The following is a 51,040-nucleotide window of genomic DNA, read 5'->3' as shown; positions in this document are numbered from 1 at the left end:
ACTAGTTAGATTCCCTGTTCAAAAACGCGGCCGCCTAGCCGCCTAGCCGGCCGCCTGGGCGCTATTCGGTGGGTGACCGCGGCGAGTTAGGCCAAATCGGTTAATCCAGGCGTTGACCCGCGTTTTACCGCCTAATTCCCTCGTTGACCGCCTAATTCCCGTCTAATCCCGCGTTGACCGCCTAAGTTTTTTTTTTTTTCTTTTTAAGCTGAAATACGATTGATTATTTTTCGATAAATTTAAAGGAGATTGTTTCAATTAGTTATCTAACCCAAAACAAACACATATATACTACATAGTTACAATTAGTTATCTAACCCAAAACAAACACATATATACTACATTAGGGATTTTCTCGTATCAAACACGCTCAAATCTAAATATTCGATAAATTTAAAGGAGATTGTTTCAAAAAATTATCTAAAAAAGTTATAATTATGTATAAGAACTTGTATCATCATATTTAAAATTAACTAAACATATTATAAATATATTAAATTGTATTTAAAACTAGGTTCCGCGTAATCTCCAAATACTCCCCAATTTTTCGGTAACTCGCTAGGCTCGGACTCACCGCCCGACTAGCGCCTAGCGTAGTTTTGAACAGGGGTTAGACTACTACGTAACCTTTCCATAATTAAAGCCAAATTTGACAGTGGGTTATACATACGTGTTTTTCTATAAAGTATTAAAGAAAGTTACACAAGATGTTGTTACATAGCATCGCTCCATGTCATGGATATCTAAACTTAAGAATAAATTAATCGTTAATTAAATCGTTCAAATAGTTGAGAAATCCACACAAAAATCTTTCAAAGTTTCATGAGACCATTCATTGATTATTGAATATACAAACATACGTTGTATATTTGTATATTAAATTTACATATGTGTGTGTTGTGATTACTGAATATACAAGCATATGTTGCATATTAAATGTACATAGGTGTGGTTGATAGAAAAAAAAAGAGTACATAGGTGTGTGTTGTGCATACTTTACTACCTGCTCCCAACTAACAAGTTAAGTGGGAGTGATAATTAGTGAAGGGTTGGGATTAGGCAAAGAAGATTGTCTCAAAAGTTAATTAACTATTTGGAGGAATATAGAATCTCCTCTGCTCACCTGTCTGGCTGTCTCCCTGCCACCTTCTTCCTCGCTTCTCTTTACACTTCTCTTTATCTAAATTATATCTACAGTATCCAATCAAATATAGATTCCACTCAGTACCGATTATATGATGACAAAACTAGATATAAAGACTATATGAGCAAATCAAGAATTTACACATACACCGCTCTATGAGCAAATCAAGAATTTTAAAATAACTGTGACTTTTTAAATACATATAAAAACTGTTCTCACATTACTTATTACATTTTCTTGTAAGTTATTGTAGTTTTATTGGCATATTGTTCTTAGTTTTCTAGTTAAAAAGTTGTTAGTTATATAATACTCCCTCCGTTTCAAAATAATATATGTATAAATTTTCACACTTTTTAATAAAACATATTAAAACTTATTTATAAATACATAGTTTTCTATAATTTTATATTTCTTATATTTTAAACCAATAAAATTTCACAAAATAAAATTAATATTTTTGAAATTTACAATTTTTCATTATTAGTTGACAAAAATTACATTGAAAATATAAAAATGTATGTTTTTGAAACAAAAATTTTCTCTAGAATATGCATCTTTTTTGAAACGAAGGGAGTAGATACTATTATTTGTAAGTGATTTATCAAATTCGAACTCAAACGTTAAAAGTTAGACCGGTTAATTTTGTTGTTGCCCTTAATGAATTAATACTAATTAAACAAAAATATTTGTATAAAAATATTTTTAGTATATTTCTAATATGTGAATTTTTTAAAATTCTGACACAATAATAACCATATATATTTTGATTAAAAATGTTTATATATAAACAATTTATGTTTGATTTTTTTTTTTTTAAAAACAAAAATAATAATTTATTATGTTGATTTTTGAATTAATAAGTCATAACTAATAAATATTTGTAAAAAACTATGTATGTATGGTATATGATTGGCGGAAAAATGGCCGAGTGCGCTCCCAACAAGCTATTTTCTAACGAGGCAGTTGGGAATCCACATGTCACATATACATACATATAGCAATACTATTAAAATTTGATCATGACCAATAGATAGAAGATTATGTCCAACTTATTTTATAAATTTATCTAAATAATTATTCAAATATATCATATAACCACTTTTAACTATATACAAATATGACTACAAAGAAAAACATAAATATAATTACAAAAATATAAATATAAAAAATAAATTTCTAAACACAAAACTAAAACAATATATATATCCGTCCTTTCAAGGATTGATCAAAAAATCTAGTTTTTATATAAATTAGAAGTCAATTCCAGAAAACACAGGGGTTTCTCATTATCATTACCAATTCTGTTCGAATATAATCAGCCATAAACATCTGACTGAGGTAACCCGCTATTTTCGACCCCACGAATTCACAAGTGACAAGGATAGTGCAAAGAAAACTCTCTATTGTTTCAAAGGAAAAAGAAAAGATAGAAAACCCTACTAAACCGGTTTGGTTTAAAGATCATTCCAGCCATATAATCAAATCTGTACGTATCAATTTAAGAATACTCTGTCACGGTCTGTGTATTCTTTTTCTTCTTCAAGTATAGATGTCAGTGTCTGGTTACTTTTACATAAAGGGGGAGGACAATAATATTAATTAACACGTGGTGGACCTGGGGATCGGGGACACCATCGACGGTAATATCAGAGATTTCGTACGTTTTCATTGCTCACGTGAGTAATACATTGTTACGTTTTTTTTGAAAAAAAATAATATATACGTTTTTTTTGAAAAATAAAATAATATATACGTTACGTTGAAAGAAGTACTGTAAAACACCACATTTTTTAGAAACTAACACCATATAAATCGAAATAAATATGTTTACACAAAGTTATTGTTTCAAGTATGTGAAAAAAAATATGTAAATATACATATCGTAAAAATGCCTAATCTAGCGCCATTGGTACGTTGGATTTAGAAAGTTTGTAAGAATCCTTTTTTTTTATCAACAAGTTTGTAAGAACTACTTCAAAAAAAGGTTGTAAGAATCCTGAATTCGAAACCTATTAAATTTATATTTATTCGTTTGTATGGTCAAACCACATAGGTGTTTAATTTTATATGTAAGCAACCGAGTTTATCTCAAGCTGCTGATATCTTGTTGATGTGGACAGACTCCTAAGAGATTAGTTGTTTGGACTTCGGTCCGTTTGACACCATCAAAAAAATATTTTTTTAAATGCTTACAATTATTTTTGATTGTATATAGCTGATCTGTATAATATATACTATAATTTATAGCTGATGGAAATTAATTTCAACCAAACGGTAATTGGTTACTGAAATTTTTAAATGCTTGTTAGCAAAAAAAACTTTTTAAATGAAACAGTAATATATTCACATCAGTCGTAAACATGTAAGAACCTATTTTTAATTTATTGTTAATTTTTTTATTTTTTGGTTAAAATATTTTATTTTACAATTCTGTGAAAATAAATACTAGAATTATAATAGTCAATTTTTAGACGATAGTATTTATTTACTCCACAACTATCTAATCTATGATGTAAAATTATATGTATTATGTTGAGATGGATAATTATATCTTTAATATATAACCAGTGTTTTAAAAAGCGGTTAGACGGCGTTTAGGCGCTAGGCGTTACAAGACCGTAATAATTACTTTTTAAACCGTTTAGATAATTATAATATTGTAATAATAAAAAATATATAATTTATTATTCATAAATTATAATAATTAATATATTATGATATATATTCTTATGAAAATAATTTTTTATCATATATAAATAATAATTTTTACAGTTATTTTGTATAAGACATTACATATATTTAATATATTGCTATAATTTATAAACGCCTAAACCGTTTAACTAGCTAATAATCTAGGCTTCCGCCTAATCGTTTTAGACGCTACCCATTAGATCACTGTCCGTTTAGCGCCTAACACTTTCTTGAACACTGTGTATAACCATAGTAAACGGCTTTACCTTTACCATCCTAAAGAATTTCTGTTAGTTTTACTTCATTAATTTGTAAAAACTATATTTTCGAACCACGCAGTAGTACACCAGAGACACTTGAGAGAAACCCGATACGATGAATCCGAGAACTTTGTTGATCACGCAGATATGGATTATTGTCTTCGGTCCATTTGAATACACATGAGAAAATCTATCTGTAGAATACACCGTCTACTCAGAAATTAAATTTGTATTTTTCATACACCTGAATTTAATTTTTAAGTTAAAAAGCTATATTTTTGAAACTAAATTTTAAGATCTATTGATGTAGTTATTAGTTGATATTTTCGTCACATAATTGAACTAAAAGACTTCCACTTATTAATTTATTTTAAGAATACCTTCTAATTAGCATGTTTATTACTTATTTTACCAGTATCTTAATTTACAGTAATTTCAGGTATCTTGTTCTTATGTAAGGGAAAGAAACTTTGGAAAGTTTTTAAATTATAGAAATAACTAAATCGTGATTCACTGATATAATGATTGGTAATTTTAGGTAAAAGTTGTACTGTAAATAAAATTTTATGTTACCATCATATTTTTTCCTAAAAGGACCATCGTATCATTTTGTACCACCATTTTCACCTTTTTAGCAGTCAAAATAGAAACAGAAATAGAAACAGAAAAGAGATTTCTTAAGGTACTTTCCGTCTATTTCAAACATATCTAATCGTACAAACATCTCTTTCTATATAGTATACACTATAATTTCATTTTTATACTATAATTTAACTCATCATCATCTTGTTGGTGCCGGTCCTGAGTCTCTTAACCTGTAATATTGGGCTGGAATGTTTTTACCCTGCTAGTTTAATAAAATAGTAAGATATTTGACTTCACTAGGATTTATTCACTAGGATTTAACCTATCAACCTTAAATGGATATGGTTATGGCTCTGATTTTGATAAACAATGCTAATAGTAAGCTGCAATTTTTTTTAAAAATTTTTGTAGAATGGTAGAATACATATATTTTTAATTAAATTATTTTATATAATATTTATTTCATTATAAGAAAACATATACAATAATTAAGCTAATTATTACAAAATATGAAAATAAGTAAAATTAACTAAAAATACTTTACTTTTTATTATAAATATTTAGTTTATTTTTCAGTATTTTTTAATAATAGACTGACATCTTTAGTTTATTTTTCAGTAATTTGTATTGCTATTTAATTAAAACTTTAAATGTTATTATCATATAATTTAATAATATGAGAATGTTGATTTTATAAATAATCAATTAAACTTCAATTTTTCACTTGATAGAGTTTTTTCTTCGTATTTTTGTCAACGAAAACAAAAGTTTATGTTTGAGTTTTGCATTATTCCACAATTTTTGTTGATCAGTAAAAAATTTGCGGAATCACATTTAAAAACACCCTTCCACCATTCGGTAAAGTTATCAATCCTAGGTTCTCTCTATCAGAATTAGTGAAGTTTTAAGCTAAAAAGGGCCTACAAAATTGGTAAATTTGGATGATTTAGAAAAGCTGGAAGCATGTGCTTCCCCTACTGCCATCTAGGACCAGCACTCATTTACCGCGAAAACTCGTGTAACTAATGGTGTCCACAAACATATTAGTTTCTGTATATTAATGGGGAAATCAAATGAATCATATTTCATTCAACTAATTTTCTTGTGTTTTCCCATTTTATCTATCTTTCTGCTATTTCAGGCAACGTTGGTTACCAACCTATCTTTTATGGTAATACAAATATATAAAATATAACGAAAAAGCTACTGCAATAGCTAGATAAACCGTTGATATGTCATCTTAGGGGGGTTATTGGTACAAGAATTTATGTGGAGTTTAATGATTCTAAAAGTTTAGCAAATTTTATAAGTTAAGAAGGTTTAACAAATATTGGTATATAGATTTTCATTAACTGTTATTGAGTTGTTGAGAATTTCATTGATTGTCTTTATTTTTTATAAAATAAGAAATTAATGGTGGTAGAACAAATGGAAAGAGAATAACAATAATATATGTTATCAGTGTTGGATTAAAACTTCTTCAACTATTTTGTTCATAAAAAATTGATGTATTTTGTTGTCGAGAATTTTATAAGAAATCCAAGATTAATGAGTTTTCAAAAATTTCTACATACCTTTTTGATTTATAATAGAACACATGTTAATGACATGTACTTTCTTCAAAACTTCTTATATAGTTTCGTAACTCTGGTTAATAACTAAAAAATATATGCTTTTTGTGTTGGATTATTTTATGTTCGATCAGTTTTCATATAGTTTTGAAGTTATTTTGTTGTGTGTTTGTATATGGCTGTTTTTATTTCATAGATTTTGAAAATCTTATATATATACATGATATTTCTAAAGTGAGTCTCATGAGTAAAAATAAAGAAAATTACATCCCAATAACAATAGATTTTAATAGAATTGCTAAATCAATGACATGTAAAATTTTCCAATAATAAATGATTTTGAATGGAATTTAAAATTTTTTACCCCAATAACAATAGATTTTTTACTAAGATTTCAGATATTCTTAAGCCAATAACAATGGAATCTATAAATTTTACAATTTCTCAAGAATTCTTCTACCAATAATCCCTCTTTATACGATAGTTGATAACAGTTCGAGTGGCAGTAACGAGGAATTTAAACCAGTATAATATTAGATGTGATAATTATTGCTTAAAATGTGGAGAACCAAAAGAATTTGTAATTCATGCCATCTTCGAATGTTCGCATGCTCTACAAGCTTGGTCTTTATCTGCAACACCAACAAATCCTGAGATCTTTTCGGTACCGAGTAGTTATGCTAATTTAGATTATCTTTTTTGGAGAAAGAACAGTATTGTGGAGTCAACATTACACAACGATCTTTATCTCTGGATAATCTGGTATATTTGAAAGATCTGAAATAATAAACCTTTTATGGGGATAGACAAGGATCAGTTGGAACTAGTTCGATATGCATGTCAAATATGGTTCAATGCAAATAAGATGATAGTTTGGGAAATATTCAAATTATGGGGACACCAAACTACATAAGGCAAGTGGAAGCATCACGATAAACAATGATGAATATGCTTCAACATTCGATATGTCAAAGTTTTGGGACGAATTGCAAAGATTTGATCGACATGATTAAGGAGCTCTATGTTTGGCCAAATTTTGTAACAAAATTGGAGAGAATAGAGACTCTGTGTATATATATTTTCCGGAGTTCAAAATTATTTATATTCCACGAGCACAAAATTAGATTTCGTAGTTTTTAACTAGAACTTTGAGATTTTTTCATAAAAAAAATATTTTTATTGATTGTTTTATTTTTTTTAGTTATCTAGACTATTTCTAGTCTGAATATAATAGAATAAATGTTCGTTGTCAAAAATGAGAAAAAAGCTAGATAAACCAGGCAGACGACAAAATCCGGTTATAGTTTTTTCCATTATTTTTGTTAGTCACAAGACTTGGTGATTTTTGGCTGAAGATTCGGTAGTATGTGTTCGTTATTGTATCGCAAGTGTACGTTATATTCCAAATAAATTTGTTATTTTATATTAAATTTAAAAGCATTGTTACACTTACATTAATATCGATTAATATTGATTCATAGGAATGTTCCAATAATAATTTTCCTGAAATGTTTAATATGAAAGAATATGTTTAATTCAAACTTTAGCTGTTATATACATATTTTCTAAACTTCAATATATGTTAATTATTAGATTAACTAATAAATTCATATTTAGAATGGAATTCATACATATTAATTTAAATTCTAAGAAAATTAATATGTTAACTACTTTTCAGATAAATATAATTCACAAAATCTATGAATTATATGAATACAAAAAATCAATCTAATAGTTAATAAAATATTATATAAAATAAATTATAAAGTTAGGGGAAAGTCTTTCTCAACTTTAATTTTCTCTATTTTAATTTTAAATAAATCATTTTATAAGTTTTGCTATTTTTATAAATATTGGCATATAAAGTAATTATGATCTATATAAAGTGAAAAACAACATATCATTTTTCAAATGCAAATTTAGCTAAGTTGATAATTGGACCATTAGTTTAGAGTATAAGCCAAAAATTTGCTATTGTTTGGTTAAGTTTTTTTTTGGACAACGTTTGTTTAAGTTAAAGCCCATGTTTTGTGATAAAATAAATCAAATTTATTTACAAATTATAATATACCAGCTATAAATATTATATATCACTTAAATAAAAAAATTAAAAGCAGGCCAAGTGATTCAGAAATCATGTTATAATATAGATAAGAACATATTAAGTTTTTTAAAGGTATTTGTTTAATATTTCCATACAACTATAATACAAAAGATATATTTGATTTATATGAGTGCAAGAAATTAATAAATTTTATATGATTAATGAAATTTATAGTAATACATACTAATCAAACTCTAAAGTTGCTGAAAATTTCCTTCTCGGTTTTAGTATCACCTATGTTTTAAGACATTGTTTTCTTTATGTTTCTTTGCAAGTGTTGTAACTGTTGAATTAATTTGGTTTATAGATCAAATCGAAAGACATGTACATTCAAAAATTAGCATATTGTTTTGGTATATATTTATTTTGGTAAAATAGTTGTATTAATATATACAAGCATACTAAATAGTTTGGTTTATAAACAACTACTATTGAAATTTAGTTCATGTAGTTAAAATGATCAAATAACAAACAACTTAAGTAACATATCAGCATTCAAGCATAATATGAACACTCATTATATATAATGAAAAAAATATGCTCTTTAGTCTAGTTGAAGTTCTTTTTTATCAAAAAAAAAAAAGATATATATATATATATATATATATATATAATGAAAACAATCATATTTGTATTGGAAAAATTATTGTGGTTAACCAAATTAATTACATTCACTAATGTTACCGGGTTATACCAGATTCAAGGCATATAACAAGTGCAACCACCAAAACTACATATATATATATATATTTAAGAGCTTACAAAACATCATAGCTCGTGTAACACAAGAAACAACAACACAGTCCAAACAAGTAATGGACCTAGATCAGAAGCACCACAGGTGTCACGATAATTGGTAACAATGTGACCCTGCTTATTCCACACGAACTCTGAACCAGACCCTTGAGGCACCGCAAGCAGGTCCAACGTGAACACGTCCAGCCTAATTCAAACCACAGAGAAACAAAATTGACATTAGATAAATCCTCAAATTATTGAGAGAGAAGAAGAGACGAGAGAACTCTATATGATTCATGAACATTATAGAGTTTCGATGATCTTTCTCTACTAGCTTTTTTTTGGTAATCGTTTCTCTACTAGCTTGCAGACAACAGTTTATCAAAACACTTGTAAGTTGTGACACATCAGTGGTCCAAAAGCAAACGAAATATTTACTTTGCTTCTATAAAAATGTTTAAGTTTATCATTATATCTGTATTTTTATGCTTTCGAGTAAATAACAAAAATTCAAAGCTGATCATATCAACTTTATCAAAATCCAATAAATAGAATTAATTTATTTCAAGTTTACAATTATACTATTATTACCTAATAAAAATATATAAAAGATGTAAAAATATATTTTTCAGATACAAATATTTTTTCTTGAACATATATTATTTTGATATTTGAGGGAGTATAACTAGTCATAACTAGAATCGCCAATACTTTTAGTCTCTTACTCTTTATCAATAACAAAAATTCAAAGCCAATACAAAAATGAATGCAACATGAAATTTTTTAGTATTCTATATAGGCAGGAACGATAACAACGCTTTCTGCGACCTCAACATTGGTGATGTCGTCCTTCATGGCGGAAACCTTAGCTTTGCGAAAAGCTCTAATCTCTGCCCTCGATCGTGGAATAGATTCTCTCCTTGTTTTCTCTGATTCTCAGATTCTCATCAATCTCCTCAACAATCATCGCAGGAACTTGGAAGTAGCAGAAATCTTAAACGACATCTATCTTTTATCTCACTTGTTTAATATTATTCAATTTAAGTTTATCTTTAGAGCAGCTAATGTTATAGCTGACTCTGTAGCCAAACAGGCTTTGGGTCTTATGACTCTTTAAGTTTTTAAATAGAAATCTTGGGTTTGCCAAAAAAAAAAAGAAGATATCTCAACCCTTTTATATTTAATAATTTAATCCAATTTATTTATCTAATAAAATATTTAATTTCAATATTGAATCAAACCTAAGTTGAAAAAAATGACATAATTCAAAACATATATTTTCATTCTCTCTTCTAACTGTCAATATTATTTTTGTGATAGGTGATATGTTCACTAAGAGACTTCCAAATGAATTGCTTTAAAAGATTCTAAAAACATGATTATTGGTGATTATCTTCTTAAAGATATTTCACAAATTTATAGTGAGCTGAGAATCTTACGAAATCCCCCTATACATTAAAAGAGAAGTCACTTTAGTGATTTTTGCTTAGGTGTCACTCATAGAGAGCTTCTAGGATTAATTCTTATAATTCTATTGGTTTATTTTTCTAATTTCTTTTTGATTTATTTTTAATCGGCTGGTAAGAGTTATTAACCTAGAACCAATTAATCTATGCTTCCAAACACTCTCATCCGAGTTCTTTTATATATGTTAAAATCTCATGAATCGAGAATACAATTTATCATCCGAGTTTATTATATGAAAATGTATGACAATACAAGTTTAGTCTTAAATATGTTAAAAATGTGAATCGAGAAAACATACACATATATACATATATATATTTTGATTAAACATTGGTGTCTTTTTCTTTTCATATTTTCATAAATATATAAAAATGTGATTTCTTATCCTGGTAAGAATAGCACACACATAGATTTTATTTTATTTTATAATTTATATTATACTAAAATATGTTAAAATTAGTAATAAATCAAAACGTTCACTAAGTACTAAATAAAGGCTATTTCAGAGATCTAAGTATTACTAAATAATATATGTTTAGCCACCAACAATACTATTTAAAAATTTAGGTGAAATTTAAAATATTTGACCGGTTATTATTTATGTTATTAAAAATAAATTAAACATTAACATTTTATATATGAAAAAATGTTCACAAAAATATATACATTTATTATTGTGTTGGAATATTAAAAACAGTCATATATCTGAAATATTTTAGAAAATAAATTTATACAAATATTATTACATTAATTATAACTTGCGCAAGAATGTTAATAAATATGTGTATTAATGAGTTTCCTTATTGCAAATATGTTAAATCATTCACTCTTGATGTCGACCATTTATTACATTGCTTAATGACATTTAACGATTTGTATCTAATTAGGAAACTTATTTTTATTAACTTACCTTATTAATATTGATTACTTGTGCAAGTTAAAATCATATCATATACATATCTTTTATGACAATACAAATTTAATATCTTTCGACACATGCCCATATTGGAACGACGCCGTTTATGCTTCATAGTAAAACCCTAGACTCGAGTAGCTTTGTGTGACTTGACTACATATACAAGCTTTTCAAACCTCAACATGTAAGGATTTGTATAGACATCGAGCCATTCTCACTCCCACAAATGATGAAGTGGATAAAATAAATGATTACATGCTTTCGCAGTTGCCAGGTAACATATTTTTGTGTTTACTCTTATGTTCCAGTGACTTTTTACATGTCACTAAAGTAAATGATTTACATATGCTTTCAGGTGAAGAGAAGGTTTACCTTAGCTCTGACAGTATTATCCCATCCGATGTTGACGTAGAAGAAAATGTAGTATATCCTCCAGAGTTTTTGAACAGTATTAAAGTGGTTGGACTGCCTAGACATTATTTGAAGCTGAAGGTTGGTGCTCATATTATATGTCTCTGTAACATGGATCTTGCAGATGACTTATGCAATGGTAATAGGCTAATTGTTACTCAGTTACTGCCCCATGTGATAAAAGGTAGAATTATAATCGAAACACTATTGCTGGAGACAAAGTCTGGATTCTTAGAATGTATGTCATCCCACCTGACACAATGTTTCCCTTCAGAATGCGTCGAAGACAGTTTCCCGTTACATTGGCTTTCGCGATGGCCATCAACAAAAGCCAAGGTCAAACACTAGAAAGTGTTGATTTGTTTCTGCCTAGGTCAGTGTTCTCTCATGGTCAGCTCTATGTTGCACTTTCAAGAGTTAAGTCGAGAGCTGGATTAAAAATTCTAATAACTGGTAAAGAAAGGAAGCCGGAGACAAAAACATTGAATGTTGTATACAAACAAGTTTTTCAGAAATTCTGTAGGGAGGGTACGTAATTGTTATCTACTTTTTCTAATATTTTTTTAAAAGTATATAAATTGTTACAATTTTTTTTTGTATTTGCCAGATGGGTAGTGATGAGTATGAAGATCGATAGTATTTCATTGCCAATTAGTTTTCTGACTATTCCGATCATGGTATGTCAATTTAATATTCTTTTATGTTCAATAAAATTTACAAATTTATAAATCTTTCAAATTATGTTAACCCCTCCACTTGCTTACAAAATTAAATTTATTTTTGCTGGATTTCTAATGGAAGTTGTTTTCTTTATCGAGAATTGTACTTTATACTTTATATAATTTATGGATAATATTTTCAATTTTATTATATTTTCTTTTAATATGTCTACATAAATTTTACGAGTAAAATTATGCATAAAAAAATTTTCACCTAAAATAAAGAATTACAACACATATACAATACAATTCTAATTAGTGATAATGTAAAATATGTTACTTCTCAAACTATACACTATTAATTCCAGATTTGGAAAATCGAATATTTTCTTAAACACAAAAATTATTTTGAGACGTTGCAATTATACATATACACAATAACTAACTCTTGATACCGAAGTTACTTTGTTCCATCTCGTCTTTTTAAAATATTGAATACCAGCATTTTTTCTGTGCATGATGATTTATCCCAAAGACGGTGGTCTTATGATTTAAAATCCGTTACTTCCAAACATGAGCACTATTTTATCCATAATTTGAAACTGTACAATGCCCGCACAGGGTGCGGACCGGTCACCTAGTTTCTAAAATAAATAAAATATTATTATCATAATTATACAGTATAATTGATTCAACAATTAAGTGACATGTGTTATTTAATGGTTTTGAAAAGTATCTTAAAAGTTCTTAAATGAGAATTCATTTTTGTTCTCTCTCATGTGTTTTGATTCTTTTACTATTTTAAAACACTATACACTCATGTCGAATCTAAGCTTTGGAGCTGCTCTAATTGTATTTAAAATACAATTTTTTTGCTGAGATTCTGAACTAAGAACTGGTAGCTTTTCTGTTTCTACTGTTTCCAGTTTTTTTTTTTTAAATATCCAAAACCTGTGCTAGATATCTCCAATAGAGTTTTCCTAATAAACCAGGAAACATAAAACCTCTTTTTTTTTTCTCAGTTGCCGTCTCATATTTCGTGTATATATTCATTTTAAATCCGATTCATCAGTAAACCTGTCTCTGTCCACAGTTCGATGCAACTTCAGAGTTTTTGTTCAAAAGATTAAGAAGTGCTCTGTTTCTCTTCCTTCTTTCAACTACGCCGTTAGCATCTGCTTCTCATCCTCCACCTCAGGATTCGCAGTACCAAGCTTCTCCTCTCTAGCCCCAACAACATACTCCAGTATCTCTATAACATAATCTACCTTGTAATGCAAGAAACACGTTGCTTACATCGCAAGAAACCCCGCAAACATATAAAACCCAAAAGGGATTTAAAATGAATATATACACGGTCCGTACTCTATCTCTAGAATAGTTTTCGCTTCTTCAAACAAATCAGTACCTTCATTGATCTCATAACGTTGAATGCACGCAAGTCCAATCTAGTTCAAAGCAATCCCCATCATGTAAGAAACCACACCCCTCTGAGCTTCAATACCAGCAACGGTGTTCTGTTGTCCTGGAGCGTTTGCATATATCTTCCACGCACGTGTCAACATCTTAATAGACTTGTCAAGCTCATTCATTGACTGACACATCGCAGAGGTCTCTATAAAAGCAGTCGCAACCTCTTCAACAAGAGTCCCTGGAGACGGTTTTAGGTAAACCCTAAGAGCGTTTTCGCAGTAGGACTTGGAGTCACGTAGCTTCCCAACTCTGTTCTACAGATCAGCTAACCTAATGTAAAACTCTGTTGTAGAGTTCTCGACTTGACCAATCAAACCATATACATGTCTGCTAGCTGCATACACCCTGCAAACTTGGCTGATGACTGGTGAGTGATCCTCACCATCTTCCATCATCGGTATCTCCATAGAACGTTTCGAGAACAAGAACCGCTTAGCTGTATCTCCCTAAGCCGGGGTAGATAGCTGCTAAAATGTGTAAAGACATCACTAAGTTCAAGCCTTGTTGCTTGCTTCTCTCCTTCCGCGGATTTCTCACTGCATGTAACCTTTTTGCCGAACTGTGAATATTCATATTAATGAAACTTGTTTGTAGCTATTACAAAAGTGTGATTCAAATTTTAAACTGGTGTTAACCTTGGCAAAAAAAAAGAATAAAAACAAGGTTAGAACCAGACTAAATGGTGTTGATGATATTGATGATGATTAGTCACACATCATACATATATTAGCCACCGTTGCATTAAGTGATCGAATCTCTTGTCTTTCCTCTTTACGAGAATCGTATTTCTGACCATACGATCTATCCAATTTGAAGATCACAGTAGCTGACTTTGATATTCCACCATGAAGTCTCTTGTTTGGCTCAGTCTAGAGCTGACCATCACCGCATGTAATGCTATGTCAAGAGCTTTGTTTAGATTCTCACCAGATGAAACCATCTCTCTGGCTTGCTTCAACAACAATGGCCCGAGCTCAGGGCTCGTTTTAGCAACATCATTAGGTTAAAGAAGATTGACTCTTGAAGCAATAAAGAAGATGACTTCTCCCCTACTCTCACATTCTCTCCCTCAATATTTTTCTGTTTTCCCTTTTTATAATTAATTGTATATTGCTATAATATATTTTATAGACGGTGATGACTAGTAGTATTCAAGAAAAATATTTAGATTTTTTTTAAGTTATAGATTGTTTTTATATCAGATTTATAGGTATATCTAAAATCAGAGGTAAAAATTTATTTGTTAGCTTTTAAAAACATTTTTAATTTTTACAACTACCGTATATACATATACATCAGAAATGTTTGGAAACTAAATTTTACATTAGTATTACCGTCTAACATCAGAAATGTTTGGAAGCTAAATTATATAGTATTATTATTTATAATTACAGTCTAACGATCCACATAATTTTTTCGTAGAGATATCCCCTAGACTATATTTGAGAAGTGATTTTGCCACATGTCTTCTCTACAATCATTCTCACAAAAATAATATGACATGACTACTAAAATTGATGACATGTTTTATAGATTAATATGACATGGACAATTATATTTAATGTTAATTTATATTTTTAGTAAAACTTTTTAAAATAAGGTAATAACTCATATATTACATTTATTTTTGATTTATATTTTTGGACTTTTTTTAAATATGGTAATAACTCATAAATCATCATTAAAATAAATATATTCAATTATGGCATTTCAAATTTCGAAATATCATTTAAATTAAAAATATTTCAAAAATTATAAAAAATTAAATCATAAAAGCAAATTAAATCGTAAAATCATTAGTTTCTTATATATATCTACAGATTTTATAAATATTTTTTAATTTTAATTTTTGACAATTATGAAATTTTACATCCCTTAGACCATATTTGAGAAGTGATTTTGCCACATGTCTTTTCTACAATCATTTTCACAAAAATAATATGACATGGCTATTAAAATTGATGACATGTCTTATATATTAATTTGACATAGAAAATTATATTTAATGTTAATTTATATTTTTGGTAAACTTTTTAAAATATGGTAATAACTCATATATTACATTTGTTGTCGATTTATATTTTGGACTTTTTAAAAATATGGTAATAACTCATAAATCATCATTAAAATAAATATATTAAATTATGGTATTTCAAATTTCGAAATATCATTTAAATTAAAAATATTTCAAAAATATATACATATTTTTAGAAAATTAAAAAAAAATTAAATCATAAAATCAAATTAAATCGTAAAATCATTAGTTTCTTATATATATCTATAGACTTTATAAATATTGTTTAATTTTAATTTTTGACAATTATGAAATTTTACATATTTTTAATATATTTAATTAAAATAAATAGATAGAAAAATTTACCTAAGATTATAATTTTAAATATATACATGCACATTCTTAAATATAATTCAAAATAAACAAAATTGTTTTTATTTTAATTTTAATGTTCAGTTAAATCAAATTTATATTAAAATACTGATAAGAAAAAGAAAATTTATAATATTAATAAAAAATTAATATAATTTATATTTATCTATTTTAAACTTTTTAAAAAAATTTTTACTGCACATGGTGCAGAAAAACACCTAGTTTATATATTATTTAAGAAACATTAAGCAATGAAATATGTTATTATTAGAATATTTTTCAAAATATTGGGGTTCTAGTGGGATTCTATCCATTAGAGTTCTAAATATTTTTTTAAGAAATTCTCGATTTGATTTCCCGTAAAATCAAATATCACAAAACTACACACACATACAATGTATACATATATATATAATTATATATATACATGTTTAGAATTTCAATGGGTAGAACCCATTGGAGATGCTATTGTATGGTTAAGTTAAAATTTAGCCTTTTGATACAATGGTTGCAATGTTATTCATCATAGGCTTTTAGGAAACGGACCACTGGATTCAATCACTTGAATATTTGTAAGAATTTATCTTAATGATGTGTGACATTCAGGTCTTTGAGTCAGGTTAAGATAGGTTCTTTTCGTATTCGTACCTTTTGGATTCTAATCATTTGGATCTAATAGATATTTGTAAAATTTTTTATCCGGATTTGGATCGGTTTTTCTCAGATTGGAATTGATTCGGGTCTATAATTAAAATATCTATAAAATACCTGTAATTTTTATATCTATATCGAGTCCGGATCGAGTCAGGGTATTTAAAATTTAAAAAGAATATAACATACCCAAACTCCATCAAATTTAGTTGATATTTTTCATATATAACTAAAATTTTACAAAAAACTTAAATTAAAATATTAATAATTAAAATAAAACATCTTCAACTCTAAATTTTATATTTAAAAATTTCATATTACTTAAAAATTATAAAATAATAATAAATATTGTTAACAAAAGATATTTTAACTAAATCATAAAATACTATATATAAAATAGAACACAAAAATAATAGTTTCGGATATATATGGTTTTAAGTCGGGTACGAATCGATTCTTATCGGATCGGATTTATTCAAGTCAGTTTTTCGGATCCGGATTTATACGAGTCGGGTTTTTTCGATTCTGGTTCTTTTGGGTAAAACAAATTTAGAACCAAAAAATACTTATAAATTTCCGATTCAGTTTCGGATGAAGTATTTTCAAGATGATTCCAATTCAAATTTTCGGATCCATGTTAAAATGTCCACGCCTACTGCTAAGTTCGAATCTATGTGATGATACAATAATGTACTAGTTAAGCCACTAGACTAATTAATAGTTTCATTTATTTGGGAGCGACTAACGAACTAAGAAGAATCGCCAAATAACATTTGCAAATTTTTATTCAATCCATAATTATATAAAACCACTATGTTCTTACTTATTTTATAGTTCCACGTTTCTTGTTTATATTCCTTGTTAGTTATGAATATCGAATTATATCAATTAAAGCTCTGATTCATGCATTATACCATTCAATATATACTGAAAAGAAATGAAATGATACGTTTTTAAGATTAAATCACTCAAAAATTGAGTCAATTACGTCGATCCAACCACTTCGTACTGATGCTTCTGTCAACATCAAATTTTTATTCACAGAAAATGTATCACGAAGTCTATATTGTCCAATATACGTATCGAAAAAAGAATCGTATCGTGAAGTCATATATTGTCCAATATCAATAACATTAGGTTATTTTTGCTATCGCTTTTTCCAATGCGATGCAAACGAATTCTTTTTGGAATGGCCAGCAATAGCTGACCAACATATTAACAGCTATAGTGACTTGTTTATCCACTTACAACCATAATAGCATATAAACTTTGCAATCACATTAGGTTATTTGGTTGGTCGGTCATATATGCATGACTCGGGTTCTTACAAGAGACGGAGACAACCCACACGTTTGTTCATGATTGTTAGACCTCACCACTTTTTTGCTCAAAAAAAAAGACCTCACCACTTTAATTTTTTTTTTTAACACTGAATTGTATTATTGAACTTTCTAAGCAAAAAATTCTAAACAATAAGAACTATCAAAACAAAAAGTAGAAAATGAATACACCAGTAGGGATCTAAAGTAAACTAACATATATCTTGCACTTTATTTTCTTCTGATTTGTGTTTTATACATAAAAGACATGGGCACCCTACCACCACGTTTCAGAAAACGCTCACTAAATTCATAAGCATTAATAATTCATGTACAGTACAGATACAGATCATATCTAATTATTCTCGACCGTTGACGGTGCTCTTTTATTTTTTAACTCTTTCTTCGCTCGAATCCCTATCAGATCTTTTCTATTATTCAGTAAATTATTTGAGTTAATCAATCTTACGCGTTTAGATATTGACACTTCTATTTTTCTTCGACAGGCATCTATTTAGATGTGTACTGCTATTTCTTTTTGTCAACATTTTTATTCTTTTGGTCAACCTTTTAAATAATGGGATTTCGAATGTTCGGATCGGAATTCTCTAAATGAACAACTGGTTCCGCTGATTGGAAGAAGTAGTGGCTAAATTTATGGGGAAATTTGTTGATAATATAACCATTGTGTTTATGGTGGAATCTGTGGAATTCACACTATACATCTCTCATCGGTTTAATATACGACCAAAACTAAGTTAAAAGAATACCATTACTTGAAAGGAAAACAATTATAATATCAATAATAGTTTTAGTTCAGTGATTTGCTTGTATCAAACCCAAAAAATTACTTTTAACACTTTTTTTGAAACATCAACTCATAATAATAAAACACTTACCATCTAACACTGGCTACTAATAATAATGTCAACTTCGTTACAATTTATAGAACTATCATAAACATAAGATAAAATAATAAATAATAAATTTACATAATTTTCAGTTAATAATACATGATTTATTAATTTTTTGAAAAAATACAGAGCATAAAAGATATCTATAACAATATACCTAATAATGTAAAGTGGTGGCAAACCTTCGGTGTCAAAAGAGACATATATATAGGTAAAAAACCACAAGACTGAACCACGCATATAGGTAAAAATAAAGTCCCTTCACCAAACTGAATACCAAAACGCTTATTGATTTTCCTAGTCAAATAAGCATCTTCCAATTTTCTTTTCAAAAGTTTTGTGGAAGTTTTTCAACTTTTTTTTTTGAAAATTACTTTTTCTTTTCAACTTCATTTTTCTTTTTTTGAAAATTACTTTTTCTTTTTCCCATTTTACAAGCAAACAACAAAAGAAGAACCTTATATTCGCTTTAGGTGTACGAGTGGTTGTGGAGAAAGTTCGACTGTCCCATAATGGCTTTCATGTTTCCCCATGACTAATTCTGTGTTTATGCATGTATCTCATATTTGCATTTAGATTTCTCTCAGTTTCGTATTGAGAAGAAATACATTTTACCTCGATTGAGTGATATATCAATGTTTTTACAAGTTTCTAACTTGTGTATTGAATCTATATCAAATCCAAGTATGTATTTTGGTGATTTTGAAGGCTTAGGTCTCTTTTTGAAACAAAAAGTTGAATTAGATGCAAAAAGAAATTAAGAATGCACAACTGTGCAGATGAGTCAAGTTTAGCAGCCAACATATAGCAGATTTCTACAGTACAATATTGAGCTTAAATTTTGATGCAAAATATAAAATTAAAATTAGCTTTCCAATACCTCTAGTTTGAAATCGATCCAATGGTTAGATAAAAATTTATGTGTGTTTTACTGAAGATTTTTTTCTGTTGTCCAATACGAGGAAAGTTAAAAAGTAATTTTTGGTTTTTCTTATTTTCATTTGGATCTGCCTAAAATTTGACCATGAAGTGTTTTTGACATATATTTAAAGTTTGAGCCATTTTAAGCTAAATTCTATTTTACATAAAACTTTTAGGTTTTACCGCTTTTACGAGATAGAATAATATTTGTGAATCCTATTTATCTCTTTAAACTAATTATGCAGAATTTATTATTGATCTTGTTGTGTCTTTTGGTTATGTCTAGGTAGCTTCATAGTTAGGTTTTAGAATTCAAATGAATTAGCGAGAATGAATGTTCAAGGTTACTTGATTAGAGAATCTTTATTAGAATTTTTCACTTAGAATTTGTTAATGTTTGAACTTGATTGATCAATTAATTAATGATCTTAGGTCAGTTTAACGCAGTGAGAGTTGATTTGATTGTTTGAAAATAATCATCATGAACAAATTATTTTTAGCCAACGAAAGTCGATGTTATTGCGCTTTAGGTTCAACGTGATATAGTTCTTTAAATTGTTAAACACAGTAAATGGAAAAACCAAAAATAGAAAGATTATACAACTGTGTTTTGATTTCTAAAATGGTGTTTAATTGATTCTATGACAGATTGTTTACATTTAGTAATAGTTAACGTTTTTTGTGTATAAGTTTTAGCTTTTATTGCGATGTTCATATTGTATATTTAATTTCTTCTTAGTATTAGGAAAACAAAAACCAAGCTTTTCGTCTTAATTTGACTGTATTCTAACAAACTTGTTGTGTAACCTTAATTTATGTGGATTCAATTTTTTCTCCTATTGTGATTTATTATACACTTGCAGTATAGATTTTTTTTTCTGAAAATTCACTTGCAGTATAGTTTTTTTTTTTAAAGTTAAAACTTAAAACTCTGAGCTATCACTGAGACGGATCATTGGTCTGTTGCAGTATCAGTATATTGTACTCAAATAAGTTGCAGACACATATTAGAATGTTTAGAAAAAAAAATTGTTGCAGACATATATTAGAATGTTTGTTATACGAGATTATAGCCCTCCTTATATATAGGGATATCTCATCACATGAAAAACCAATGTGTATTTCTAGAAAGAGCTCCATACTTGGTGAATTTTTTAAAATTATTTTATATATAATTTGATATATTTGTTAATAAGTGTATGTGTACATTTATATTATATGAATAGATGCAGTCATGAATCATGATAAAAGAGCATTCGACATACGGAGAATATACTTGCTTATCTAAATACATGTGCGACCAACCATGCGATGCTGCCTATATATACAAATCTATATATTTATATAAGTAAAAAAAATTATTAGCGTAGAGGTATTCAAGGTCTAATAAAGGGGTATAAAAATGCCTAAAAAAGTATAATTCATAAATAGATTTGGAATATGCAAACGATCCGATAGCAGAGATCTATATCAGTGTAGGTGTTTAAAAACAATAAAACTTAATTTTACGTAGTAAATGGATCAAATTTAAAACATGTTGATGTTCCAAATCATTTCTTACTATTAAACCACAAAGTCCCTGACATGTAGAACAAGAGTTTCATGAACAAAAGATGTGTACACAGAAAATGTGGAAAACGGTAGCATAAAAATTGTAGATTGTTAGTTTCAAAAAAAAAAATTGTAGATTGTGATGTTAATTGAGGAGGAAGTTTGTTACGAATGAAAAAAAGCCTGAGTACTTCATGCCAAACGCTCACAGTTCTATATATGCAACTTTGGACTCCCAATACACATATATAATCAAACTTTTTGGTTTAAATATTAAAGCTGATTCACATAGATAGTTTTTTATAATATAATAGACTTCCAATTTGTATTAATAACATAAGCTTATTATTCTTTTTTTTTATTATATATACGGCTATCCATTTTCTTAAACAAGATTATATTTTTTTATACTGTTATCTATGTTTCCAAATAATTCTCAAAGTACTTTAGTTTTAATAATATAAATGATATACATGTTTGCAAATAACATTATATTCTTTTTTATACTGTTATCAATGTTTTCAGATAATTCTCAAAACTATAGATAAAAGTAAAGAATAGTTGATGGAATTTATCGTTCCAAACTATATATTTATCTATCTATGTTTGAATCCACCTATCAGAATATTATGCTCACATTTATAATAAAATATTTGTAGCAAACATCATTACTTAATACTTATAGATCTTAACAAAATTTACAGTAAACAGAATTTTCATGTTTCATTTGTTCTAAGAGCATCTACACAAGCAATTTCTATTTTGAAGTTTTCCAAACTCTATATTTAAAATTTTAAAGTATTATTTTTCAAAAATAAAATTTCATTTGTGTTTTTAGACTGTGGTCTTTATATTTGTCACAAATAATATAAATTCATAAAACTTTTATAAATAACTAACACATATAAAAATATTACAGAAATACTAATTAATAAAAGCTTACATTAAAATATAAAACTAGAAATAAAAATACATAATTAAATATTAAACTACCACATTACTCCACAACAACCAAGAACATTCGTTCTGAACAAGAAATAATCGTACGAAAAAATGCCAAGAACAACAACAACAACCATCTTCGGTTACACAAAATTTGTTTGAAAATATTTTGAAGATTTTGGAGCTTACTAGATTATTGGGTTTGTAATAATATTTAAATTTCTATAATACTTATGTCTTTATGTACCTTATTAAAAAGTTTTTATTAAGTTTGTTTTATAATATTCTTATTGTCTAATTTTACTTTTAAAATAATATAAAGCTTGTTTTAATTTTTATTTAATTTTATATATAAAACTTAAATTTATAGAAATTAATCTGAGATTTATGAGATTTTAAATTTTTTTAAAAATTAAAATGAGAAATGAAAAAATATTTAAGAATCATAAATAAAATGTGTAATTGTAAAAACTAATATACAAATAAAAAATGAAACTTCAAATTTGAGATTTTGAGAAGTAAAACTTCATATTCATTAACCAAAACTTCAAATTTGAAGTTTTCTTTTAGAGAACAAAAAAATTTATATTTGAAATTATTAAATGTCTTTTGGAAATGCTATTTACATTTTTTTTTTTTGAACAAACGTACGTACACCTTTAGAATTCGATAATTAAGGATATAACTGACACGAACATGTTATATTGCGGTTCCAATAAATAAACATGCTTCTTCTTTTTGTCAAATATAAACGCAAAGGGAAAAAGAAAAAACAATCGAATAACTGAAATCTTAGTAAGTTTAAAGTAAACCATTGTAGTACTGGGGAAACTGCAGTGTAGTACTGGGAAAGTATGATGGAAGAAACGTGTTTAGGGAATATTTTCAACCAGAAAGAGATAGGTGTATATACATGGTCTGATACCAAAGGACCATTATCTTTTCGTTCTTTTAACACAATTTTGCTCATAACTATCTATCTTATTAAAGCTGAAGTACAATTTCGGTGTGTTTGGATACTTGAATAAGAGTTTAAAAAAAATTGGTGTGTTTGGAAACATGGATTGTAGTATTTTTAAAAAAATTAATTTTGTTTGGAAACAAAGATAGTAGTATTAAACATAAAAATTAATGGGCTTAAGTTATTAAATCCATTATAAAAGAATGTTGTCAATATATATAAGAAAAATACAATACAAAGCACAATTTGAAATACCAGCTCAAATTATGATTTTTATATTTCATATTAAGTTTTTAAAATATAATATATGTAATTATTTATATGATGATACGTATTAAATACTATTAATTATATGATTACTTATATGATGGTACATATAAAATATGATTAATTATATGATGAAATTATACGATATATAATAATGACTAACAATGGGTTTTCAGACATCCATACGGGTTTGGTTCTGATCGGTTTGCATTTCGGGTTTTCGAGGTCAAAGATTTCAGTCCTATTAGGATGTTTCTAAATTTTTGTTTGAGTTTGATTCGGATCTTTACGGGTTTGGTTTGGGTTTGGATAACCTATTTAAATTATTTTTAAAGTGTGCTTGGAAACATGGATTGTAGTCTTTTTTAAAAAAATTAATTTTGTTTGGAAACAAAGATAGTAGTAATAAACATAAAAATTAATGGGCTTAAGTTATTAAGTCTATTATAAAAGAATGTTGTCAATATATATAAGAAAAATACAATACAAAGCCCAATTTGAAATACCAACTCAAATTATGATTTTTATATTTCATATTAAGTTTTTAAAATATAATATATGTAATTATTTATATGATGATACATATTAAATACTATTAATTATATGATTACTTATATGATGGTACATATAAAATACGATTAATTATATGATGAAATTATACGATATATTATAATGACTAAGGATGGGTTTTCAGACATCCATACGGGTTTGGTTCTGATCGGTTTGCATTTCGGGTTTTCGAGGTCAAAAATTTCAGTCCTATTAGGATGTTTCTAAATTTTTGTTTGAGTTTGATTCGGATCTTTACGGGTTTGGTTTGGGTTTGGATAACCTATTTAAATTATTTTTAAAGTTTTAAATCACTATATATTTTAAATTTCTCAAAATCTATAAATAAAATAATATATTGCCTATAAATTTAAATAACATACGTCAGAATACCTAAGCTTAACATATCAATTGGTTTGATTTAAAATTTTGGATACGAAATCAATAATTATTTTAAGTATTTTTGGTGATTTGAGTATACTTTAACTATTTCAGATATTTGTTTTTGACTATCTATATATATTTTCAAGTATTTTAAACCAATTTAAAAGTATCATTCTTGATGTTTTATATACGTTAAATATAAAAATAATTAATATATAATTATATAAATCTATTTTTAGATAAATTCAGGTACACGAATACTTCGGTTCGGATCCGATTTGGTTCTCTAACTAACAAAATTTTGAATAATTCGAATATTTAATCAATTTATGTTCAGGTTTGGTACTATATTTACGGATTGGTATCAGTTCTGTTCCTCGGATTCATTTTGGCAAACCCTAATAATTACATGAAAAACAAATATCATCATATTTTTAAAATATACATCCGCGGAGGTGCAGAGTTCAAAGTCTATAATCATTTATTTTAACAACAAGCCAAATAAATATATTGATTGAAGAGCGAATAAAACAAAACTAAAGAAATACATAGTTTATCAGAGACACTCTATGTGTCGAATTTATTATAAATTTTTTTTTATTAAAATAAATAAATTCAATAATTACAAACAAATAATATATTTTATAAAAGTTAAAATTAGATTCTAGTTACTTTTTATAAGAATTTGGAACCTTTTTGGATCAGACACTATAAATTAGAATCTTGGACTTGGCCCATTTATCGGTCAAAAGGTGGTCTCCTAAGTGTATGTTCCAAAAACTTTAAACCTCAAGAATGCCATCCTCTAGAGAAATAACTAAAGTAAAAAAATCTATCTTATTAAAACAGAAACATTCTGTTGGACCTAACATTTATTTTGTAAGTTTTTAAATTAAATACACTTTTATACTTTATAGTTAAACATACATTAAATCACTAATGTTCTTTTCTTTATACTACTATCGATGTTTCCAAACAATATACTTATTTCTTTATAATACTATCAATGTTTCCAAACAATATACTTATTTCTTTATACTACTATCAATATTTCCAAACAATATATTTTTTATACTACTATCAATGTTTCCAAATAATACAATAATTAATCTTAATTATTTTATATCTATCATTTTTTCTTTAAAATTTTGTAGAAACGTCATAATTTCATAAATTGCAAAATAGTGAACTTTAAAATTTCGATTATAAGATTACAAATTATGAAACTTTTACAATTTAAATCCAATTAGATTACATATCGGTCATCCATCAGTTCAATCGGTTAGTCTCGGGTTTTAGTGATTTTTAATATGAATATTTTAAAAACATAAATTGAATTGTCAGATCTCCGGATTAACCGGTATAATCACAATCGGGTTGAATTTAAAAATACTGATTTAAATACAAAAATATTTTAAATACACACTTTTTAAAAATTACCAAAATATTTGTTAAATTATTAGTAAAATTTTTCATCGTAAAATATCCCGCGCTTCAAAAGCGCGGGTCAAAATCTAGTTAGAGTTTAAAACATGTGTTACATATCATAGGGTTGTCTTATTTATGTCAACAATTTGTCACTCTATTCCAGACGTTATTTTAACGGCATTTCCATTGTACAGAAATTTTTTATTGTTTAAATTTTTTAATAAGAAACATAGTTGTTTCTAACGAATTTACACACAAACGACTAACCAAAACGAAGTACAGTAAACTATCAAAACTTTAAGCGGCAAAAATAGAAAAAATTGTGAAGTGAAAATTTCACGGAACACGAAAATATGTCTATCAGGTCATCTACATACATCAGTGGTTTCTGAAAAAAAATATGTATTAAAAAATAAAAGTACAAAATTTCTGAACAAATTTAGAACTTCTTTTAGCACCAAACACTTATATTAAAATTAAAGGTGCAATGGACTAAAATAGGTACTTCCGGAGATATATTAGATGGTAAGATGATAAATAAAATAACTAAAATATGAAAAAAAAACAAAAATGGATAAGGAAAAAAAAGATTTGTAGAGAAGTTTCATTTGTATTCTCAAAATCTGTGTTCCAAAGAACACACATAATTCGAATTTGAAACCACGTTTAAGCACCTAACCAATGGATTTTAAGAGCAGTTAAAAACCATCTCTAAAAATGCATGGATCTTTGGAATGAGGGGAGTAGATCGACCTTCCATTAGCATTCCTTGGTGAAAGAAATTGTAGAGTCGAGAACTCCAATTTTAGAGTAGTCGTCGGTTAATTGCCTTGGTTAATTGTCAATGCCGGATAAATAAAAGTATTTATCATGGCTGTTCTAGACTCAGCGGTCTTTAACTGCAGATGTGATCCATCTCTTATTTGAAAACATACGACTCTCATTCATAATTTTTGTTGTCAGATTAAATATTAAATACATACAATATTAAATTAAAAGAATTTTTATTATTATTAAGAAACCCAAATAGACACTTAACTGTTGGGATTATTTTTAAATTGCATCTTTTGACTAGAGCTTAGCTAGCTTTTTTATATGTTCTATTGGCTTATCTGATTAACTCTGATATAAACGCATTTTAATATAGAGTGAATTTTTCCCCGAATGACCACCATATTGCATCACCTGGGTTTGAAATGCATTATGACTAATGTCGGAGTTAGTTGAATCGTATGTTATGTGAACTACCATGCACGCTGCATGTGTCGAAGCCTAATTCTTAATTTTTCATATAATTGGGATTTTGTTTCAGGGAAAGATCGAAAGCACAAAAAAGTGTTTTAACATGTTAAGTCTCGCCTACCACTTAACCACAGTCACGCAGACGTATTAGGGTTTTCTTAGTTGTACAATAGTGTTTCTGAACAGTATGCTACCTTTTGAAAAGATAAATACTTCAATTTTCTAATGTATTGGTTGATAGAGTAGAATTGCTTAAGTGACTTAAGTGCTCTTAGTAGTATGTTTTGTTCCATACAAATATGTGGCGGTCGTTTAGTTACCTGTTGAGCTGTTCTTGTTTAAAAGCTCGTCGGGCATCAAAGTTCACACACACGTGCACGGTGCACACATATGCTAATAGCATCTTCCGTTAACGTCCAAAACACAGAAGACCTAAAATTGTGATTCTTTTTACCATAAGACGCGACCCCACCGCATTAAGGCATCTACTTCAATTTGTGTTTGTTTGTTCTCGTAACAATCTTATCAAAAATCTAAAAGGTGGTCAGCTCTGCTTTTCTTTTCCTTCTTCTAAATATTTATCTATAAATACCTTCTTACACCTTCTCCATTCTTCACACACATCTAATACAAAAGAATACTCGGCTGTTAAAAATCTCGTAAATCTTAAGTTGTTAAGTTTTGTTGGCATTTTCGGAGAAGTACCATGGATTATAGATCATCTATAGAATCATCAGAAACCCTAAGGTAACCATTTTTCATCCTACGCGTATTATAACTTTTTATCAAGCGTTTTAATAAAAATATTCAAAAGGAAGAATCATGGATTGGCATGCAATATCATACCCCAAATTTTATATGTGATAAACTGACGAAAACTATAAAAACAAATGGGTAAATATATTTATATATGTACACGTGCAGGAACAAGTGCGCAGCTTGTTATAGGCAATTCAACAAAATGGAACACTTAGTGGAGCACATGAAGATCTCTTATCACTCCGGCCACGAGCCTACTTGTGGCGTTTGCAAGAAACATTGCCGATCTTTTGAGTCCCTCCGGGAACATCTCATAGGTATATATATATATATATATATGCAACTAACTCGTTTTTTTATATACACTATGCATTAGTATTTTATCTTTAATTTTGTGATGTCAATAGGACCATTGCCAAAACAAGAATGCAAGAACATTTTTAGCCTTCGCGGATGCAGATTCTGCATGATGATCCTCGAAAGCCCGAACGCTCGTAGGATCCATCAAGAGAGATGTCAATTTTCGAGCGTCAATTCTGTAATCTTCTTAGTTCTTCTCTCAGAATACTTCACTTATCATATTTGCGTACTTTAACTTGTAAAGAATCAACCGCATGAAAAATATGTTCTTACATACATATCCTATTATTTCTTCCATTCAGGGATTGACGACTCGTATGGCGGCCTTAGGCCTAAGAGATAAGGCCATGATCGACTACACGTCCTCGCTGTCTCCAAAAGTGGTTGCACTCTCTTGCAAGATGGTAGGAGGTGGAAGCGACGGGTCGTTGGATCTATGCGCAAGGGTCTGCATAACTGATGAGAATGACAACGTTGTGTTCCACACGTACGTGAAACCGTCAATGGTCGTGACGAACTATAGGTACGGGACTACCGGGATACGCCCGGAGAATCTAAGGGACGCAATGCCCTTGAAACATGCACAAAGAAAGATTCAAGAGTTTCTCTGTAATGGAGAACCCATGTGGAAGATTCGTCCAAGAGGTGGGAGAGGGAGGATTCTCGTGGGACATGGGCTCGATCACGATCTTGACCGCCTTCAACTTGAATATCCTTCTTCCATGATGAGGTAACATTTCTGTAAAGAAAAGGATAAGGAGGATACATACATAACACTATATTTCTTTCAATATAAGCTATAGTTTATGTCGTGGAATTTCTATATCATTTTATGTATATTGGTGTATGTAGGGATACTGCAAAATACCCTCCTTTGATGAAAACAAGCAAGCTGAGCAATTCTCTCAAGTACTTAACCCAAGCCTATCTCGGGTAATATATCCAGTTTTATTTTTAATATTTTTGTAATAGTACTTTCGAGTCTAGCCTATTAATTTGGAAAGTGAATATAGATGCATGCATACGTTACGTATATTTGATACATATGTGGAGCAAGTATTATCAAATATCATATTAGATGCTATGGGTATTGATGCTTTGTATGGGCTTTAACCTTAAAGTTATAAGGAAGAGAAGGGTTCAAACCGTGAAAGATTTACATGTTAAAATTTACTCATTTCGATATGTACACACATATGCATATATTTACCATAAAGATTGTGTGACTAAACTATCCAACAAAAAACGAAACACTTTACATGGCTAGAGGTTTTTATTTTACACTAGATGCTTATCAGCGTTTACATTTTCTTCCAATCGAATTCACCGACCTGTTTATTTTATTTTATTTTTTGTCAACCGCAAATTATTCAAATAGTACAACACAGTTTTTGTATTTTAAATACTAGGGATGGGTGTGTATGGCTCATATCATATGTTGCATATAATATATGTTCGTGTCTACGCACTTCATAAGTAATCTAGAACACTTGAGATCAATTAGATCCATTATCTGATGTTCAAGATTATTTACTAAATTTTGGTAAAAGAAAAGATTATGTACTAATGAAGGTTACTGGTGCGCTTATAGGTATGATATTCATGTTGGTATACAAGACCCATACGAAGATTGTGTAGCGACGATGAGGCTGTACACAAGAATGAGATATCAGAAACACAAGATTGAAGCTTATCCTCAAGCTGCCGATGCACAGAACCGTAGCAATCAAGTGGCTTGGCGGCAGAACGAGGTCGAGAGGATGTCTCCTGATGAAATGCTCTCCATCTCTCGCTCCGACTACTATTGCTGGTGCTTGGACTCCCTCGCTTGATTTCTAAAACTATGGGGCTAAAATGAGAAATCTCTCACAATTACTACACAAACTCTTTTCGAGATTTTAATCTACTAGCGTGACGTTGAATAAGCATTATTTATGATTTCTAATAGTATCTAAAATTTATATTATGTCGTGTTTGATGCGGATATTGTTATTGTACTTGTAATCATGAATTGCTATTAATTATTAATTACTTAAAAACTTAATTACTAATCACTTGTTAGCTTTTTGTCTATAAATACACAGACGTATAAATATAAATACATATACATATAAGATGGTAACAATATATTTTTGTCTATAAAATTTATATAATTGCAAAAATATAACTAACTAATATTTCAAAACTTTTCAAGAATTATTATATTATTCAGTGTTACATTTAATCAGATTTACATTAATGACGATATATGGATTACCATATTCCAAAAAACTTATTAAAAATATAAATAAACATTAAATGTAAATATGAATATCACAATTAACTTCAAACTATTTCATATGTTCTAGTAAGTCATATTTTTTTTTCTAATGAAAATAAAAGTAGTAATTACGAGGGGCGAACCAAGTAGAATACTGTGGGTGCATGAGCACCACTAATTTTCAGTTTTTTGATCATTTTGTAAAGTAAAATTAAAATAAAAAAACATATTAGAACTACCCTCATTCATCCATTTTATAAGCTTTGTGCACCCAATTAAATCTTCATCTAAATTCGCCACTGGTGAGATGACAAATAAACAAATTTCAAAAATCACCTTTTAAATAATACTTATGATTACAATTGTTGTTGTTGTCTACTATAATGAAAATAGTAGGTAACCAAAAAAAAAAAAATCATAATCTTGTAGTCAATTATGCTTCCAAAACCGAGAAACACATCAATGTCTCTTGATTAGTAATAAAAATATGGATTAATCTTAAAGAGCCTAGTTTATTAATCTCTCTATTTACGGGAAGGAATTCTCTCTCTAAACTCATTCGCTCTGTCTTCTCACTAGATTTCTGCCGCGATTAAAAGCTTCCGGCCGGCGGTTTGGCTCCCACAGCCACCGCCGGTCCGACTCTCCTTAGTTTTTTCTATTTTCTTTCTTATGCATGTGTGTATCGGTGGGGATGGATCAATTGGCTCCCCTTTTTTTCTATTTTTCACGGTTCTGGAATGAGAAGGCTCTCTTAGCTCACTCATCGCCGGCTTGTGTTTCCGGCCTCGCGTCTCTCAATAGATGGTGGACTGGCGTCTTGACTCTGGGGCTGCGCCGTTTTCCTTGCGGTGGTGGTCGCCGGCTTGCGTCTCCGTAGAAGTGCTCGCACTGTAAGAAAATTTCTACTTGTGGGTGGTGGTGGTCAGGCTTGGAGGAACTCTTGAGTCCTTTAATCGATGGACGCTCTCCGAAGCTCCGGCGTGTGTGTCGAAGAAGCTGAATCCCAATACTTCTGATATTTGGTGTCGGAAGTGGTGTTTGGCGTTCGTGGGAAGTTTCCCGGTGATCTTTTCCGGGGGTCATATTATCTGGTCTAAGAACAGTGACGACTTTCATTCGGAGTAAAGTTGGTGGCTATGTTCCGGTGGAGAGACGGCCGATGCTCCTGACGGCGTCGTTCCAGTCATCGGAGTTGATGAATCTTCAACCACCGCCACGCGTCTCTTCCTAAGGTTGGTGTCAACACGTGGAGCGGTGGGCGGTGGGGTGAATTGGGTCAATTTTTATTTGGGCCTGGAAACGGTTGGTCTGTTGTTTTGGGCCTGTTTTTGTTTTGCTGTGGTGTTTGGGTTCGGGTCTTGTGGACTGAGTCTGTCTGTACTAATCTTTGGCCTTTTGGCTTGTTAATATTATTATAAGACGGCAAAAAAAAAAATCTCTCTATTTTTTAGTGTGAGTTGTTTTAGATAAAAACATCAATATTAAAAATTTGTTAGTTTATAAAAATAGCATTTAATGTATAAATTCAACTAACCATAAAAATATGTATTATTTTATTGATTATATAATATTTAATAAGTACAAAATGTGCATTGAAATGTGGAAACGATTTGTATTGTGAAATAATTTTTTTTCTAAAATTACTTATATCTAGAAATAGAGTAGTTCCTAATTTTAATCTAAGTGGAAGGCAGGGAGGAGAAGTACAGGGACAAAAAGACAGATAAGCTAAATGTGCGGTGGACTTTACACACAACATTGTCAGTCACGAGTCTTTCTTATTCTAATAGCACCAAACCCTATGTTTGTTCTTTTCTTCTTCCCTTTTTGTTTGATCACATTTTATTTGGATTCTCAAAATTCATAGGTCTCTATCTCTATTGACCATACCCTTGTAATGACCCATAATCTCATCTCTTCCAATTCTCGTGATATATAACTTTCTACTCTATTATTATTACGTGCAAACCGGGGCAATATTATACATTTACCATGTGTAAATGATATGAAATGGTTGCAGTCCAAGGATATTATTAGAATGATCAAGACTATATTATATCAATTTGTATTGGATACAATCACACACACTTAACAACTATAATATTCAACTAGATGATAACCCGCGCCTTGCGCGGGATAAGGTTTTTTAAAATATGTTATATCTAAATAGTTTAAATAATACATATTTTGTTAACAATAACTTTTTTTTACATTTGATTAGGGATGGCATGCGCATACCATTTGGTTCGGTTAGGTCCGGTTTGGATTTTTGTATATTTATTTGAATCTTTTCATGTTCGGTTTGGATTTAGGTTCAGATAACCAATTTATTTATTTTTTTTTCTAAATTAAATTTCATATATACCTGAAATTTTTCAAAATCTAAAAATAAAAATAATATGTAACATATAAATTTGAATAATATATACCAAAATACTTAAACTTAACATAAAAATTGGTTTAGTTTAAATATTTGGATAAAAATGAACATATATTTTCAGTATTTTTGCTATTTTTACGTTTAGCTATTTTAAATATATAATTTTATTATTTTTATATATTTCTAATTAGTTTGGAAAATTTTAAAAAATCTTATGTATTTTGTATATTTCTTTTAGATATTAAATTTTAAAATAATTAATATATTTAAATATATGATTTGGTTCTAATATACTCGGATACCCGAAATATTTCGGTCTGTTCTGTTCCGGTTCTTTAGATATCAAAATTTTAAACATGTTCGGATATCTAACCAATTTGATTAAAGTTTTGTACTACTTTTTGGATTGGATTTGATTAATTTTTTTTGTCCAACCATATATTTTTTATTGTAACCAAATTTTAAACGAAATGGATGATGGTTCATACTGATTTTGGGTATGCAATAATTTTAAACCAGAAAATTGTCTACTATGTGTACGACATATTTAGTTAATCATTAAAATTATTCAAGGTCCACTAAAAGAACGATTGGCTGAAATAAAAAAATATTACTATTGATCACAAAATTTTCAATGTGAGACTTTTACCATCTTTAGTAATTTATAGTCGTTTAAAAAATTTTGAAATATGATATATAAGAAAAAATCTAATTTTTTTATTTTATGCTTAATATGGTTGTTTAATTTTTTTAACAAATAAAATTAAATGAAAAGTATAGAGGATAAAAAAATGTTATCAAATTTTTATTATTCATAATCATTATTTGTGATATATATGTCAATCATATTAGGTAATTCCGTAGCTTTTATTTAAAGTAATAATAGAGAATATTCTTTTGTTACATTACTAATTAATTTAATAGTTATTTAATAAAAACTATAATATATGTGCATATAGACCAGCCTATTTCTCTAATAATTATGAGAATAATTTTCATGATGATATGTGGCTACCAAACAATGTTGCAATGCTCCAAGATTAATATATAAAAGATTCGGCAAGACAATATTCGCTCTTTAAATGTTTAAAACGGTATTTCCTTGCATGTTAATTTTGCAGCCCAAGCAATATATATTTTGAGTAATCTGTAATATTCCTTGCATGGTAATAAAGAAACGTGATCTTCAATTACATTTTGTTAGTTCTTTGGACAAAGCTCATTAAATGGAATACACGTCAATGGGCCTTATTAATAAAAAGGGTTGTCGCACTTAAATATATGAGATTCTATACATACATAGTTAACTATTAATTAAAACTAAACTAATGTTTATTTATGTCATCCTTGTTATTTTTCTAGGTGTGTTGGTCCACTTAAAAAAACTCTTGAGAAGAGCTGTGGTGACGACACGTAAGCACTAATCCTATAAGTCACAACTTAAAAATGTTTCACAAATAATATATAGGAGATTGACCCGTTGTAAACACCAAATTAGTTTTCAGCCTACAGATCATAATTTAAAGAGTGTGTTCCACTAAATGTTAAATGGTTGTGATTTTAAAATTTAAATGATATAGAATGATTCTGATTATATCATTTTTTAAGTGTTTAAAACAACTACCACCTAGACCTTGTAACTTGCTATTAGTTATTTTTCATTTAACTATTAACACGTGAAGACACATATATTGGGAGAAAACCAAATAAACCGGACATGTTTGGTTAGACTGGTGTAGAACATGTGGTCCATTCGGCCTTAGGAGGACCATATGCATAACTCGATCTAGTTGTTGTCTTCTTGTAGCTAACTTCAGATTCTTACACCCACAAACACTTCGAGTTTCTTCCCATTGGCACAAAACTCAACTCATCTCTTTCTCTCCATCTTCAAAAATGTCATAACTCTCTTCTCTCCCTCCCTCCCTCTCTCACCCCTCAACATATATTTGTAATGGGTGATCACAAAAGAAAAGCCATCTCAGTTACTCTGTTACTCGCTCTGACAATGATATCACTCATCAATGGTGATATTAACTCAATCCAATTAAACGACGACGTTCTGGGTCTCATAGTCTTCAAATCAGACCTCCACGACCCATCTTCACACCTTGCGTCTTGGAACGAAGACGATGTCTCTCCTTGCTCATGGAGCTACGTCAAATGCAACCCCAAGACCTCTAGAGTCACCGAGCTCTCCCTCTCCGGTTTAGGACTAACCGGAAAAATCGGTCGCGGGATCCAAAAGCTTCAGCATTTACAAACACTCTCGCTCTCCAACAACAACTTCACCGGAACCATCACGTCTCTCTCGAACAACAACAATCTCCATAAGCTTGATCTTAGCCACAACAATCTCTCCGGTACAATCCCATCTTCTCTCCGGTCAACTAGATACCTCGACTTAACCGGAAACTCCTTCTCCGGTACACTCTCCGATGGTCTCTTCACCAACTGCTCATCTCTCACGTATCTCTCTCTGTCTCAAAACCACCTCGAAGGTGAACTCCCGAGTACTCTGTTCCGATGCTCTGTTTTGAACAGTCTCAACCTCTCAAGCAACCGTTTCTCCGGAAACCCTAGTTTCGAATCAGGGCTCTGGAAGCTAGAAAGGCTAAGAACGTTGGATCTCTCGTTCAACGCTCTCTCTGGAGCATTACCTTTGGGGATACACTCTCTGCATAGCTTGAAAGTGTTGCAGCTACAAGGGAACCAGTTCTCAGGATCACTGCCTTCAGACATTGGACTCTGTCCTCATTTAAACAGAGTTGACTTGAGTTTCAACCGTTTCTCAGGCGAGCTTCCGACGACTCTTCAGAGGCTGAAGTCTTTAAACCATTTAGGTTTGTCCAACAACTTGCTTTCCGGTGGCTTCCCGGTTTGGATAGGTGACATAACCAGTTTATTACACTTGGATTTCTCCAAAAATGAGTTAACCGGAGTCCTTCCTTCTTCAGTTGGTAACTTGAGGTCGCTAAAGGATCTAATCTTGTCTGAGAACAAACTCTCCGGCGAGATTCCTGAATCTTTGGAGTCCTGTAAAGAGCTCGTGAGTGTTCAGCTCAAAGGCAATGGCTTTGTTGGTAGCATTCCTGGTGGTTTATTCAATCTTGGTTTGCAAGAAATGGATTTTTCAGGCAACGGTTTAACCGGTTCGATCCCAAGAGGCTCAAACAGGCTCTTTGAGTCACTTGTAACGCTTGATCTTTCGTGCAATAGTCTCTCTGGTAACATACCTGGTGAAGTAGGGTTATTCAGCAACTTGAGACACCTAAACTTGTCATGGAACAATTTTAACACTAGAGTTCCTCCAGAAATTGAGTTCCTACGTAATTTAACAGTCTTGGATCTCCGGAACAACTCATTGATTGGTTCGGTTCCAGCTGATATATGTGAATCTCAGAGTCTAGAGATTCTTCAGTTGGATGGTAACTCACTAACCGGTTCTATACCGGAAGGAATTGGAAACTGCTCTTCTCTTGAATCGTTGTAAGTCTCTTATCCCTTGTAACCATTTTGTTTTCTTATTTGCAAATGTTTTCTTATATATTTGTTTTTGTAGGAGTTTGTCTCATAACAATCTCACCGGTCTAATTCCGAAGTCACTTTCAAAGTTACAAGACCTAAAGATACTAAAGCTAGAAGCCAATAAGCTTAGTGGTGAAATACCAAAAGAGCTTGGGGGATTGCACAATCTGTTATTGGTTAACATATCGTTTAACCGGCTAATCGGAAGGTTACCTAACGGAGATGTGTTCCAGAGGTTAGACCAGAGTGCTCTTCAAGGAAACTTAGGCATTTGTTCGCCGTTGTTGAAGGGACCTTGCAAGATGAATGTTTCAAAGCCCATTGTCATCGATCCTAACTCCTATGGCAACAGGAACAACAATGAGGGAAGGCATGGAAACCTATCAAGCAATGGCTCCAGCAAGTACCACAATGGAATGTTCCTCAGTGTTTCAGTTGTGGTAGCTATATCAGCAGCTATACTCATCTTCTTAGGAGTCATAATCGTAACGCTGCTTAATGCATCGGTGAGAAGAAAACTTGTGTTTGTAGACAACGCTTTGGAGAGCATTTTTTCAGGGTCTTCGAGATCGGGGAGAAGCTTAGTGGCCGGGAAACTTATTATGCTAAACTCAAGGACGTCGCTGCGTTCATCGTCTTCCTCTCAAGAGTTTGCTAGAAACCCTGAGTCTCATCTCAATAAAGCTTCAAGAATAGGTGAAGGAGTGTTTGGAACAGTCTACAAGGCACCGTTAGGAGAACAGGGGAGTAACGTGGCAGTCAAGAAACTCGTCCCATCCCCGGTTATCGAAAACCTAGAAGATTTTGATCGAGAAGTCCGGATCTTAGCGAAGGCGAAGCACCCTAATCTAGGCTTGATCAAAGGGTATTACTGGACACCGGATATGCAGCTTCTGGTATCGGAATACTTCCCTAATGGAAACTTGCAGTCCAAGTTACACGAAAGAGAACCCTCGACGCCACCTCTTTCTTGGGAGGCAAGGTTCAGAATCATCCTCGGTACAGCCAAAGGACTTGCTTATCTCCACCACACATTCCGTCCAACAACCGTCCACTTCAACCTGAAACCGACCAACATCCTCCTCGACGAAAAATACAACCCTAAAGTCTCTGACTTTGGACTATCCCGTCTCATAACACAAGACGGGAACACGATGAACAACAACAGGTTTAAGAATGCTTTAGGTTACGTGGCTCCCGAACTAGAGTGTCAGAACTTGAGGGTCAACGAGAAATGCGACGTTTACGGGTTTGGGGTTCTGATACTTGAACTCGTGACTGGTCGGAGACCCGTGGAGTACGGTGAAGACAGCTTTGTGATACTTAGCGACCAAGTTAAGGTTATGTTGGAACAAGGGAATGTGTTGGAGTGTATTGATCCTGCCATGGAGGAAGAATACTCTGAGGATGAGGTTCTGCCTGTTGTGAAACTTGCTCTTGTATGTACTTCTCAGATACCTTCAAATCGGCCTACAATGGCGGAGATTGTTCAGATCTTGCAGGTCATTACTTCTCCTGTTCCTCACAGGATGCTGGATAGTTTCTAAACAACCGTGTGTTAATTTAACTTGTCATTATATTTTTTTCATTTTCTTTGTTTTTGACCTTTTGTAGAGGTTGCTTTCTTTCACGATGCTACGTTTCATCATCATAATACCTACCATAGAACATTGCTGTCATTAATAAACTTTTTCCTGAAAATAATACATGTTTTTGTTAGATAGCAAAATGTATGATTAGCAAATTAAAATTCTCATCTATTGGCTAGAAAGCCTAGAATGGGGAGATAAAAGAAAGTAGACGCAATAATGTGCATTTAAGTTTATGAAAGGTTGTTTTCTACTGCCCCTTTTGTTTTCGACATCGTTTTCCATTATCCATAAATAAATAGGGTTGTATTCGTAAATTACTTGTGGGGCAAAAAGTCCTATCACTAATTGTTATTATACGCCGTAGTTTTCTATCAAGTTGATTCACACAAACACACACACAAACACAAGCGTATACTACTGTATTGTTTTCTTTTTGATTTTGTTATTTTCCTATGTTACTGACGTAAAAGTCTTTACCCAAATGTTACTTCTTGTATATTATCATTGTTATTTGGTCAGAATATTTGGATTATCATTGTAATATTTTTTTCCCAGTGGCGTAAATGTGAAATCCATTATTCAACTAAAAAATACTTTACAAAACATTTTACATAAAATCTCCAAAATTAAATCAACAAACTCCTGAAGACTAATTATTATTATGTCTATAGTTATTCTTTTCGTTTTTTCCTTGTATTTCAGCTCCTTTTTTTTCCTTTTTGAATGAATTCCAATTATCATTTAGAACACTATTTTTGATATACTAGATTGACTTTTAATAAGCTAATTAAGTAGGTTTTATTTTATGGCGTGTGGATGCACGCATCTATTATAGACCATCGGCCTAAACCATATGTTTTGGTGTTCAATTATAACAGACAACTAGATCTTGATCCGCGCTATGGAAGCGCAGAATATTTTACGATGAAAAATTTCACTAATAACTTAACAAATATTTTGTTAACTTTTAAAGAGTGTGTATTTAAAATATTTTTGTATTTAAATCAGTGTTTTTAAATTCAACTCGATTGTGATTATACCGGTTAATCCGGAGATCTAACAATTCAATTTAGTTTTTTAAAATATTCATATTAAAAAGTCATTAAAACCCGAGACTAATCGATTGAACTGATGGATGACCGATATGTAATCTAATTTGATTGAAATTGTAATATTTTCATAATTTGTAATCTTATAATCCAAATTTTAAAGTTCATTATTTTGTAATTTATGAAATTATGACGAATCTACAAAATTTTAAAGAGAAAATGATGGATATAAAATAACTAAGATTAATTATTGTATTGTTTGGAAACATTGATAGTAGTATATAAAATATATTGTTTGGAAACATTGATAGTAGTATAAAGAAATAAGTATATTGTTTGGAAACATGGATAGTAGTATAAAGAAAGAAACATTAGGGATTTAATGTAGGTTTAACTATAAAGTATAAAGGTGTATTTAATTTAAAAATTTATAAAATAAATGTTAGATCCAACATAATGTTTCTGTTTTAATAAGATAGATTCGCTAGGACTGGACTGTTTTTCGTGATATAATGATACAAGATGATATAATGTTATGCTGGCTTAAAACACTTTACCACAAGGTCCACATCGATAAGGGATATCCATATACCGTTACTTTCGTTATAAATCATGATAATGGTTACGTATCTAGCTAATCTACATTTTCTTAATGATATTTGTAACTCACCTGTCACTATTCTATCATCTACAACTATTTTTTTCTGCTTAACAATTCATACCATTTCGTGTCGTATTGGAGAACAAATATATTATTAAGGTATAAGATTTAAGATGTACTATTATGGTTGAGCAAAAAAAAAAAGATGTACTAACATGTAAAACTGAAATAAGGTACTTGTCTGCTAATAATATTATAAGACTAGTAGTTCTAAAATAAAAGAAAGATGAGAAATGTTTAGAAAATTCTGAAATAATGAATCCACAGGCTAGTAATAATTTATATATACTGAAGTTTGAAATTCATCCATACATTACATTATACATAAAAGATAAACATCTCAATCTTATCATACATACTCAACACACTATACATTTTTTTTATATAAGAAAATGAACTTAATCTATGGACAGATATACAATTTTAAATTAGTGGGCTAAATATTTGGACAAAAATAAAAAGTACAGAAAATACATGTGACATGGTATTTTTTCTGATTTACTATCTTTCACAAGTGTGCGTACACAATACACATCTGCTGAAAATCTAGCTTTCTCCCACTCACACACACTATTGGTATTTTTCTTCTTGTCTTTCCCCCAAAAACAGAACAACTCTGTTTCTCATCTTTACATCTTCACTTCGTTTAAGAAAAAAAAAACCACTTCTTCGAATCTCCACATCTACAAAAGTAACAGAGAGCGGAGAGAGAGAGAGAATAGAGATGGCGCGAAAATACTTTGAGAGAGAAGTGTTGCCGGTAATGGCCCTGGTGATAATGGAATGTGCCAACGTTGGTTTAAACACTCTGTTCAAGGCAGCGACTTTGCAAGGCATGAGCTTCCATGTCTTCATCGTTTACTCTTACGGTCTCGCTGCTCTTCTTCTCCTTCCTTCCATATTCTTTTCCTCCAGGTTAGGGATCATGTCTTTCTCCCTTAGAAATTTGAGCTAAAGTGTTCTTCTTGAAATAAAGAGTGATGGGTTCTTGTTAATTTGACAGATCAAGAACTCTCCCACCAATGAATTTCTCAATTCTCTACAAAATCGTGGTTCTAGGGTTAATTGGGTAAAAGTTTCATCTCTAATTTTCTCAACTTTAACGCAAAAAAATTCATGTATGATTTCGAACTTTAGTCCTGATCAGGTAAGATCCAAAAATAAACAAGAAAATATTTGCATCATGTTCTTGAAAACTCTCAGATTTTTCTTACCCAATCTTGAAGACACTTGGCTTAAAGTTGATTCCAAAAGCTGCAATTCGGCAAAAATCTAACCCTACACTTCTTGTCTTTTTTATTCTTTTTGTGAATTATTTTCATTTTTGGAGGGTTTTTTCATGATGGAATCAATTATTTAGTTATATAGATAAATTAAATTTAATCGTCTTAAATACTTAAATAGATGCTGTTCAAATATATTGATCCATTTAATTGCCGAAAACAAAACCCATCGTTTTCCTGTAGAAGTCTAAAGACCATTTATTTTGTTGTCTTTTTCTAATAAATGGTTTTTGTACTATTTTGGTAGGGTTTGCTTCCATCTTCGTAATAATCGAAATCTGTATTATTTTTTTAATATGAATTAGTTAATAAACATCGTGTTAAATAATATAGATGCTGCTCAAACATAATGGGGTACACAGGAATTAATTATAGCTCTCCAACACTTGCTTCTGCGATCAGCAACCTCACTCCTGCGTTTACCTTCTTGCTCGCCATCCTTTTCAGGTTGTTTATCCTCTTTTATATTAGAATAAAACTTAGCTTCACCCCCTAAGGTGAACCTCTACATTCACCCACCAATAGGAATTAGTTAATTGAGATTTGATATCTCTTAAAAAAGGAAACCAAGTAATAAAAATTTAATGAAATAAAATTATGTTTTTAGATAAATAAAAAAGAGTAGCAATTATAAAAAAAATTATTTTAGTATTGATAAATCCGTCCAAAAATACTGAACCCTATACCCTAAATTCTAAATACTAAACCCTAAACCCTTGGGGAAAGTCTGAACCCTTGGGCAAATCTTATACCCTAAATCGTTAATTTTAAACCCTAAACCCTACCGTTAATCATAAACCATAATATTAAACCCTAAATTCTAAACACGAAACCCTAAACCCTAAACTCTTTGACAAATATTAAATCATAAACTCTTAATCCTAAACCATGACCATTTTGGAATTTAGGATTTAGGGTTTAGTATTAGGGGTTATGATTTATGGTTTAGGGATTAAGATTTAGTTTATGATTTAAGGTTTGGTTTAAATTTAAGGGTTCAGTGTATAGGATTTGCCCAAGGATTCAGGCTTTTTCCAAGGGTTTAGGGTTTAGTATTTAGAATTTAAGGTTTAGGGTTTAGAATTTAGGGTTTAGGGTTTAGTATTTTTTGATGGATTTATCAATTCTAAAAAGAATATATTTCTTTGATAATTGCTACTATTTTTATTTATCTGTAAACATAATTTTATTTTATTAAAATTCTTATTACTTAGTTTCCTTCTTTAAAAGATATCAAATCTTAATTAACTAATTCCTATTGGTGGGTGAATGTAGAGGTTCACCTTAGGGGGTGAAGGTAAGTTTGGTTCTTTATATTATTCCTTCTACACTATCAATTTCCTAAAATACCATCGGCCCATCATGCATATTTGGGCCTATATGAATTCTTTAGAGTTTGGTTGCAGGATGGAGAGTGTATCGTTCAAAAGAACAAGTAGTGTGGCTAAAATGTTAGGAACCGTAGTTTCCATCGGAGGAGCTTTCATAGTGACTCTTTACAATGGTCCTGTGGTGATCGCTATGTCACCACCGTCCGTTTCTTTGAGATCACAGTCCACAAACCATAACTGGGTCATTGGTGCTGCGTTCCTTTCCGTCGAGTATTTCATGGTTCCTTTGTGGTACATTGTCCAGGTCTCGACTTTAATCAACTCTATTTGCATATATAATGTATGGTTTTGTTTATACATCTTATGATCGTAATTTGTTTTGTAGACTCAAATCATGAGAGAGTATCCATCAGAGTTCACAGTTGTTTGTTACTATAGCTTAGGCGTGAGCTTTTGGACCGGGCTTGCCACATTGTTCACTGAAGGGAATGACTTGAATGCATGGAAGATAAAACCAAATATAGCTTTGGTGTCAATCGTTTGCTCGGTGAGAACATATAACTAGCATATTAATGTGTTTTTAGTACAAGACACTTGTGTAATTAGTGATCAACAAGGATTTTTTTTTGTTCTTGATTATATATTAATGTTTAGGGAGTTTTTGGATCTTGTATAAACAATACAATCCATACGTGGGCGTTGAGGATCAAGGGGCCTTTATTTGTTGCAATGTTCAAGCCTCTGTCGATTGCGATTGCGGTTGCAATGGGTGTGATCTTCCTCCATGATTCTCTCTACATTGGCAGGTAAGTAAAACTCGACAGTAGAAAATATTGTACATCATATCCAAATATAGTATAGTAGTTTTCCAAGATTGGTCTAGCAAAAGGTTCAAGTGTCAATATTTCATTTTTATCTCTACTTTACTCACTCTTTTGCTTCCATTTTCGTTCTTGAATGTTGTTGATCTCTGCAGCTTGATCGGGGCAACGGTAATAACGACAGGGTTTTACACTGTTATGTGGGGCAAAGCTAAGGAAGTGGCTATGGTCGAAGGTGACAATAAGGCTAACAACGAGGATGCCACCAACGAAGATGACCTTGATTCTCCATCAGCTTCACAGAAGGCTCCTCTATTGGAAAGTTACAAGAACGATGAGCATGTCTAAGTATCATCTACTAGTCACGGTAGCTCTCTCTCTCTCTATATATGTGTATGTAAAAGTTTCATATGTGAATGTCTTTTTAATTTTATTTGAAGAGGCAAATGTGATCTTTAATTCTAGGAATCAAGTCTTAATATATCATCAAAATTTCTGAATGTTATACAAAAACTGATTAATTTACGTACTCATCAGTTGAGAATTAATCATCTTCCCCTTTTCCTTTGATTTTCTCAGCTTTATTTAACTGTTTGGAGTCTTGATTGTCATTTTAGCTTTGACTGTTGAATCAAATCCATGTCTTGAGGAACAGTTTAGGAATTTGATATTCATCTATGATTCTCAGTTAAATGTGTACACAAAATGGTTGTCCTTGGTGTGTAACTGATGGAATAGTACATAAGCTGTGTACTTTAAAATGGTTGCTGAAAATTGATCCGTACTATTTATATCAGTTAAATGAAACTTCTGTGTTGTATTCAGTATTGTATAATCTCTATATACTTACTCATTAGAAAAGGTAAAATAATGTTTTTACTTTTGTCTGTTTATCCTCAAGTGGTTTAGCTTGACTGTCTGCTGCACGTTTCTCCGGGACTTGGAATGAGCAGGTGAAATAATAGTCCTCATGACCGTCACTATATCTTACTTTCATTTCTCACATGCGAGTAAACAAGCTTTTACCCTTAGTCCGGGATAATATGAGTCATATTTGGCAAGTTACAGTAGATGCAACCAAGTTTCTCATCTCCTCTATGTATAAATATTGGCCTGAAGAACCAATGAGCAGCCGAGACAATAGCAGTGTCTGTATTTGGCAGACCCTTACACCAGCCTTCATCCATCTTAGCAATATCTAAATCAAACAATCCAGTTCCCGTCTTGTTAATGTCTATCATCACCCGTTCCACCCCAAGAAACTGAGTTCAAATCCTGTTTATGCCTTCTCTTTAAGAGTTTCTTCCTACACAAGCAAAAGCTACTATTCTTTTTTTTTTTTTGTCACTGAAGCTACTATTCTTTAAAAACAAACTTTCTTGTAAACAAAACTTCTATGGGCCTAAAGCATGAAATCTAATGCTCAAACTGGATCCAGTGGACGCATCTTTATTTGTTTAGGCCTACAAAGCATTTGATTGATTCCGATCCAGCCCGTGTCTTGCTATATTATTTTTCATTTTTAACATCGGAAAGAGCTTCCATTTATGGAAACTAGTTATACAATATACGGTATACCTGGAGTACATATGTACTACAAGGGTGTAAATGGTGTCGTGGAGAATTCAACTCAAAAAGGTTAAAAACTTTAGAAAAAAAAAAGATAAAACTTGTGGAAAAAGACAAAACTTGCCAACTGCGTGGGATCAGGGATTGATATTGTGAATTTGATTCAACTGACAAGTCTAACATGGCCTTAACGGAATGAGCCGAATAAGACGCTGAACCGAAGGTTGAATATTGTATATACTATTTAACTAAATCGCCAAAACCGAAAACCCCAGTATGGGTCATACAGAATTTTGATAATTATATATTTTGTAGCTATTTTAATATTTGGTATGGGATATATTTTTAAGTAAATTAAATGAAAATTTAAACACGGTACATTGGTGATTCATGTTCTAAGTTTGAAACTCGGTCGTCTCTTACAACTCTCCTTATTTAACATTTTACCAAAAAAAAAAAACTCGGTGGCTTTTAGAAAGGAAGAAGATTATATACAACTTGTTCGTCTTGCTTTCAAAAAAAAAAAACTTGTTCGTCTCGATGAGAGAGCAGATGATATGGAACTTCAATAATTTGTAAGTACAATTCATCTGACAATAATGATATAAAAGTAAATATACATTTATGATTCTTTTGGTTATAATACAACAACAGAGTTTTATTATTATTAAATAATTGAATCATCGTATAACCAAAACTACATAAATAACGTATAACTATTAAAAATAATAAAATAAGTAACTATTTCAAAATTGTGAAAACAATATTGTCCTTCGATATTTCAAAACCTTGTATCGCAAGAGTACTAGTAGCATCACTTTTTTCTCTCTTTTTTGTGTGTTTCGTTATACTGTACGGCGAATAGATTGGTATTCCTGCTCATTCTTGGAGTAAGGACCCCTTAACGGACGTTTTAAAGGTTTTGTAATCTATTTGAACTATTCAGCTATTGATTTCAATTCAGTAATTTAACCGAGACAAAAAAAAATTTGAGAGGTTTATCCATTCTATAATTATTCCGATAGTACAAATCATTCTATACCAATAATAAAAGAACAAACAGACATAACTTTTTATGTGTATCATCTATTGTAAACAACACATATTGGTTCGTTTTTGTGATTGAATATTCAACATTTATACCCTTTGGACCAAATAAGAGATCCTGTATTTTGATTAGGACGTGGTTACATTAATGCGACAATCATATTTGGAACAATATAACCACTTCAACTTGTAAATTATAGTTGCAATAACGAAAGGTCTGTCGGTTCGCAAATTTTACTTTTGTGGTGTAAGTTAATCCAAGAAACTTATTGGATTTCATAACAGAAGTTTGAACAAACATAACAAAAATTAAAATTGTCTTTGCTAGTAGACGACCGTTGATACTAACCTTCTTTGATCTAGCAAGATTTTTCGGAATCAAATAAGATCATTGACTAAGTAAGTGATTATATTGCAAATCTAACCATAATGCAGTTTCCACTATTATGATACGTATGGTAGTAGCTAGATTATGAGAACCCGGTAGATTTTATGATGAAATCCCATGTTCAATTATCAGAATCAAAGAAAGCAAAAAAAAAAATCTTAATTAAATGATTCGAAATATAGATTTAATATATTTACACTTTATTATACAATCATGGCCAGAGAGGCCATACCACATGTTATAGTACAATTGCACATGTTACAATGCCAATGGAAATTCACAAAAACTTAAAACATTAGCTTAAGAGTTGAAGACATGTCCCATGTTCACTTTGGCTTATCTCTTCAATATCTCCTTGATTTTGCATTTGCTTGGTTGCTAGGACACACTCACATACAGCCACATGAATTGCCAATGACCCATATGTTTCTTTAGAATCCAAAACTAGTAGTAATAATACCACACATTGTTCTTTTACATGTACTAGTCGTTTCTATTTTTGCTGGTTTTTATTTTCTACTATTTGAATCATGACAAATAATGAAACAGGAGATGGTGTTAACGCCCACAAAACATACACGTACGAGTTTATATACCATATATAAGAGGCTATTTTAACGACCATAGAAAGTGATTTGAATGTACTTATAAAAAATGTTAAATATGCTACGCAAACGATTAACCTTTTTAACTGAACCATTCACCAATTTATTTGGATATTAGTAATTTACTTCAACTCTTGATAAATACTAAAAGGGGCATTTGGCTCTACGGTACATGATCTTGGTCCTTGGATCCCACTGTGAAATAATTTTGAACATTTACTTAAAAAGTAAATAACTGAAACTACCGATCGTCCAAGAAATCGAGATCTGGTGATGGCCGAGGTTCTAGGCATAGAGATCATAGAGACTTTCCATATATATACTGTATTGTTTTTTATTGAACACAATATTTTTTTTTGGTCAAAGATTTTTGAACACAATATATACTGTATGTTTTGGGGGGGGGATAGAGAAAATACTGTAATTTGACTTCTAAGCAGTTAAAATATTGCTTGATTGATGAAATTGACCAATCAAAACATATTTTTATGATGGAATATAAGAATTCAATAATTTAAAACACAGAACCCCACCGATTGCATCTGAAAAATCTTAGAAGCATCGATCAGTAATTGCTTTATTACATTATTGAACAAACTTGACTATAATAAGAAATTTAATTACCAAAATGAATATATGATTGAGAATAGAAGCTATAAAACTATACTTCACTTCAGTCGGGCTGCAGAGGAGAGAGCAGTCTACTTACGACATATATTAGCATTACAGTATAACATAACACATACAATTTTTAAAAATAGTTTGTTGGCCACGAAATTAAGAAATTAAGAAATTTAGACCTAATAAATGCTAAGTGGAAGGAATCCCAATCAGCAAGAAAACTCATAATTGTTGAAAAATGAGATTCTCCAGTAATGCCTAGTAGTATTAGTTTAGTCCAGTAGGCAATGATAATATTATAAATGTTGCCAAATAAAATTTTGCAATATAATCAAAATAATATAACTCTGAATGTGAAGTATAATTATTTACCAGCTTTTTTTTTTGAAACACTTACTATTTACCAGCTATAATGCGCGTTTTAGGCCAACTGCTAATTGAATCTGGTCAATATATAACTACCACATAAGCATGTCATAAGAGACTAATATTAAGTGAATATAAACACGTGAGTTTTATAACTTGTGTAGCTGTTTTGCAAGTTTAATAGTAGTATATATATTCCATCCAAAGTCAAACTCGTTAAATTCAATATTTATCCACCGTTTATTTCAGTATTTTAATCATTAGAGCACTATTATCGGGCTATCTTAGAAAAGTCCTTAGCCATTATTTGGCCAAAAATAAATCAAAAAAGTCCAATTAAGCTAAGGACGTCCTTAGCTTAGATACATTTTTTCTCGTCCTTACGAGCCACGTGGCATCTTCTTCTCTCCCCTCCCCATCTCTCTCGACGAAAATTGATCAATTTTCTTCTCTTCACATCTCTCTATGTTGCTTTCCTTGGCTACTCCTCTGTTCTTGATCGATCCTTGGCTACTCCTCTGTTCTTGACCGGTCTCGGAACATGGCAGTCTGATCCTAGTCTTGTCGGAAACGCTGTCGAAGCCGCCGCTAAGGTTAGTCGTCTATCACCGATCACTGACCGTTAAAGTTATAGTCTTTATGGGCTAAACTCTGATTCTCTCTTACTATGCAGATCGGCTATCGCCACATTGATTGTGCTCAAATCTATGGCAACGAAAAGGAGGTAGAGCATTAATATGTTTTGAAGCTGTTGAAGGTGACCATTTAAATTTCAATACTTTCTTCGAGCTTCTTGATTTCCATTGAGTTTAAACCGCAAAAAGTTACGACTTTGGTTATGATTTGTGCTGTGTATATCACAATGGGCTGTCTTGTTTGATCAATACACGGACTATGTTCTTGTCATTAATCAAAATTAGTTGTCTTTTTTGCCACTGACAAAATGAGTAAGGTTTGAAGTTAGTTATGTTTGTTTGAACTTGCAGATGTCATGACTAAGGAGAATATTGCTGAGCCAATGAAGGATATCAGAAGAGCTCTCCTTGAAGCATATGTGAGTTTTGTTTGTTCTGTTTTTTTTTTCTCAGCGTTTTTGCAGTATAAAGGTAATTTTACTCGCTTGGACGTTGTGTAAACAGGTGAGCCTTCCTGTTGTTAGAAAGTTTGTTCAATCTGTAAGTGACCAAGCCGTTGGAATGGGTGTCATTCGAGGATTCAAACCAGATCAGCAGTTGGTCAAGGTAACTCGCAATGAACCAGGTTCTTAATCTTACCCAGGATCTGTGATCATTTGTAACTTCTTCAATACAAATTTTCAGATTGTACATGATGAGCTAGTGAAGGTGATGGGTGGAGAAGTATCTGAGATACAGTTTGTAAAGTCAGGTCCTACAGTTATATTGCTTGCTGAACTCCAAGGAGTTGGGAAGACAACAGTTTGCGCTAAACTCGCTTATAACCTAAAGAAGCAGGTATGCTTTTTTGAAGATCTTGAAGGGATTGTTACTCTCTGTCATTTATTATAACTGGATCATTTTGCATAGGGAAAATCTTGTATGCTTATTGCTGGAGATGTGTACAGACCTGCTGCCATTGATCAACTCGTCATCTTAGGTGAAAAGGTATTGTAAATTGGACTTTTGAATCATCATGTGATGATATTCTATTCCGTTCAAAAAATATTTGTCCGATGATCTCTTTCTGTCACAGATTGGTGTGCCGATGTATACAGCAGGAACTGAAGTAAAACCTGCAGATATAGCTAAGCAAGGTCTAAAAGAAGCTAAAATAAATAATGTCAATGTAGTTATCATGGATACTACAGGAAGGCTTCAGGTAATCTTGTTATCACAAATCTGTTTGCAGCTTTTAGTCATGGCATTGCATCTCTGTGACAGGTAGACAAAGGGATGATGGATGAGTTAAAAGACGTGAAGAGATTTTTGAACCCCACTGAAACGTTGCTAGTTGTTGATGCCATGACTGGACAAGAAGCTGCATGTAACCTTTGTGCATGTAGACATTTACTAAGAGACAATACAAGTTTCTACCAATAATCTTCAAAAATCAAAAAGTCCTTAGCCTTTGTCCCTAACTTAAAAATACTAATAAAATATGTTAAGGACTTTTATTTTGTCCCACCAATGAGGTTGCTCTTATTGTGATAGATTTTAATATGATCATCATACAAAATAAATAGTACGTTTTAATATAATAGTTTATGGACGCAAAATAGAAACTACCCATGTGCTTTTCTTTCATTCATGCTGTTACTGTCTTTTTCTTATAATACTTGAAAAAAGTGACTTTAACTTTACTCTTTTTATTTTCATTGAAGGTAATTAACTGTGCAGATAGAATAATGTTAGCATCGCTGAAACAACATGCTTATGTCTGTAAATAAATAATGATAGATTAACGGAAAAAATTATCCAAATCAGTGGGCTAAAATAAGCGGATACATATAACACAGCGAACCATGATAATTATTATATTGTCTGAAAGATTAAAGAAGTTGGAAGACAAGTGAAGGGGACAACATAACTGCGTTCTCCATTAGTGTACTTTAAATCAAAAGCAATACTAAAAATAATTTGACTGCTAAAGTTGATCTAATTACATTTTAATAAGTTTGATATGGTCTTCGCTGGACCAAGTTGTCATCCTTGAATTCCTTACCAATCATCCACATTTTGGAATCATCTTATTTTCCTTGTGTTTTCATTCAGTTTTTTTCCTTAATACTATTCACACGGTTTAATGATTGCATATTCTAAAGTATTTTTATTCACTCAGCAAATAAAAGAAAATTCGAAACAAAGGGGAAAGAGATAAAGTTTCCTAAAAAATAAGCAGACACGTCTTTTTGTTGGAACATTAACA

At 30.6% G+C, this 51,040-nt stretch overlaps 4 protein-coding genes across 5 annotated transcripts; all 4 read left to right on the top strand.

Annotated features, from left to right (window-relative positions):
- The first annotated feature begins 28,174 nt into the window (after window positions 1-28,174).
- Window positions 28,175-30,631, top strand: LOC108826475 (uncharacterized). The gene is made up of 6 exons (XM_018599854.2): window positions 28,175-28,281; window positions 28,459-28,610; window positions 28,701-28,831; window positions 28,956-29,383; window positions 29,506-29,586; window positions 30,245-30,631. Exons 1-6 carry the CDS (start codon window positions 28,241-28,243, stop codon window positions 30,483-30,485), a joined length of 1,074 nt encoding a protein of 357 aa, XP_018455356.1. The 5' UTR covers window positions 28,175-28,240; the 3' UTR covers window positions 30,486-30,631.
- A 4,476-nt stretch (window positions 30,632-35,107) lies between these two features.
- LOC108827953 (probably inactive leucine-rich repeat receptor-like protein kinase At3g28040) lies at window positions 35,108-38,545 on the top strand. The gene is made up of 2 exons (XM_018601482.2): window positions 35,108-36,785; window positions 36,859-38,545. Exons 1-2 carry the CDS (start codon window positions 35,251-35,253, stop codon window positions 38,369-38,371), a joined length of 3,048 nt encoding a protein of 1,015 aa, XP_018456984.2. The 5' UTR covers window positions 35,108-35,250; the 3' UTR covers window positions 38,372-38,545.
- Window positions 38,546-40,619: 2,074 nt separating this feature from the next.
- LOC108835595 (WAT1-related protein At3g28050) lies at window positions 40,620-44,894 on the top strand. 2 transcript variants are annotated; one of them, XM_056995222.1, is made up of 8 exons: window positions 40,620-41,041; window positions 41,130-41,195; window positions 41,743-41,856; window positions 42,816-43,044; window positions 43,126-43,287; window positions 43,395-43,546; window positions 43,717-43,928; window positions 44,471-44,894. In XM_056995222.1, exons 1-7 carry the CDS (start codon window positions 40,851-40,853, stop codon window positions 43,907-43,909), a joined length of 1,107 nt encoding a protein of 368 aa, XP_056851202.1. In that variant the 5' UTR covers window positions 40,620-40,850; the 3' UTR covers window positions 43,910-43,928; window positions 44,471-44,894. The 2 variants fall into 2 exon arrangements, with proteins under 2 accessions (XP_056851202.1, XP_056851201.1); XM_056995221.1 differs by having other exon boundaries at window positions 44,463-44,894.
- A 3,662-nt stretch (window positions 44,895-48,556) lies between these two features.
- On the top strand, window positions 48,557-50,234 carry LOC130499481 (signal recognition particle subunit SRP54, chloroplastic-like). Its single transcript, XM_056993593.1, has 8 exons — window positions 48,557-48,750; window positions 48,831-48,914; window positions 49,144-49,211; window positions 49,297-49,398; window positions 49,477-49,629; window positions 49,702-49,779; window positions 49,868-49,993; window positions 50,056-50,234. Exons 3-8 carry the CDS (start codon window positions 49,149-49,151, stop codon window positions 50,212-50,214), a joined length of 681 nt encoding a protein of 226 aa, XP_056849573.1. The 5' UTR covers window positions 48,557-48,750; window positions 48,831-48,914; window positions 49,144-49,148; the 3' UTR covers window positions 50,215-50,234.
- The last annotated feature ends 806 nt before the right edge of the window (window positions 50,235-51,040 follow it).

This window comes from Raphanus sativus, chromosome 9 (assembly GCF_000801105.2).
Source record: "Raphanus sativus cultivar WK10039 chromosome 9, ASM80110v3, whole genome shotgun sequence".
NCBI classification, from domain to species: domain Eukaryota; kingdom Viridiplantae; phylum Streptophyta; class Magnoliopsida; order Brassicales; family Brassicaceae; genus Raphanus; species Raphanus sativus.
Note: the sequence above shows the minus strand (reverse complement) of the source record. Positions and strands in the feature narration are given on the sequence as shown.

Excerpts from the sequence above, each read along its gene's own strand:
- LOC108835595 (XM_056995222.1), top strand. The coding sequence starts at position 40,851 with ATGGCGCGAAAATACTTTGAGAGAGAAGTGTTGCCGGTAATGGCCCTG. Across the intron at positions 43,045-43,125 it reads CTTTGTGGTACATTGTCCAG|ACTCAAATCATGAGAGAGTA; the intron begins GTCTCGACTTTA and ends TTTGTTTTGTAG. Across the intron at positions 43,288-43,394 it reads TGGTGTCAATCGTTTGCTCG|GGAGTTTTTGGATCTTGTAT; the intron begins GTGAGAACATAT and ends ATTAATGTTTAG.
- LOC130499481 (XM_056993593.1), top strand. The coding sequence starts at position 49,149 with ATGACTAAGGAGAATATTGCTGAGCCAATGAAGGATATCAGAAGAGCT. Across the intron at positions 49,399-49,476 it reads CAGATCAGCAGTTGGTCAAG|ATTGTACATGATGAGCTAGT; the intron begins GTAACTCGCAAT and ends ACAAATTTTCAG. Across the intron at positions 49,994-50,055 it reads ATACTACAGGAAGGCTTCAG|GTAGACAAAGGGATGATGGA; the intron begins GTAATCTTGTTA and ends TCTCTGTGACAG.
- LOC108826475 (XM_018599854.2), top strand. The coding sequence starts at position 28,241 with ATGGATTATAGATCATCTATAGAATCATCAGAAACCCTAAG. Across the intron at positions 29,384-29,505 it reads TATCCTTCTTCCATGATGAG|GGATACTGCAAAATACCCTC; the intron begins GTAACATTTCTG and ends TGGTGTATGTAG. Across the intron at positions 29,587-30,244 it reads TTAACCCAAGCCTATCTCGG|GTATGATATTCATGTTGGTA; the intron begins GTAATATATCCA and ends GTGCGCTTATAG.
- LOC108827953 (XM_018601482.2), top strand. The coding sequence starts at position 35,251 with ATGGGTGATCACAAAAGAAAAGCCATCTCAGTTACTCTGTTACTCGCT. Across the intron at positions 36,786-36,858 it reads TGCTCTTCTCTTGAATCGTT|GAGTTTGTCTCATAACAATC; the intron begins GTAAGTCTCTTA and ends TTGTTTTTGTAG.